Below are 72,089 nucleotides of genomic sequence, written 5' to 3'. Positions count from 1 at the left end.
CTTTAACAATAGCCCAAGTAGCTTAACAAAGGTGGTTACAGTGCAGTCTGCGTCATGTATCACAGGACTACAAGAGTTGTTTATCTGTGTTCTCTTCCCCCTTAGGGTACCTCAAGGAAGAACCAGAGTTTCCTGGAAAACCCGTGTTCCTGTTCATGGCTTTGCTTCTTCCATGGGATGTTAACAATGCTCAGATCAGAGACCCATTCAAACAACAGAGTAATGGATATTACATAGATACAGAAGGTTGTTTTGATGATGATTTTACAAATGAGATGCCATTTTAGGTAGCTTTAAGGTTAAATATTTTAAGATATATGATTCATTTAGAGTAACCTTATTCAAAGGTTTGCCCTGCATGTACCATTTATATCTCAAGGCTTTGGAAAGATAACCATAACTTGGTAAGCATGATTGTGTTTTACGATCTGTGACTACGATAGCATTTTAACCATAAAAATCGCGGTGCATTGTTTAATGCAGATGACTCCTAAGAGGGTTTCTTTTCGTACTCCTGATTTATGCTCCTAAAGCCAAGATAAATGTCCTGCTTTAACATTTTATTACACTCATACTCATGTATGATCTTGTCTGAGGAAGCAACACAAATTATGAAAAAAGCATACGGGACAAATAATTTCATGCTCTACTGACATAGAAGGTCAGTATCTACTTTAGTGAGTCTGACAATATTTTAACTTTAGACTCAAATGCCACAATGTAACTTTCCTAGTGATAAACACCTATAACTTAAATAATTTGTTTCTTATCCTTATTTGTAAGCTACTTACCATTAACATTACATGATTATAAATTAAATTTTAAAATTACATACATGAAAATTTACAGGAAATATTTTTTCTTCGATATTAAATTTCTGCTAATCCTTATTTTTGTGCGGTTATGTTTTTCCTCTTTTCTTCTTCCCACTTCTCTGCTCCTTTCTCTTTTCCCTCCAACTCCAGCAACTAGGCTTTTGTCATATGAAGTAATATAAGCCAACTCACACCAATCATGGTTAAATGTAACCTAACACTGTATTGATTTTTCTGATGTCTGTTTCCTGTGTTGTCACTTTGATTGTGTGGCAATGTCTATCTGTTTTACCAAAGCAATTTAAACTGAGTTACTACTTTTCAAATACTTTCTCAGTATTTAATATCTCTTAAGTCATACTCATTCCATATTTATGAATTAAGGGATTTCTATTTTTTTTTTTTACAACAGTGGATGTTCTAATGGCTTTTTATAATGGGTAGCTTTTCAAAATAAGTTATTGTGTTATAGTATACAGTATACATGATTTGTAAATCCAGAATGACATTGGTTTAAATTCCAGATATCATCATACATTTACATAAAGGATTATAAGTATTTAATATATTTATATACACATAGATACATATTCAAATGAATATGTAAATAAATATGATAAAAACATAGAGCAAATATCTATATATATACTACACAACATAAGAAATAGAATATTACCAGCAACATTAGTGTGTCTTGTTTATGTCTCCTCATATTGACCTATTTATCACACTCACAGAAAACCATCCTTATGGTTGGCAAATGGCAAATTTGTGTTTGCCATTCCTTTACCTAATACCCTTAAGCAATATACAGACATGATATGGAATCTACTTTTCCTGTTTTTGAAATTTTATTATATGAAGTTTTGCTATGTGATATTTGATAACTACTTGCTCTTCCTCTCAACATTAACTTCCCAAAAATCAGTCACATTGATGTGATTCTGGTTCACTTACTTTTTACTGCTATTTAATATTTGATTGTATGAAAATTTCTTTATTTTTCTATTTTTGTTTATAGGTATTTGAGTTATTACAGTATTTTGTATTGTAAAATTTTGTTATGAGCATATTTAACCATGTCTTCATACATACATATGTATGTATATACACATATATATTTATTATCTTTAGAGAAACTTGCACATATATACGAACAAAAATTTCTCTAAAGGAAATGCATAAAAGTGCCACTTCAGTTTTGCTAGTTGACTTCAAATCATTTTCTAAATTGATCACTTTACTGCCACCATAAAACACTAAGACATTCTTTGGTCCATAGCTTTACTAATGCTTAGTAATTCAAACACTTTAATTTTCTTCTGTTGAGTAATTTAAAATGGTATTTATGGTTTTAATTTTCATATTCTTCTTAACAATGAGGTTGGGCAGAACATAATTTTATTTTAAATTACTTTTATTTGAGCCAAATTAACTTTACTTTTATTTTAAAGTAACTTTTAATATCTACTATATTAGTGAAATATTCCATTTGAGTAACACAATACTTTGTGATGTAAAATAAGGAATTTCATTTCTGGTTCATTTCTATTAAAGAAAAAGTAAATTTTTCCATATTTTTTGAAAAAAACTAGTTGGACACCTTAATAATAATTTAAACATAAACTGAATATTGCATTTACATTTTATTATATCTTAAAATGCACATAGCAAAACCCACTGATTTTAATTTAATTAACATAGAAACCAAGTTATATTTTGTCAATTTTACAGGTAAAGCTGAATCCAGAGAAAGCACAATTTTTATGAATTTACTTTACATGTCTGTTAGTAATTAAGAAACAGCACCATAGAAAAGTCAAGTTACTACAATTTTCTATTAGATATACTTTACAGTCCTTTAACTTACTTATAATTTTTATTTTCCTTCATCCATTTAACTTTAAACAAATATCCCATAGGTTCATTCATCTAAAACAAAGTCATTAATAGAAATTTCATTAAGTACTGCTTACTGTTTAATAGGTAAATTTTTTATAATGCCAACTGTAATAAGGTTGCCAATCAGCAAAATATATGGCATATTAAAATGTTTGAAGGAAATGGGAATATCTGGGAAAATGCCATGATCTTAGGAACTTTGATTCAAAAGACTTAGTTTTTATAAATAAAAATGAAAAAAAAAGCAATTGTAAATGTTAATAGATCCAAAAGTGCTACATCGTGTTTGTTAAGTCAAGAAAGTCCTATAATCGTGTATAATAATATATCATTAAATAACCTGATAAATTATAAAATTCAGTGTGTAGAAACTTGAATTTTAATGAAAAGATTATTTCATGACATAAGAACAATAATAATTTTAACTATTACTTCTATTGGGTTTCTATTTTGGAAATCAAATTACCTCAACTTTTCGTGAGTTAAACAACAATATTAATATTTATGTTTTCACAGTTTGTATTAGTCAAAAATGTAGGAGTGAACAGGGTTGTTTTGTCTTAAGGTCACTCGTGAGTTGCAGGTAGATGTCAGCCTTTGTTGCAGTTTACTTAAAAATTGACTGGGCCTACAGAATATGCTTCCAACTGGGCTCATTCAGGTAGCTTAGATAGCAAGCTGGTGCTGGCTGTTCTTAGGGGTTGTAAGTTACTTATAGCATGGAATTCACTGCATTGTTTGCATGTCATCACAGCTAAATATTTGATTCATTCAGAGCTAGTGATACATGGAAAGCACACTAGAAGCTGCAACATATTCTGTAATTGTGCTTCAGAAGTCACATAACTTCATTTATGTCACATTATATTGATCACACAGATTGATGCCGATACAGTGTTGGAGGGCCCTTCATAAATGTTTGAGGAACAGAATTTGAGGCTATTAGGAGCTATCTTGGAGGCTGGCTACTATACGTCTTTTCAAAGTTGCATGTATTAGTCAAGGTTTTCAGAGAAACAGACCAATAGGAGGTATGTATCTGTATCTCTCTCTCTATCTATCTATCTATCTATCTATCTATCTATCTATCTATCTATGTACCTATCTATCTGAGAAGATTCATGATGGGAATTGGCTCATCGGTTTATGGAGGCTAAGAAGTCCCATGATCTGCTGCCTACAAGCTGGAGAACCAGGAACATGATCTGCTGCCTACAAGGTGGAGAACTAGGAACATGATCTGCTGCCTACAAGCTGGAGAACCAGGAAACCCTGTAGTATAATTCACTCTGAGTTCAAAGGCCTGAGAACCATGAACTCTGATGTCTGAAGGCAGAAGATGGATATTCCATTTCAAGAAGATATATGGAGAGGCACAATTTGCCCTTTCTCCACCCTTTTGTTCTATTTTATCCCTTAACAGATTGGGGGTAATACCACCATGTTGGTGAAGGTGGATCTTTTTTTCTCAGTCTACTGATTCAAATGCTAAACTCTTCTGGAAGCACACAGATACACCAGATACACCCAGAAATAATGTTTACCACCTCTCTTGGCATCATTTAGCCCAGTATATCTGAAACAGCAAATTAACTGTCACCTTCAATATTCTTGTATTTTTTCTCACTTTATAGAGTAAACATTAAAAACAATAGCAACAACAAAAAGCACCTCTTACTATGGTCTTTATTACTTTATGATTTTCTACTGTAAAACGATTAATGTAAAACTATGCACCACATAACATTTCAGTCAATGACAGATCACATATACATCCTTATATTGTAGTATTGTATTTCTAGTGTACCTTTTCTATCTTTAGATGTATTTTGATACACAAATGCCACTATATTACAATTGCCTACACTATTCAGTACAGTAACATGATGTACAGGTGTATCGTCTAGGAACAACAGACTGTACCATATAGCCTAGGTGTGTAGTAGGCTAAATTATCCAGGTTTGTGTAAGTACAGTATGATGTTCCCACCACAACAAAATTGCCTAATGATAAATTTCTGCTAACATATCTCTGTCTTTAAGCAGTGCATGATAATAGTTTCAATGATTCAGAAAATTTTATGTTAAAAATATGTTACTGTAGAATAGTAAACTGTACTATCAATTATTTTTACACTAGCATGAATTAAGGATATTGCCTAAATGTTTGGTAATAAAAGAAAATTATCAAAAAATGTTGAAGTCTTCAAATATATGATATGGAAATAAAGAATAACAGAGTTTGAATTCCATCCATTGCACAAACTTGCTGTGGCCCACTTTTATAGGTTACATTATTCCATTTATATAAAGGGATACATAATAAGGAGAGATACTGAATGTCTCAAGTATAATGTTAGCATTACAAAAGTGTGGTTAATGCACAAGTATCTTTTATATTTGAGTACATAGAATCCCACAACTACGCCAAACATTTATAAGTGCATTTATTATAGACATATCAGAAATTAAAAATATTCCAAGTAGAAATCAAAATAGAATTTAAAAATGATGTCTAATATCATGTACTATCTGCCTCTTCTGGAAATCACTAAACTATATTTCTTTGCTTGATTAAATTGACTTCAACTTATTTTACCAATCGAGCATTGGAATAAGCATGGGAACAATATTTCACATTTGTCTTGTGATTTATAATGTAAAGCTTATTTAGAAGCTATTTCAATAGTATGTTCTAGATCTTACTCCCATGAAATGAGAAAATACTTAGAAATATAAAGAAAGGAGCTAATTATTGGCTATTAGGATAACAATATCATCATTTTAGATGGAATAGTAGTCCTTTCTACAGAATTATTCGACAACTAAAAATAAAAGAATGTCACAGTGTTATTTGCCTATAAAATGAGGTCATGATGATTCATATTAGCATAAATCACAAAATGGGATACAAGTGGATAATCTATTATGCTCAAGTGATTTTTTTACACTACTATTATTATTATATGAATTACAGTCTAGGTGCCTGGAGCATGAACATACACATGTTACAGCTGAAAGCTAATTTCTGTTTCCTGAAAGAATGTATTCATTTTACTGTGACACCATTCAGAATAAGACATATTTTTATCATCTGCTTGGTTTCATATTCATATCTATGAAAATGTAAAATTGATTAATGTTTCATAGTAAATAGAAGAGCTGTGAATTTCCTTGATGTTTTTGAAGTACTGAGGAAGTGTTATGCAATTCACACCCACTTTATTCTCAATTATTTAGAGTAACAGAGAAAAAGTATGGAATGGCATTTCTCATATCACAGCTAGCTGACAGCATATACAATTAGGCTTGATTCATAGCATTTATTAAAATTTCCATTTAATTGCTAATTAGTCTGTATAGATTTGTAAATGTAGGAAATGGCACTTGCATAATTTTTTTTTCTAATACTCAGCACAGCAGAGAGCATTGAAATTTCTGTAGAGTAGAATCACAGTGATTCTTCATTATGCCTTGTGGTAGTCATGAAAATAATTATGAATTCACTAGTCCATTTATTTTCTTAACATTCTTTGTGCTGATCTCTTACTTCCCCTCCCCCTTCGCTCCAACATGATATGTAGAGAAGATCATCGAATATTAGAATTAGAAACATCATGTAAGTCAACCTTCTTATTTTACACAGTAGAAAATCAACATCCAGAGAAACTGACTTTAGTTATATATTCTACACTTTTTGTATGTAAGTTATCAACAGAATTTCAACTGAAATAAATCCTGATTATATTTTAAGGTTGCTATAGTAAATAAATTAAGTCTGATTTATTTCCTCTTTGATCCTAGTCGATGTACCGAAGACAAACATTGAGAATATTTATAGGTAGTTCAGCAGGCATTGAGACATTTAATATTTTTTCCACCCTTTCTTCCATTCCTCCCTCCCTTCCTTCCTTCTTCCCTTCCTTCCTTTTTTCCTTTCCTCCTTTCATCCTTCCCTTCTTTCCTTCTTCCTTTCTTATTTCCTTTTCAAAATTTCAAATTTACTTAGGGATTGAATACTACTGTCTGGTCCTTCCCATGTAAGACATTTGATTCATTGTAGAATAAGAACAAATCCTCCAAGATATCTAAATGTTATAACCAAACGTTGAATGTCTAGGAATAAACAAATGTAGGGTTTACTATTGTATGGAAAATGTGTCAGATGACTTAGTTATTCTTGTCAGCAGCTAAGGAATAGGATTAAAACTGGACTTTGGTGACTGAAAGAAGAGGCTTGTGGTCTTGGCTCTATCCTCACTATTTACAGTCTTAAGTAAGTTATTTTATCTCTATATACTCAATTTACTCATCTGTGAAATAAAAGAAAGCAGTCATATTTTTCACAGAGATATGTTATGGTAGTTAAGAAGGATAGTTTATAGAAAATCTTACCACAGTATATGGAGCTCAGTAACAACTTTATAAATGTTAGCTATTAACATATATGACATCTTTATTGTAATTATTTTATTTTCAACAGCGAATTGACTCCTCTAATCTATCTATGTCTATCATTATCAGCATCAGCCATCAATTTGTGAGTCCCTCTGTGTCTACATTCATTACTCTATATGCACATACATAGAGTGAATATCTTTCTTAAAAATATCTGAAAACCATTCTGTGCTTTATTCAAGACAAAATATATTTATTCACTCAAAGATTCATGGTTCTCTATGAGAGAGAATTTTAAAACTAGGACACCAACTTTAATGATATGTAGAAATCTTATGTTAAATACTAATGACAAATTAATGTGTTAGCCTGTTCTCACGCTGCTAATAATGACATACCCAAGGCTGGGTGATTTATAAACGAAAGAGGTTTAGTCCACTCACAGTTCCACACGGCTAGGAAGGCCTCGCAATCATGGCGGAAGAGCAAGGGATGTATTACATGGTGGCAGGCAAGGGAAAATGAGAGAGCCAAATGAAAGGGGTTTCCCCTTATGAAACTATCAGATCTCATGAAACTTGTTCACTCCCACGAGAACAGTTTGGGGGAAACAGCCCCCATGATTCAGTTATCTCGCACCGGGTCCCTCCTACAATGCATGGGAATTATAGGAGCTATAATTCAACAGGAGATTTGGGTGGGGACACAGCCAAACCATATCAAATGGCTATCAAACTCCAACTTAAAGAGGATTTATATATGATTTACTCTACTATGCTTCTTTCAGTAACTGCCCAGATCCTGAAACAAATGCCAGCTTACATGACATCTCATTAATTCCTGAATAGTTGAACTTTCTTTGACTTAGTGTTGACTACTGTTGCCTTAGAAGACATTGCTTGGTCTCTTATGTAAGAATTTATGCCAGCACCAATATTTTTCCCTCTTAGTTTATCTAAGCATTCCAGACCATAGACAATTTATCTAAATACAGTTCTATGGAGAAATACTGTAGTATTGTTTCTCAGGATCGATGCGGCTAGAAAATAGGATCAACATTTACATCTTTATGAATTGAACTGGTATTTCTCAGTAATAATTATAATGATACTAACAACAATGTCGCTTACAGTTAATTTTGCTGACTGTGTTGAACAAGTTATTTGCATACTTTTAAAAAATTTGATTCCCACAACAAGCATATGAGGCAGATATTAACATTTCCGTTTTCAGTGGCAAAAGTTGAGCCAGAGAAAGAGTGTTGCCCAAGATAGAAAGATGTAGAGGGCATTTTGCATTCAAGCTCCATAGCATTTATGGTGTGGCTTGCAGTCAATTGTCAAAACAATTTGTCTAAACTACAATGCAAGCATTTCCAAAACTGTACATTTAAAGTTATATTTAAGGTTAACATTTTTTACCTGTAATACATATGAAAGTATCTCATCATTATCCTCTATCTATATTCTAGACTATTACATAACAAAAATTTCATATATTCATAGTATCCTGTAAATTTTCTGTTTTTCCCATATTCCTCTCAAAATTTTTTCACATTGGTGTGTAGGAGTATACCAAGGCTAGTCAATATGGGCACTCAGACTCTGATACATTGTTATTGCATATTTGAATTAAAAGATGCACTTTAAAACAACTTTATCTAGTAAAGTCAAAGACACACCTAGTTGTGAACAAGCATTTACATTCCTAGGACAATTCCTTTCAGACAAGAGACTTGTATATGTGAAGAAGGAAACATGTAAAAAGGTTACATATATTAATACTCATGTATAAAATGGCAAACACGTTAAATATTTACCTAAAGGACATTGCCATTTTCCAAAATGAGTTATTTTCCAAGTACAAATTTTTGCCTACTGCATATCCCTCTTTTTCTTGCCCTCCCCACTGGGTAAAAGCAAAACACGTTTTAGCTTTCTTTGAGTGCAGTAGTGGCATATAAGTTTATAGTCAAAAAACCCATTTGTGTTATATTCTTACATGTATTGTAAAAGGAATGTGGCACTATCAAAGAGTTAAAACAGATGTACTGAAGTTATACTCATCAACATAGATGAAAAAAAGTCAAAAATGATTATAAACAGTTTAATATCATATGTAAAAAGTTCAAAAACATGGAAATTAAAACAATACATTGGTTAGGGATGTATACATACACTATTGTAATTCAATGACAGTTCCACAAGTTATAAGAAGAGAAAGTGGCAGGCCTGAATATTATTTATTTTTCTGCTGTTACTGCAAGCAAGACTCAGGACTAGCTACTTAGAGACAACTTTCTTTTAGTGCACTTAGTTGTAAAGTGAGAGCAATTTACTAGTTAATCTCTAAGATTTTAATATCTACATCAATATTCAATATCTACATCTTCCTGAGGGATCATAAGCTCAATGTCAAAGGAATGGTTAAACTTTCACCCTCTTAAGAAACAAAATCATTTGTACTGAATAATAATTTTAGCATAACTGTTTATGTTGTGTATATATAGGGTTGTAGTGAGAAAGGGAGAGAAAGAGAAACAAGTGGTTTCAAAACTATTAACCCATTAGCCTATACTGGTGTGACAAGTGAAGTGGAGATAGAGACACAGAGTAAATGCATAGGAATGAAATACTTCAATTATATATTGAGTAAATTATTAACTTTTAAGAAACTTTCATCCTGCTGTCCAAAGTTGTGCCACTTTAAATCTCCATCAGCAGAGCATGAGAGATTTGATTTCTCCATATCCTCACCCACATGCAGTGCATTCAGTCTTTTCAATATTTGTCATTCCAACAGGTATATAGGAATTATTCATTATGGATCAATTGAGCAACTTTCCATATGCTTCTTTGCCATCCACACATCTCCCTGGGTAAAATATGTCTTCAAATCATTTGCCTATCTTTTAAAATATATGTTTTATTTTTAGAAGAGTTGTATATTTAAATAAAATTGAAAATGGTACACATAATATTCAAATACCTTAAATGCAGTTTTCCATATAATTAAAATCTTCTATTGGTAAGATAAATTCATCTTACTAATGCAAGAATTCACAAATTCTGACAAGAATTCACAAATTCTTGCATTAGTAAGCATGTATCAGTACATCCTTTGTTTTTATGGTCAAATAATATTCCAATTTGTGGATATAACATATTTTGTTTACCCATTCACTAGCTGATGGACACTTTAGTTGTTTCTACTTTTGGCTATGATAAATAATGGTGCCGTGAACATTTGAATACAGTTTTTGGGTGGACACATGTTTTCATTTCTTTTGGGATTACACCTAGAAGTGGAATTGCTGGCTTATTTAATACCTCTATGTTTAACATTTTGAGAAACTGCCAAACTATTTTCCGGTATTTATCAAAGGATGTACCATTTACATTCCCACCAGCAATGGATGAGGGTTCCAATTTTCCCACGTCCATGCAAACACTTGTTATTTTCCATTTTAAAAGAGATTATAACCATCTTAGTGCATCTAAGATGGTGTTTCATTGTGGTTTTGATGTGCGTTTCTCTAATGAATAATGATGCTGAGGATCTGTTCATGCACTTATTAGCTATTTGAATATACTTTTTTTGGAGATCTACCTATTCAAATATTTTGTCCAAATTTTATTTGGGTTGTTTGTCTTTTTGTTATTGAGTTGTAAGCAGTCTTTATATATTCTGGATTAGGCTCATATCAGATATACAAATTGCAAATATTTTGTCCCTTTCTGTGGGTACATTTCACTTTTTTAATGGTTTTTTTTTTTGTATAAAAGTTTTTAATTTGGTGAAGTCAAATATATATTTTTTCTTTTGTTGCTTTTTGCTTTCAATGACATTTAAGAGATCATTGTCTAATTCAAGGTCATAAAGAAATATATTTATTTATTTTAAAATTTTTATTTTAAGTTCAGGGATACATGTGCAGGGTGTGAAGGTTTGTTACATAGGTAAATGTGTGTTAAGGGGGTAAATGTCACATGGGTAAATGTGTGTTAAGGGGGGTTTGTTGTACATCAGCCACGTATTAAGCCCAGTATCCATTAGTTATTTTTCCGGATCCTATCCCTCCTTCCAGTTCCACCTCCACCATCTGGTAGGTCCCAGTGTGTGTTGTTCTCCTCTATGTGTCCAAGTGTTCTCATCGTTTAGCTCCCACACATAAGTGAGAACATGCAGTATTTGGTTTGTGTTCCTGCATCAGTTTGCTAAGGATTATTGCCTTCAGCTCCATCCAGGTCCTTGCAAAGCACAAGATCTCATTCCTTTCTATGACTGCATAGTGTTCCATGGTGTATATGTACCATATTTTCTTTATCCAGTCTATCATTGATGGGCATTTAGTTTGATTCTATGTCTTTGCTGTTGTGAATAGTGCTGCAATGAACATACATGTGCATATGACTTTATAACAGAATGATTTATATTTCATTGGGTATATCCCCAGTAATGGGATTGCTGAGTCTAACAGTATTTCAGTCTCCAGGTCTTCGAAGAATTGCCATACTGTCTTCCAAAATGGGAGAACTCTCAATCCCTTCCAAAACGCAATATACATTATTCTCATTACCACATGACATTTACTCTAAAATTTATCAATAATTGGAAGGAAAGCACTCATCAGCAAATGCAAAAGAACTAAAATCATAACAAAATGTCTCTCGGACCACAGCACAATCAAATTAAAATTCAAGACTAAGAAATTGACTCAAAACTATACAATTACATGAAAATTGAACAACCTGCTTCTGAATGACTTTCGGGTAAATAATGAAATTAAGACAGAAATCAAGAAGTTCCTTGAAACTAATGAGAACAAAGATACCATATACCAGAATCTCTGGAACACAGCTAAGGCAGGGTTAAGAGGGAAACTTACAGCACTAAATGCCCACATCACAAAGCTCGAAAGAACTCAAGTTACCAACCTAACATCCCAAATGTGCAACTAAAAGAACTAAAAAACCAAGAGCAACTGAAAGAACTAGAGAACCAAGAGCAAACAAACCAGAAAACAAGCAGAAGACAATAAATAACCAAGATCAGAGCTGAACAGATAGAGCCACAAAAAAACCTTCAAAAGATCAACAAATCTAGGATCTGTTTTGTTGGGAAAAAAAATAATAAAGTAGGTAGGCCACTAACTAAACTAGTAAAACAGAAAAGAGAGAAGATTCAAATAAACATAATAAGAAATAAGGGGGATATTACCACTGACCCTCCAGAAATACAAATAACCATCAGAGAATATTATAAACACCTCTATGCACATCAACTAGAACATCTAGAAGAAATGGATAAATTCCTGGAGACATACACCCTCCTAAGACTAAACCAGAAAGAAATTGAATTCCTGAACAGACCAATAACGAGTTCTGAAATTAAGACAGTCATAAATAGTCTACTAGCCAAGAAAAGCCCAGGACCAAATGGATTCACAGCTGAATTCTAGCAGGTGTACAAAGAGCTGGTAACATTTCTACTGAAACTATTTCAAAAATTGAAAAGGAAGGAGTCCTTCCTAACTCATTTTATGAGGTCAGCATCACCCTGATACCAAAACCTGGTAGAAAGGCAACTAAAAATGAAAACTTCAAGACAATATCCTTGATGAACATCAATGCAAAAATTCCCATGAGATTTCTTACTCTCATTCAAGTCCACACTCAACATTCAGCCTTTGATCAAATTTTATTAATGTGTTTCCAGCTGTTTATGGCCCTAGTGGTTCCTGCTCCAGACAAGCAAATCTCAGCTGTGATTCTTGGAATGTGCCTCTCTCTCCAGATTCTGATTTGTCCACTGTGACCTCAGTCCTCTAACGTGTGTATAGTTCTCTAATGGACCCACAACTATAGTGCAATTCTTTTAAAAGACATTTACTGCCAATATTTAATTACATGTAATATACATTTGATAATTTTTGTAAGTTATTTTTGGCTTTTTTGAGCAACATAAAAATCATTATCTAATGAATAAATGATTTTTATATACTTTTATTTAGAATCTGTGATAAAGGTATGAAAATGTGATCTAGTAGTTACCATCAAGATATTTGGAAGATACCAGAAGATCTGAAATTCGATCCTGAATCAAAACTGTGGGAAGGTCTTTCATTGTAAGACAGAAATATTATAACTATCTCATAGGATTTTGTAAAGAGTGAAAGAGAAAATGTATATATTTACTACAGTAGCTAGCTTGTTACAATACCCAATAAATCATAATTATTAATAATTTTTATTTACAGATAAAAACTGAAGATTAATGTAGTTAAGGGCTTGTTCAAATCTCTAAAGAAAAAAAAATAGATATATATTCTCCTTTCAAGGGAATAACATCAAGCACGCGGAGAAGAACCAATAAAGAAAACAACAAAACACAAAGGTTTTAAATTGTCTAAATGAATATATAGAAAACTCCCTTAGGGCAGTAAGAATAAAAATTTGCCACATTGTGTTGGGGTCAAAGAAGGAAAATCTCCATGTATTTAGATAAGCTTTGAGGGAATTGTAGAATACTCATGGATAACCACAGGATGGTAAATAAAGGAAGCTGTGGTTAGTGGAATTTATGCAGGAAAAGAGCTAACAGTGCAGAATATCTGAAGGATAGCATTCATGTTGATCAATGCGGAGAATGTAAATGAAATCTAGGCTTTCTGGATAGACAAAGTAGACTTAATTTAGTTATCCATTTTTTAAATGAGAAAATGACTTAATGAAATATGCAAACAAATTTTAAAATATTCTGTTTTTCTTGCACAGATTTAAATGTAATATTCAACTGTTTATTTATATAGATGAGAAACCAAAATAATCTGAGAAAAGGGTTACTGAAGTCAGTGGAACAAAAATATAACAGTTAAGTAAGGAAAGACAAACAGATGAACAAATTGGTGAAGAATTATTAAAAAGCAGGTGTAAACATCAGTAAAGCAGATATGTTTTAACCCAGAAAAGTAAGGGTCTCCCGCTGCTGGATGCTATATTTCAATTTCTCTTGTAGAATATTTCAGGATTAGATAGAGAGCCAAAAATGAATTGAAATTTCAAGCCAAATAATTGTGCATGCTTGAATGTTACAATAATACACAACTAAATTTTCACAAAATAATAATAATTAGTGGTATCTTTTTTTTTAAAGAACATAAGGAATAATAATTGCTTTCCAGAAACAAAACTAAAAAATTATTTTATAATTAATATATCTAATTTTTAATATTCTAGTGTTTGCAAGCAAATCCTAAGGACAGCATGAGGACTTACTAATAACACTATCCATGGTGGCCATTAGGCATTTTAATTTAGTTCAAGAAAAGGGTATAGAGTTTGAAAGGTACATTTGACCATTTGTCATCTAACACGTCACATGGATATTATTAAAAATTAGTTTAAACAGGCTCTAATAATGCCTCTCTCAAGCCTGTCTCATATTTATTATAATAAATTTACACAAAATAACAAACTGGGAATAAATACAATTCAAAAATGGCTTAATTTTATTAGAATGTAATTATATACCATATGTAGAGAGAAAGTCAAAGGAATAAGTAAATCTTCATTACTTCAAGTTCCTGTATGTACCGTATGTGAATAGAATGATCTTCCCATTAATGGTGAGGAATGTGTGCCTTGTCTCTGGATCATTTAAAACAATGTTCTAAACTGTGGTGATATTTTTTGATGGGCTATATATTTGAGAAGAAGGACAAAGTCTCAGGAGCAAACAAATAGACATGAGTTACTTCTTAAATGCATGATTACTTATGTTTTTCAAATCATGTCCAGGGAAAAATATTTTCCTGACTAAAGTTTGATTTCAATATAATAATCTGAGTGTTTTTTTAATGTGCTCCTGACATAATTCTATTTTTTAAAAAAGACAAGAATATATGTCATTTTTAGTAGTAAAGGCAGGGGTTAAAGGAGAATTACCAAATGGATTCATGAAGAGGCTACTTTCACCACAGCTCAGTAAACATGATTGCTGCTGTCTGGGCCAAAGATTCATTTTGTTTTCACTCCGGCTTTCGTTGCCAGTGGGGAAAACTAAGTGATGCTGCTGTCTTTTCAGTCATCCTCATCATAAACGATCACTCTGTGTGGCATGTGTTAATTATTCTAGCTGTCTCTTTTTCTCTCTATTAGATTAATAGTTGCCAATTATGTATCCTCTCTCCTGCACTGCTATTGTGTACACGTTTTCTAATTCTCTTCATTACACCAGTGAGTATCAATAATTATGGTTATAAGTTATCCATCTATCTTTTCAAGGACAGTGAGCAATGTGATGCTATGAGGGCTTGGCCTGGAGAGAGAGAGAGAGAGAGAAAGAGAGAGAGAGAGCATTTGAATAAATACAAAATGAGAGAATTAGAAAGTCAGAAATTAAATTTTTTACTTTTATTTAAAACAATAGACTAAAACAAATGTACAAAGATAAATCTATAAAATCCCAGTCTTACTGCAAGCATCCAGTCTGATCACTGAGAAGTCCATTACCCTGCTGTTCAAATATCTTCCCCAACCTGCTGGCGGATGCAAGTTCCTCATTCTACTTGAATGTTTGAAGAATTTATAGTCCATTATCAGTGAAAAAGCTGAAACCACAATGATATATGATAGCATACCAATGAAAGTTCACAATAGGTTGCAGGATTTTATAATATTCAATGGGAGTTTGGTGGGAGAAATAGAATAAGAACTTGGACAACTTAAGGCAACAGAGCCAGGTATCATCAAGAGGAACAGGGGCAGAAAACAGAAGTGGTGTGTTCTGAAGAGACCAACTTACTGCCTCCCAAAATGATTTTGGAATACAATCATGAGAAAAGTAATACAATAACGAGAAGGTAGAGTGAAGTTAAAGAAGCAGGGAAAGACATTCTTTAATACTTGCATTTCTTCCCTAAAAGATTAAAAAGGACTTTCGAGACAAACTGGATAAAGTTCATACGGTATTATCAGGTCTAAAACCTGTGTATTTGGAGGCATGAGGCTGTTGTTCATAGTTCTTCAACTTTCTTTTTCTCTCATATATAAGAAAAGTGCCGGTGAACCACCTTATTGGGTTGTGCAGTAGATTGTCAGACCCTTTGCTAATGGAAGTTCTAACCTTTGTAGTTCAGAGAAGGAAAGAGACAAATGATCCTTGCTCCTAGACTTTGCAACCTGTGTACTCCTTTTCATGTAAATCTTCATTTCTACCAAGTTTTACTTGGTCCCATTAGCCAGACAATTGCCTCATCCATTTTTGCATTCTTAACCTTTTCTATGTCTATTAGCCCTTAGCATGTTGTAAATGCCTGTTTATGTACATCTAATTCCAACCCTGGACAATGAACTGCTAGAGATTAGAATCGTATTGAAATGACTTATAGCCTCAGTTTAGAGTGTAAGTCCTGGATCACAGTTGTTATTTGATAGGTGTCCTCTAAATGCAGTGATGTGCCTCAGAACATTTCTGTCAACAGTAGCTCACATATACAATGGTGGTCTCATAAGATTATTACGGATCTGAAATATGTCTGTCACCTAGTGATGTAGCCATTGTCACATCATACTACAAGGCATTACTCACGTGTTTATGGTGATGTTTTTATTTACAAATCCACTGCATTGCCTGTCCTATAAAAGTCTAGCATAAAGTTGAACATATACAATTACGCATAGTACATACTAGATAATGATAATGAACAACATTATTGGTTTATTTATGTACTATGCTACAATTTGATCATTAGAGTGTATGCCTTCTACTAATTAAAAAAATGTTAACTGTAAACTATCCTTAGGCAAGTCCTTCAGAAGGTTTTCCAGAATTCATTGTTATCATAGGACATGACAGCTCCATACATATTATTGCCCATAAAGACCTTCTACTGGGGCAAATGTTAAAGTGGAAGATGGTGATATCGATTATCTTAACCATGTGTAGGCCTAGGCTAATGTGTGTTTCTATTTTGATTTTAAACAAAACTGTTCAAAAAATTAAACAATTTAAAAGCAAAAATGCTTATATAATACATATATAAAGAAAAATCTGATTGTACCACTGTTCAGTGTGTTTCTGTTGTAAGCTAAATGTTATTACAAAAGACTCAAAAGTTTAAAAAACTAAAATGTATAAAAAAAGTTACAGTAAGCTAAATTTATTATTGAAGAAAGAAAAATATTTTATATGTTTAGTGTAACATAAATGTACAGTGTTTATGCATTCAATAGTAGTACATAGTAATATCTTAGGCCTTCACATTTGTTCACCACTTACTCACTGACTCACTAGAGCAACCTCCAATCCTGCAAGCTCCACTCATGGTAAACGTCCTATACAGGTGTACCATTTTTAAAAATCATTTTTACTGTATTTTTCTGTTTATATAAGTTTAGTTACACAAATACTTATTGTGTTGTCATTGCCTACAGATTCAACATAGTAACATGCCGTACAGATTTGAGCCTAGGAGAAATAGTTTATACCATGTATCCTAGGTTTGTAGTAGACTATACCATCTATGTTCATGTTAATACAATCTATGATGTCCACAGGATGAGAAAATAACCTAATAATGCATTTATCAGAAGTTACATGCATTGTTATGTGACACATGAGATAAATCATATAAATGCATATTTTAATGAAATAAATCATTTAGAAACCATTTTAAAGTGTCTACCACCTACCACATACTGTGCTAGGAGCTGCTGTTATAAGCATCAGTTAGAATCATTTCTTGAAGTGGTTATAAGTCTGGCAGCAAAGAAGAATTTTTAAGAAGACATCTAATACATATATATACATAATAAGTGGATTAATGCTATGAGAGCATTATAAGTGCATGTGTATGTGTGCACTGATGTGAACACGGGTGTGTATAAATTTACTTCTTAATGTTTGAAATCTTGTTTTGTAATTAAATCATTCTTTGAGGATTCAGGCTATGTTTGTTAATGTGCAACATCCTTTCTGAACAGGTGTGTAATAAAACATTAGCAGGTTTTAAAAAATCAAATTATTAGAAAATAACGTATATTTAATAGTATATATTTAAAATATTAAATATTTTAAATTAAACAATTTTGAAAAATTAATTTCCTATTTGTGCATTATGCCTGAGACTAGTTAAGGCAAACTTTACTATATGTAGATAACAATTGCTGACATTTTTTGCATATATAATGTGTGTTTTTTGTTGAACAAAGTTATGTCCTCCCATCATTCTCTATTGGTTTCCTACCTCTGCACTTCCCATGACTGCAGAGTCTGGGGTTTAAAACAACAAACACTTACTATCTCACATTTATGGTGGTTCAGGTACTTGTGCACCGCTTAGCTGAATACTCTTCTTGAGATCTCACAAGACTTTAATTGAGGTATTAGAAAGGCTAGATTCTCATCAGAAGGCTAAAGTAAAGAAGAGTCTTAAGTAGAGAAAAATACTGCACACTCAGTTTGTTGGCAGAATTTATCTCCATGCAGTTTTAGACTGGGGATCCTAGCTTCATGTTAGCTATTGGTTGGAGGCTGAATTTCGGTTCTAGAGGTCACTTGTGAGCTTCCTACTATGCCTGTTTGCCTCTTAACACCCTGTTAGGAAGTCTCTTGAGAGAGTCTACTTATCAAGATTGTGCCTTTACATAGTATCATGTTACCACTAGACTGAAATCCCATCACCTTTGCCATATTCTATTCATTAGAACCCATTCCCAGTTCCTGCTCACACTCAGAGGGGATTAACACCAGGAGGTGAAGATCATAAAGGATCATTAGACAGCCTTTTGCTCACACATTCCATAAAGCAGATCCTCATTTTCTGATCAGGATACTAAGGACACCAAATGTGGCACAACCTGCCTGATGTTCCACCATTGGTAAGTGGCAAAGTCAGGTTTCTCACCCAAATTCTCTGGTTCTACAGCACATTCTTTTAAACTCTCTGTATGCTATATCTCTTCATTATCAAATTTTGGAAGGAATTGCTTTACATAATTCGGTGTCCATTTTTACTCTTAGAAGTGGATAGATGGCCGGGCACAGTGGCTCACACCTGTAATCCCAGCACTTTGGGAGTCTGAGGCGGGTGGATCATCTGAGGTCAGGAGTTCAAGACCAGCCTGATCAACATGGTGTAACCCCATCTCTACTAAAAATACAAAATATTAGCCAGGCGTGGTGGCGGGCACCTGTAGTCCCAGCTATTCGGGAGGCTGAGGCAGGAGAATCGCTTGGACCCAGGAGGTGGAGGTTGCATTAAGCTGAGATTGTGCCACTGCACTCCAGCCTGGGTGACAGAGTGAGACTCTGTCAACAAAACAAAACAAAACAAAACAAGTGAATAGGCACAAAACAAGTTACAGGCTAGAGTGGAACCCATAGTTTTATGTTTAAGAAAATCTGAGGTGAATGTTTGCTTTGCAATATTTACTTTCAGGGTTGGCCGTGGGATGCATTCTGTTAATATTTATTGAGTGAGTCTACCACACAGTATAACGCAAAACCATTAATATTACTGGCTAGAATCACAGAGTCTTGCAGTATGCTATATTTGGATCTTGGAAGATTTAGTTGCTCTGCATGAAGTCAAACTTAAAATTTACTATTCTCAAGAGACTTAGGAGCTGACATGCTAAACTTACATGAAGTATTCCCTCTGCAGTGAAAGTCAATCAGATTTGGAAGAGGAAGCTAATCCAGTTATATCCTCCTAATGAAACTCACCACTGTAAACAAAAATTATCACTTTAATTGAAGATTACTTGATAGCTATTTAAGAGTAAGTCAGTTGTTCTCCTTTCCATAAATCTAGGAGAAGACACTCTATATGGGTTAGCAATATATCTTCCAAGAGAAGAAGAACACAGGTAGCAAAAAGACAAATATGTGAATATTTGGAATAAAGTTGACATGAGTTGATCATGAATAGATTAATAATAATAACAAAATAACAAAGATGGTTATTAAACATGTATATCTTTCCTGATTGCCCGGTGTAATGTTTAAAAACAAAAAATCAGGCACAGGACATGGGAAATCTGAATTCTAATTCTAACTATGGCATTTACTCTTAATTGATTTAAGGAAAACTGCTTAAGTTCTCTCTGCCTCATATTTTCTTATCCATAAGAAATTGTTATCCATAACAATGATATGATAATACATTTTAATACCCACCTCACCAGGGTTTTTGTGGGAGTACAAATATGTAATAAATATAAAACATTTTGTGTGCAGCATTTTCAAATGATTATTGATAGCAGATGATGCAAATTTTTATACAACTTCTTTCATCATTCACATATCAAATGCCAATAATTTAGAGGACAAACTTACATTTTAAAAATTGACCCTAATTTATATATTTAATATAATCTAGTTTTTCAGCTATATACAGAATATTGAAGATGAAGAAATTATTTTATATTGCAGGCTATTTTGAAAAAAAAAATTGGGGTCAAATTGCTGAAGGCATCACAAGTCATTTCTAAAATAGACCTTTTCCTCATTTAAGTTAATGGGAAAGATTATGACTTTTACTTTCCAGGTGTGATTTGATGCCTTCAGATATCTTCTCTCTGTTCACATTCCAATTAAATTAAATTAAATTGTTCCTATAGATGCAATTAACTCATTTACATTAGAGCAAGAAACTCATTATTACGCAGGCAGGCCAAAAATCCAGGTGCTTTTCTCTTTTGCCTGATTTCTTTCTACTTTCCAAATGTTCATCCCAGAGAGCACGAAAAGAAAAGTTTGTTCTGCAAAGCTATCAATTGCCCCTTGCAGAGTGTGAAGCAGAGCATGAAAATGAAATGGCTAAAAATGTTAGAATCTACCTTTCCTTTCAAATGAAAGGAAAGATAAAAAGAATACAAAATGAGTAAGGAAAAGGAAAATAGATGGACTGGTTGAGGCAAGCCCTTATTAAGATAGGACTTGGAGAAACACTTAAATGGAGGATTTAATTCTCCAGGTCATATAACAAATTGATAATAAACAGAAGGAGGCTTCAGGAGCTCTAAACTCTAAACTTGGAAGGAGGCAGTATTTCCTTCTCAGTATTATATGTGCTCATCACTCATGCTATCATGCAGAGCAAACCTAGAATTTTTATTTTATTTTATTTTACTTTATTTTATTTTGTATTTTATTTTATTTTATTTTAATATTTTACATTTTATTTTATTTTATTTTATTTTTTGAGATGGAATCTCACTGTGATGCCCAGGCTGGAGTGCAGTCATGAGATCTCGGCTCACTGCAACTTCTGCCTCCCAGGTTCAAGCAATTCTCTGCCTCAGCCTCCCAAGTAGCTGGGACTACAGGCACCTGCCACCATGTCCAGCTCATTTTTGTATTTTTAGTAGAGACGGGGTTTCACCATTTTGGCCAGGCTGGTCTTGAACTCTTGACCTCGTGATCCACCCGCCTGGGCTTCCCAAAGTATTGGGATTACAGGCGTGAGCCACCGTGCCCGGCCTGGAATTCTTTTAGTAAAGAGTGAGGGAGAACTATCACTTCTGCTCACCTCCAAGAAGTGCACATGAATCTTTCTATCACTTTTTTGTTCATGGCAACTCAATGGATTCCATCATATAGGCATAGAGAAGCTTTAGTGGACAGTTACTATTGACAATGCTGAACTTTGTTTGGCTAAAGGCTGAATTTCTGCAGCTCTCATCAGTGGAGTTTAGAAGACAGAATTGTACTTACTCTATTGTTTAGCCTATTTGTTTTTCCAGCTATATTCGGAAGCAACTATCGTGGGTTAAAATAAGTAAAAGGTAAGAGATAAAAATATCTGGCTTTGAATCTCAGGTAAATGAGTAACATGACTTATTTATTTTGGATAAGTTAACATATTTCTCTCTTTTTCAGTACCCTCTGTACCTAAATTGCAGGCATTTTTATAGCCCTTTATTTGTGGTAAAAACACATTTAACAGTGAGTAGCTACTAATGTTATACTAAAAGGGCTATGATTTCTGATCAAGATGGCTTGCTTTAGATTTTCATGTTTTGAACTATTCTGCTATTCCAAAAATTATATAATCTAATGTGTATATTTAAAGAAAAGCCTGCTTTCATTTTATAAGGCAAAACATACATCTTTGGAGACCACATATTTTTAAAAACAAAACAAAAAGCGAAAGTGGGTAAGTGGGGCTGAAACTCTTCACTTAACAAGCACTGAAAGCAGAAGCGGCTGGAGCCACACATCTCACAGAATACGGAGCAAAAGAATTGCTCCAAGAGAGTCAGCGAGTTGGAGGCTGAATTACTGCTGGAAACCAGGGACTGGAGTAGGACTTTCCCAAACTCTATGAGGAAAAGAAAAATCAATCTCCTGCCACTACTTCTATGACTCCAGTTACTATGGATCCAAAAACTTGTGAGATGAGAAGACATGAATACAACCTTCCTTGAGACCAGAAACCGAACCAACTATCTTACTTTCTTTCCCCAATGACGGCCTCTCTTTTATTTTCAATTTTACCTCTATCCACATTCTTCCAGAAGGATATTGTTTAGTCTCTTAATTTTTAGTATCTCCTAAATTTTGAAAATTTCAAAATCATATCTCCAAATTCCAATTGTTTTCTGAAATCCATACTAGTTTTCTAAGTAGCTAGTGAGTTATTTATGTCTGGAGACACTATAGCCACTCCAAATTCAATGTCTGCAAAATTGAACTGGAGAATAGATAATGATATAATTCTGGCTCTTGGGTTCAAAGACATCCTACATGGTGAATTAACAAGCATGATGCAAATTGTCAACAAGCACCCACTGAAGACTCATCAAGATGCTTTGGAGTGTGATTTCATACAAACTGACACATTTAGAGCTGTAATGTAAACCTGGTTTTATTTTTTTAATTTTTAATTAATTTTTTTTTGCTAGAGTAGTATACTTTGTAACTAGCAATGAAGGTGAGTGAGTGTCTGTATGCACAGATGCAAATAATATTTACATTGCTATTACGTCAAATATGAGGAGAGAGTTTTAGGACAAACAACCTGTTTGGATGGGCTTATTAGAGTTGGTGCTACGAAACTGGAAAACATAATATCCATAAAAACCAGTTAATTATTTAGAAGAGTTTTTTCTGCTTCTCCTTCCATGGAATGTTCCACAGCGAGTTATGCTGGACTATGATTGACATCTGTCAAGTAACATACTTCTAGATTTGAGGATTTTGCTGCCATTGAGAAGGCCCTTGATTGAGGAAACTCAACCTTGACCTCAATTAGTTCTAATTCTGTGGCCATAAATTCACAGAAGTCATTTTCTCATGGTTGTTTTCTTTTCTTCTGTATTTATTTACAGCTATTTTTCTTCCTTTTTCCCAACCTTGTATTTTTTTTTTTAGCTCTCCACAACCCCTTTATTTCCTGCTACTTCATAGCAGAGTTGTGAGGCCAATATACTTCTTTCTTTATGAATTACCCAGCCTCAGATATTTTGTTATAGCAGCACAAAATGTACCAAGACAAATGATTTATCAGTTTCTTTAAAAAATTAAAAATACAGGCCAGGCACAGTAGCTCACTCCTGCAAACTCAGCATTTTGGGAGGCCAAGGCAAGTGGGTCACTTGAGCCTGAGGAGTTTGAGACGAGCCTGGATAACACGGCAAAATTCTGTCTCTACAAAAAAAAAAGAAAAATCAGCTGAGTGTGGTGGCTCACGCCTGTGGTCCCAGCTACTTGGGAGACTGAGTCCAAGTGGGTAGAAGCTGCAGTGAGCTGTGATTGTGCCACTGCACTCCAACCTGGGCAACAGAGTAAGTCCCTGTCTCTAAATAAAGAAAAATAAATATATTAAATAAATAAATATATGTATCCTCAGCATATGACTCAGCAATCTCATGTCTAGGTATCTACTCAAGACCGTTGCAAACATATATTGAAGCAAAGACTTGTATGCACATGACCAAAGCAGCATCATGAAACACAAACACTGGAGGAATCCAAATGTCCACGGTCATGATTATACTGTAGTGTTTTTCTACAATGGTAAGTGGACTTCTTATATCCTGACATCATAGTTCCGGGTCTTTTTAAATTTTTATTTATTTATTTATTTATTTTGAGATGGAGTCTCTCTGTCACCTAGGCTGGAGCGCAGTGGTGTCATCTTGGCTTACTGCAACCTCCACCTCCTGGGTTCAAGCGAGTCTCCCGCATCAACCTCCCGAGTATCTGGGATTACAGGCACCCACCACCATGCCCAGCTAATTTTTGTATTTTTAGTAGAGACGGGGTTTCATCATGTTGGCCAGGTTGATCTTGAACCCCAAGTGATCCGCTCACCTCGGCCTCCCAAAGAGTTTGGATTACAGGCATGAGTCACTGAGCCCCACCTCAAAGTCATTTTTGAAACATAATATTACCTTTCTTATAGAAAAGAACCTACACTGAATATTATTGGCAGCTCTTTTCAAGAAGAGTAACTGTAGCTCAGCACAGTAGCTCACACCTGTCATCCAAACACTTTGAGAGGCTGAGCCTGGTGGATTGCTTGATGTCACAAGTTTGAGATCAGCCTGTGCAACATGGAGAAAACACGTCTCTACAAAAAATACAAAAATTAGCTGTGGTGTGTGCCTGTAGTCCTAGATACTTAAAAGGATGAGGTGGGATGATCACTTGAGCCTCGGAGGCAGAGGTTGTAGTGAGCCCAGACATTGTCACTGCACTCCAGCTTGGGCAAAAGAGCCGGACCTTGGCTAAAACAAACAAAAAATTCAAAAGAGTAATTGTATAAACAACACCATTAGAAGCAACAGTAAAAATCAATTTCAGCTAACAGAAAGCATGCCTTTCTCCACATGCAGAGACTCTTAATCTGAGGGGATTACATTTTTTAATGATTTAGTTGTATTTTTTAAGTTCTGGGGTACATGTGCAGGATGTGTAGGTTTGTCACATAGGTAAACCTGTGCTATGGTACTTTGCTGCACCTATCAACCCATCACCTAGGTATTAAGCCCACCATGCATTAACTCTTTTCCCTAATGCTCTCTGTCCCACCCACCCTCCTCCAACAGGTCCCAGTGTCTGTTGTTTTCCTCCCTGTGTCCATGTGTTCTCACTATTCAGCTCCCACTTATAAGTCAGAACAGACTGTGTTTGGCTTCCTGTTCCTGAATTAGTTTCTGAGGATAGTGACTTCCAGCTTCATCCATGTCCCTGCAAAGGACATGAACTCATTTTTTATGGCTGCATAATATTCCATGGTGTATATGTACCACATTTTCTTTATCTAATCTGTCATTGATGGGCATTTGGGTTGGTTCCAAGTCTTTGCTATTGTGAATAATGCCACAATAAACATGTGTCTATGTGTCTTTATAGCAGCATGATTTATAAGCCTTTGGGTATATACCCAGTAATGGGATGGCTGGGTCAAATTGTATTTCTAATTCTAGATGCCTGAGGAATGGCCACACTGTCTTCCACAATGGTTGAACTAGTTTACAGTCCACCAACAGTGTAAAAGTGTTTCTATTTCTCTATGTCCTCTCCAGCACCTGTTGTTTCCTGACTTTTTAATGATCACCATTCTAACTGGTGTGAGATGGTATCTCATTGTGGTTTTGATTTGCATTTATCTGATGGCCAGTGATGATAAGCTTTTCTACATATGTTTGTTGGTGACATGTATGTATTTTCTTGAGAAGTGTCTGTTCATGTCCTTTGCTCACTTTGTAATTTTTTTTTCTTGTAAATTTCATTAAGTTTCTCGTATATTCTGAATATTAGACCTTTGTCAGATGGTTAGATTGCAAGACATTTCTCCCATTCTTTAGATTGTTCGCTTTGATGAAAGTCTCTTTTGTTGTGCAGAAGCTCTTTAGTTTAATTAGGTCCCATTTGCCAATTTTGGCTTCTGTTGCAATTGCTTTTGGCAATTTCATCAGAAAATCTTTACCCATGCCTATGTCCTAAATGGTGTTGCCTAGATTTTCTTCTAGGGTTTTTATAGTTTTGGGTTTACATTTAAGTCTTTAATCCAATTCAAGTTAATTTTTGTATAAGGTATAAGGAAGAGATTCAGTTTCAATTTTCTACATATGGCTAGCCAGTTCTCCCAGCATCATTTATTAAACAGGGAATCTTTCTCCATTGCTTGTTTTTTTTTAGGTTTGTTGAAGCTCAGATGGTTGTAGATGTGCAGTCTTATTTCTGAAGTCTCTATTGTGTCCCATTGGTCTATGTGCCTGTTTTTGTACCAGTACTATGCTGTTTTGGTTAATGTAGCTTTGTAGTATAGTTTGAAATCAGCTAGTGTGATGTCTCCAGCTTTGTTCTTTTTGCTTAGGATTGCTCTGGCTATACAAGTTCTTTTATGGTTCCATATGAATTTTAAAATATTTTTTTCTAATTCTGTGAAGCATTGCAATTGTAGTTTAATGGAAATAGCATTGAATCTATAAATTGCTTTGCACAGTATAGCCCTTTGCATGATATTGATTATTTCTCTCCATGAGTGTGGAATGTGTTTCCACCTGTTTGTGTCCTCTCTGATTTCCTTGAGCAATGTTTTGTAGCCCTCCTTGAAGAAGGCTTTTAATTCCCTTGTTAACTGTATTCCTAGGTATTTTATTCTCTTATTGGCAATTGCAAATGGGAGTTCATTCATGATTTGTCTCTCTGCTTATCTGTTGTTGGCGTAAAGAATGTTTGTGATTTCTGCACATTTATTTTGTATCCTGAGACTTTCCTGAAGTTAATTATCAGCTTAAGAAACTTTTTGGGTTGAGTCGATGGGGTTTTCTATATATAGGATTACGTTATCTGCAAACAAAGACAATTTGACTTCCTCTCTTCGTATCTGAATATCCTTTATTTCTTTTTCTTGCCTGATTACTCTGGCCAGAATTTTCAATACTAGGTTGAAAAGGAGTGGTAAGAGAGGGCATCCTTATTTTGTGCCAGTTTTCAAGGGGAATGCTTCCAGCTTTTGCCCATTCAGTATAATATTGGCTCTGCATTTGTCATAAAGGGCTCTTATTATTTTGAGGTAGGTTCCATCAATACCCCGAGTGTTTTAAACATGAAGGGATGTTGAATTTCATCAAAGGCCTTTTCTGTGTCTATTGAGAAAATCATACGGCTTTTGTCTTTAGTTCTGTTTATGTGATATGTTATGTTTGTTGATTTGCATATGTTGAAGCAGCCTTGCAAACCAGGATGAAGCTGACTTGATCGTGGTGGATAAGTTTTTTCTGTTTATGTGATATGTTATGTTTGTTGATTTGCATATGTTGAAGCAGCCTTGCAAACCAGGATGAAGCTGACTTGATCGTGGTGGATAAGTTTTTCGATGTGCTGCTGGATTCAGTTTGCCAGTATATTATTGAGGATTTTTGCATTGATGTTCATCATGGCCTGAAGTTTTCTTTTTTTGGTTGTATCTCTGCTAGCTTTTGGTATCAGGATGATGCTGGTCTCATAAAATGAGTTAGGGAGGAGACTGTCCTTTTCAATTATTTGGAATAGTTACAGAAGAAATGTTACCAGCTCCTCTTTGTACCTCTGGTAAAATTCAGCATAAGTCCATCTGGTCCTGGGCTGGTTTTGCTTGGTAGGCTATTTGTTACTGCCCCAATTTCAGAACTTGTTAATGGTCTGTTAAGGGATCCAACTTTTCCTGGTTCTGTCTTGGGAGGGTGTATTCATCCAGGAATGTATATATTTCTTCTAGATTTTTCAGTTTATTTGCATAGAGATGTTGATAGTATTCTTTCATAGTTGTTTGTATTTCTGTGGGGTCAGTGGTGGTATCCCCCTTATCTTTTCTGATTGTGTTTATTTGAATCTTCTCTCTTTTCTTCTTAATTAGTCTAGCTAGCAGTCTATTTTATTGATTTTTTTCCCCCCAAAAAACAGCTCTTGGATTTGTTGATTTTTTAAGGGTTTTTTTTCGTGTGTCTCTATGTCCTTCAATTCCACTCTGAGCTTGGTTATTTCTTGTCTTCTGCCAGCTCTGGGGTTTGTTTGCTCTTGTTTCTCTAGTTCTTTTACTTGCAATGTTACGGTGATGATCTGAGATCTTTTTAGATTTTCGATGTTGGCATTTAGTGCTATAAATTTGCCTGTTAACACTGCTTTAGCTGAGTCCCAGAGATTCTGGAATGTTGTCTCTTTGTTCTCATTGGTTTCAAAGAACTTCTTGATTTCTGTCTTAATTTCATTATTTACCCAAATGTTATTCTGGGGCAAGTTGTTCAGTTTTCATGTGGTTTTAGTGTGTTTCTTAATCTTGAGTTCTAATTTGATTGTGCTGTAGGTCTGAGAAACTCTTTGTTATGATTTCAGTTCTTTTGCATTTGCTGAGGAGTGTTTTACTTTCAATTATGTGATCAATTTAGAGTAAGTTCCATGTGGCACAGAGAAAATTAGTATATTCTTCTGTTTTTCACTGGAGAATTCTGTAGATATCATTCAGGTCCACTTGGTCCAGAGCTGAGTTCAAGTACTGAATATCTTTGTTAATTTTCTGTCTCAATGATCTGTCAAACATCCTGAATATCTTCGTAAATTTTCTGTCTCAATGATCTGTCTAACATTAACAGTGGGGTATTAAAGTCTTCCACTATTATTGTGCGGGGGTCTAAGTCTCTTTGTAGATCTTTAAGAACTTGTTTTATGAATCTGAGTGCTCCTATATTGGTTGTATATATATTTATGATTGTTAGCTATTCTTGTTGAATTGAACCCTTTACCATTATGTAATAACCTTCTTTGTCTTTTTTGACCTTTGTTGATTTAAAGTCTATTTTGTCAGAAACTACAATTGCAACACCAGCTTTTTTCTACTTTCCATTTGCTTGGTAAATTCCCCTCCATTCATTTATTTTGAGCCCATGTGTGTCTTTGAATGTGAGATGTATCTCTTGAAGAAAGCACACTGATGAGTCTCGTCTTTTTAATCAGCTTGCCATTCTGTGTCTTTTAATTGGAGTATTTTGCCATTTACATTTAAGGTCAATATTGTTATGTGTGAATTTGATCCTGTCATCATAGTGCTGGCTGGTTAATTTTGCAGACTTGTTAATGTAGTTACTTCATAGTGTTATTGGTCTGTGTACTTTAGTGTGTTTTTGTAGAGGCTGGTAATGATTTTTCTTTTTCGTGTTTACTGCTTCCTTCAGGAGTTCTTGCAAGGCAGGCCTGGTGACAACGAAATCCCTCAGCATTTGCTTGTCTGAAAAGAATTGTATTTCTCCTTCACTTATGAAGCTTAGTTTGGCCGGATATGACATGCTGGCAGTCTTATTTATTAGCACGTCACATCATCTCATTGTCATTAACAATCGTTTAATGGTCAATACAGAAGCAGATTCACCAGGGGCAACAGCATAACATTAAACACACTGGGAAGAAATGAGAATCAATATAACTGGACATGACAGTAGATATTATATAATCTGGTGCTAAAAACATTTCAATAATTAAAATACTATAAATGCTTTTTTGGTTGTAACTCTTAGTTATAATATACTTGTGTTGCCATAAGAGTTGTTCACAAATTGAACATCTAAACACATTGAGGGTGCTGCATTCTGATATGCTTGATGCCCATACCATAAAATTGTTAGGCATACTTACTGCCATACCTATCTAGAAACAAATATAGAAGATGGAATGTAAATAATAAAGTTATTTTACTATTAAAATATTAAAAATAACTAGAAGACTGTGGAATGTGGGAAGATGGAAAAACGATGGAGATAAATGTAGCTATTTTTCTCCTTTCAAAAAAAGGGCAAAAGTTAGAAGTACTGCCTGTATTTGATGGAACAAATGAGATCTCAATATATTATTTAAAGTTATAGAAGGTATCATACATTAACTAAAATAATAATGTAACTATCAAACATCTGAAAAAATTTAGAGGCAGAAAAGTTTGCATAAATAAGCAACATTCTCATTTTTCATGAATACAAAGACTGTAGGATATGAATTAAAAATAGAAGTACATATTTTCCATGAATATGTTTATATTCAGTAAAAAAGAATAATAAAACTAGGGAAAATCTTAAGGTAAATAGGATTGTCGTTTCATACTACTGCTTTCTCCGTAAGCCCTTCATATTATTTGATTAATTACCAAAAATATATATACTACTTTGATAAAAACATAAGTATAAATAATGCTATAATCATCTTATAAAGTAATAATAATCAAACCCAATATGGTACTGGTATACAACCAAAGACATAGACCAATAGATTAAAACGAAAAGCCAAGAAATAAACCCGTGCATATAAAATCAACTAATTTTTAGCAAGGGTACACCATGAAGACAGCAATGGAGAAAGTATAGTCTATTTATTTTTATTCATTTATTTTTATTGTATGTATTTATTCTGAGATAGAGTCTTGCTCTATCACCCATGCTGGAGTGTAGTGGCATGAACTCGGCTCACTGCAACCTCCGCCTCCCGGGTTCAAGTGATTCTCGTGCCTCAGCTTCCAGAGTAGCTGGGATTACAGGTGCCCAACACCTCGCGTGGCTAATGTTTGTATTTTTAGTAGAGACGAGGTCTCACCATGTTGGCCAGGCTGCTCTCAAACTCCTGACCTCAAGTGATCCACCCGCCTTGGCCTCACAAAGTGCTAGGATTACAAGCATGAGCCACCACACCCAGCCAGGATAGTCTCTTTAATATATAGTGTTGGGAAAACTGAATCTTTATCTTACATTATGCACATTACATTAATCAAACACCTAAATGGAAGAACTGAAACTATAAATCTCCTTTAAAAATAGGCAAAAGGTTTTTTTAACAGATGTTGGTAATAATTTTTTGGATATCATACTAAATCTCAGGAAACTAAAGTCAAAGTAAAGAAGTGAACTGCATTAAACTAATGATCTTCTGCACAACAAGGAAACAATTTAAAAAACACAGACTATGAATTGGAAGAAAATATTTGAGAACCATATATCTGATAAAATATTCAATATAAGTCCACACAACTCAAAAGAAAAAAAATAAAAAGCCCAACTTAAAAATTGGGGAAAGGAACTAAATAGACATTTTTCCAAAGAAGACAAAATTGCTGACAGGTAAATGAAAGGTGCTCAACATCACTAATTGGCAGGGAAATGCAAATTGAAACCACAATGAGATACCACTTTAAACCCGTTAGTATAGCTGGTATCAAAGACAAAAGATGGCAAGTATTGACTAGAGAATAGAGAAGAAGGAACACCAGAGAATAGAGAAGAATCTTGCTGTTTCTCCTACTGGCACTGTACAGATGGGCACAAACTTTTGAGCTGACTGCTTTTTTCCTCCACAAGATTTAGCGCAGACCTTAATAAAAAACAATTTTAAAAGACTGCCAGCCAAGTAGTAGTGATCATTTTATTTACTGTTTTTGTATCTCCGTTCAATAATGACTAAAATATATATGAAAGAAGTTTAATATAAAGGTAACATTAGGGTCTAAAACACATGAAGATGATTTTTAATTTTTATATCTCATCTATTTTTAAGTGCATCTCTGAATAAAAATTTTGATCCTTTTGATATGAGGCTTTCCCTTAAGCATTACTGCTCTAATTCTTTTATGGAACTCACTGAGGTACTCAGTGCTCTCTGTTTCTGCAGCGCACTTCACAAGAGGTTCATGACTATTTTGTTTATTCTAATTAAAGAAGGATGTGTAGGAAAATCGTGACCCACACCATGGGGGTCACAGAGTTGGCGTCCTCTCCACAACTGGGGTAATCTTGACCACACACTGCTTGTTTATATTCTTTAGTTCTCCAGTTCATTTGGTTCCCAATGTCTATAATTATTTTTGTAAATATTTTTTAAAAGGCACGCTTCAGTATCACAAATTATGTTCATTTAATTCTATAGCAAATCAGGGATGAATCAAGAAAACATCAAAGTTTGTTTTTAACAAAGTATTTAAAATAACTATGCTTTGATTCACTGCTTTCATCTAAGAAAAGTGCCATGTACAAATACTGGTGACAGTTCATGCTTATTGATAAATGTTCCACCCAATTATGGCTTCAAAAAAAGAAATCATATGGCCTCTTTTAATTTGTTCTGCACTAGAATAGACTTATTTGTGTGTAAAACAAATTTTAAAATAGTGCACTGGTAAGTGCCAGGTAAATTATCTTTTAATAACTTGATTATAGACTTTTTCCCATGAAGACATTTTAGTACCATCGATATTATAAAAGTGTCTATTATTTTAATATTAGTGAAGAAATTAAAAACAGTTATCTGCAATGAATGCAGGCTAGGCTTCATTTTTCAAGGTTGATATTTACCTATCGACACAAGGATTTGTATTTATGTCCAGTAATGCATCTGACTCCTCATTTGTGTACAAGGACACAAAATGGCACTATAAAAACTTACCATATTTGCAGGAATCTTGATTTTGAAATGCATGCTGTAAATCATAAAGAATATGATCAGGACCTAAAGTGCTGTGACAATGGAGAGAAAGGAAAGTAGCCATTATTCATAAAATTACTTTAGCACATAAATGCCTTTTAAGGCATGAGATGAATCTGATTCTATGTATTTCATGTACACCTAAAAATGCACCCCACGCCCATAGCAGTTGTGAATAAATATTTGTCAACGGCATGATTAAATTTATGCATAAGAAACAATGCATTTTCATATGAAACTCTAATAATTTATCTAATACCAAAATAATTATTTCAAATCTTCTACCTTCATTTTCTGAAGCAATAGTAGGAAACGCAGAACAAGCAGTCTCCTATTTGGACTTAGGTTTCACAGCTTGGGATTCTGAGAAATTAAGAGGTCTCTATGTCTGTCCCAGTTTCTTTTTCAGAAAAGTACTGGGTTAGAAGTCAATTAATTCAGGCTCTGTCACATGTACACCCTTAAACCAATCACTGTAGCTACAAAGGCTGACTGCATAAGATAACATCTCCCACTTATATTTCCCAATAGAGTGAGGGTTCTGGAGGAAGGAAGAGCTTCCCAAGGATAATGGTATTAGTCCAGACATGACCCCTGGGAAAACTAGTGTGAACTAGGCATCTGCATCAATTTCTTCCTATTGGACAGATTAAAAGTTTTTATGTTTTAAGCATGAAGAGAAAGAACTGATATTTTCCCCATCTTTTACCCATCATTTGTGTAGAGAAAGCCAGCACAATGTTGATGTCTGAAGGGATCACACAGACAAGAATGTATCCTTCATCTCTAGGACTAAGGTGAATTTTAGCTGGCTTTCCTATTTCTATTCTCATTCCCATTTTGCATAACTATACCTAAAATACAGTCAATTTTCCATATTTTTTTTCTTCAGACGAAATCGAGTGATTCTCAGTGAGTTAGAAGGAGTGCCTCTTGTCCTGACTCCAGACCTATATCAGGGTCAGGCTAAAAATATTTGCAATGTCAAAACCTGCTCCAGTCCATTTTGGTATTTTTCCTTCTCATATACTATTGAAGGTTGTGCTTCTCTCCAAGGTTAGCTCTTACATTCTCCTTTTTCAAAAAGTCTTCTGGACCGTGGGTACATGTCCCTCTTATGGGATCCGTATCATTCATCATGTTCTACATAGCAGCATGCTTTGTTTACTAGAGTGAACCCAAAAGTATCTGAGACAGGTCTGAATCAATTTAGAAAGTTTATTTTGCCAAGGTTAATGACACACCAGTGACACAGCCTCAGGAAGTCCTGATAACCTTTGCTTAAGGTGGTAGGGGCATAGCTTGCATTTATGCATTTTGGGGAGGACATGAGACATAAGAATACGTGTAAGATGTACATTGGTTTGGTCGAGAAAACTGGGACAACTTGAAGTGGGGGCTTCCAAGTCATAGGTAGATAAGACACAGAAAGGTTGCATTCTTTTGAAGTCTTTGATTAGCCTTTCACTGAATACACAATTTACATGTGAGAGGGCACTCTAGGAATAGTCACTTATGCCTCAGTCTGGTTTTGGGAATCTGCATTTTTACAGAAACAATCTGGCAGAGGAAGCAATGAGGTACGCATTTGTCTCAGGTGAGCAGAAGGATGACTGAGTCCTGTCTGCCCTTTGTCCTGCACCTGTGAAAATAAGCTATCAATTTACGTTGCCAGGGTGAAATTCAACAGAACTGTTTTAGGGTAAGAATCTTGAAGCCCATAAAGTATTTACCTGTGGGCAAATGGTGAAGGAAGTATGTACCTTTTTTTTTTTTTTTTTTAAATATTTCTAGCTATCTTATTTAAGAATAAAACGGGAGGCAGGTTTGCTGATGCACTTCCCAGCTTGAATTTTCCCTCTGGCTTAGTGGTTTTGGGGTCCCAAAATTTATTTTCCTTTCACTCTAGATTGGAAACTCTTGAGAAGCAAGGTCTGTATCTCATCAGGCCTGATGCAGAGCAATCACTCAATAAACTATTCAAAGTCCAGCAATCTGTTTCTATCATGAAACTTTCTTGATTACTCCTGCCTCCTATTGTAATGCATGTTACAACCACAGAGTGAATGTTCTCCAGTCTTTTGACATTAGTATTTTGGCAGGATTAGACTTCGGTTCCTTCAGAATGACATCTAGTTTTATCGTTTTTGTTTGTTTGTTTGTTTGAGACGGAGTCTCGCTCTGTCGCCCAGGCTGGAGTGAGCGGCGCCATCTTGGCTCACTACAAGCTCCGCCCCCCGGGTTCCCGCCATTCTCCTGCCTCAGCCTCCCGAGGAGCTGGGAGCACAGGCGCTACCACCACGCCCGGCTCATTTTTTGTATTTTTAGTAGAGATGGAGTTTCACCGTGCTATATTGGTTTTAATCAGTTTCAGATTAATTGATTCTAGTAACTAGGGCACGGGTAAAAGGCATATATGTGTGTAAGAGTTAAATTTGTTAGTTCCCGGCTGGGTGCAGTGGCTCACGCCTGTAATCCCTGCATTTTTGGAGGCCGAGGCAGGTAGATCACAAGGTCAGGAGTTCGAGCCAGCCTGGCCAATATGGTGAAATCCCATCTCTACGAAAAATACGAAAATTAGCTGGGTGTGGTGGTGCACGCCTGTAGTCCCAGCTATTCGGGAGGCTGAGGCAGGAGAATCTCTTGAACCCGCAAGGAGGAGGTTGCAGTGAGCCGAGATTGTGCCACTTTACTCCAGCCTGGGTGACAGAATGAGACTCCATCAAAAAAAAAAAAAAAGTTAGTTAGAAAAATGGAAATATAATTTATATATCACTGGAAAGGCATAGCATAGGATTACGTGAAATAAAACTCACTCTCAAAAATATTTGCGTCCATGATAAGATGCAAACATTTATATATAATATTTAGGTCCCTTTGCCATATGAACACCAGACTTTTTCAAATACACCTGCTGTGTGTAATGTATACTGAAGTTCTATCGGCCTAAACAAGCTAGCAATATTCCATTTCTGTACCTTTGCTTCCTCTTTCCTTGGTCCCAGTGACTCTCTAAAAGCTATTTATTCTCTTTTTAAATTATTTTTTAAAATTATACTTTAAGTTCTGTGGTACGTGTACAAAAGGTGCAGGTTTGTTACATAGGTATAAATGCATGTGGGGCTATTTATTCTTAAAGCCCTTCAACAGTGTCAAACCTTACTTAACCAATATAGACCATAGGTATCTCTTTTTCTAGTGACATCACAACAACATTATTGTGAGGACTACCCATTCGACATTTAGCCAGTTACTCTCTTAGGAATTTTTTTAAAAACTGTCTGATAATGTTATTTTACTTTTTGTACCAATATTGTTTCCTCCTCAATCGTACATGACCATAGAGATGTGCTTAAGCCATGACTGCACCACTGTACTCTTGCTTGCTTAGGGGAAAAAAAAAAAAAAAAAAAAAAAAAGTCTGCATCTCCAAATGACTAAGATACTTATGTACAACACAGGCACTCAACAAATGATTGTTGAGTCATCAGAAAATGCATGTGATTGTACCTTGAACAATAGAAACCTACAGAAATATCTCACATTGTGAACACTCTACCATGATGTTCAAAAGGCTTTTCATTTTTCTGCATGAATTGGAGTGCATATTCTTTTTATTTATGTAATGAATACCTTTATCTTCATTATGTTGTGTAGAAGTGACCTCTTCATGGTCAGGCCATCTGCATCTGTGTATCTGAAGGAGCTAATTTATGAAAGGAACACCTTTCAGGTTTTTAAAAATCTTCATACTGACATATTCTTACTTATTTTCAATCTTTGTCTTCTGTTCATTGGAATGTAGCCTCCCAACCTGGATTTTACCTGATTAGAACTAAGCATATCAATTAAAAAAAGAATTGATCACTTTGAAATATATGAGAGACTGTCATAAATGTGATAAAGCCAGGGAGAGAGAGAAAATCTATACATAAAGTGCTGCGTTTAATTTCATATAAAAATGAAAATGTAGTGTCAGTTTCTATAAATGAAGCCATTACCTGTAAAAAAAAAAAAAAAAAAAAAAGAAGAAAAAAAACCCCTGAACCAACAGTCACTATATATTAAAGCTTTTATTAAGTTGAAACCCTCTGGCTGCATTAAAAATTTTGGAAAAATCTTCTTGAGTCTAAGAATAATTTGTTTTAGATGATCATATTGGTACAATTTTTTATTGGCACACAAGGAATCCAATTTCCAGGTTCATTACCCAAAACAACACAGAAATTTGAAACAAGAAAACATCTTAGTGCTTGAACTATAGATCAAACTATAATTCATATACCTCATTCCCTTGTGGATTATTACGATAAGAAGAAAGAAGAAGAAAAAAGGCAATTTTTCTGCCCATTTGATCGATGTTCCATTTGACCTCTGTAATGCCCTCTTGCCATAACCTTTTAAATACCATCTGCTCTTTTTGTGAAGAGTGTGATGGGAAGGAGTCACTTCCAGACAGTAATTGATTATAAGAACATTAATCAAGGGCATGGATTATCTGTAGCATGACACTGTGTGCTGTAGTTAAGCAATCTGGCCTTCAATATGATTGGAAAGACTAATCCTTATGTGAAAGCCTAAAACGGACTTAGCATCACATATTTAAGCAGAGCAGAGCAAATAATGCGTGAACATTTATTGGAATCTGTGATAAATTTCAGCAATTTTAGGGCTAATTTGTTTACCCAGTCTAATGGGATTAGATTGATTATAATATGTGCTCCTAAAATGTTACACATATCTCCTGCTTGTTCCAATCACAGAGCATGGAAAAGGCTAGGCATTCTTTGCTTAGAACTTGAAAAAATATGACATTTTCTAGTTAGCTTGCCTAAAACATATATGTGAATTTGGCATTTATTTTCCCCATAATCTACAATAGGAATTTAGATTCCCCATAATCTACAATAGGCTTTAGCTCATAAGAAAAAAATTCTAAAAATATTCTGTGTATAAGGGGAAGAAACTTCTTTTAACTTATAACTTTTTACTTTAGTTATAGATAATACTTAAAAATAAGGATTTTTAACTTCCATATACCTTTCTAGATGTGTAAAATTTATTTTATAATAGTCTATATTACCATTTGGTGTTATATAGAAAGTCTGCATTAAATAGCAATGAGAAAGAATTACAAATAAATGATAAATATGTGAACATGTGTATGAGTGTGTGTAGCAGGGTGAAGGGAGGAAGGGAAGGAAGAAAGAGATGGAGACAGAATGAGAGAGAGCTTGTGTGTTTATGTCCGAACACTAAGCATTTCTTTACTGCCTTATCATGTCTGTCCAGAGCAGAGAAGTTTGTTATTTACACTAAGAACTTCCAGGGGGAAAAAATCAGATTATCACTGAAAGAGGGGAGGAAAGTTATCTCAGCAAAATAACAGGAAAAAAAAAAAAAAAAAAGAACAGTGTGCTTTTTTGAGAGATTGAGCATTTAAACAATGAGCAAAAAGAACATAACAACAGCAAAATCTAAAGAAAATGCTATGAAATTATAACAAAATTATTCTATTTATTTAAATAATTTCAAAAAGGCATACTATTTGTCAATGATTGTAGTATTTGAAGCCTCATACCAGCCTCAAATGCACAGATTCTTAACAAAACCATCACTGCCTAATCTAAACCTTACTCACGAAGCTAACAGTCGACCAGATGTTTTTATTTTACAAAATCCAAGTTTCTTAGAATTTGAAAACAAACAAAAACTTTCTCCATGGTAATGCTCCTTATTTTCATCTAAATTACTACACACATATAGTTAAAAGTCAAACAGTGGTAAAAGGGTAATAAATTATATCATGCATTGGTAAGAGTTGCAAGGTAAAAAACCCAAACTGGCTAACATAGGCAAAACAAAAATTTATGAGAAAGGTTCTAGGAAATTCACTGCATTGTTACAAAAGCTGGAAATTCACTGCATTGTTACAAAAGCTGGTGAGCCAGATGAAAAGAAAAGAAATTCAGGAATCTGAGTACGACAGAAAAAGGAACAACAGACAAGGTCATGAAGCCAAAAAAGTCAGTTTAAAGACATCATCTCCTTCTAACAGCAAGGACATTGCCCTTGGTAGGCAGAACTGCAACTACCAATGGAAGCTACGTTCATGAGCAAATCCTAACCCATGTCGAGCTTAATTCCCATGCGTGCACTCTCAAAGCCAAAAGATAGGAAAAGAAGAAAGTGTCCGGCCCCTCAACCTCAGTCCCGTGGCGTCCTCTGCCTCTTCTTTTCTTTTGAAAAAGGAATAGTTTTTGGAACTATTATTGGGCTATTTTATACTGTCTTTTATATCATCCTTATTTCGATCTGCTTTATTCTGGGGAAGTCTTATTTGGCTTTGAATTATAGTGAATTTTAAAAACTCTTATAGATACTTTATAATTTTTTAAAAAATATTTAATTATTTTGTGGTTCTCTTTCACCGGCCTTTTTACGGATCACTTTGTTCTTATTATCTTCTCTCCATCCTCTAACATGAGCAATGGATGATAGAGTCGTGCTTATCATCTTGTCAACTTTCTGTAGGTGATTGGCTAATGAGAAGGCCAATTTATTAAAGAATCCCCAAAATGTCAGTATACGCAGATCTTTTATGTAGATATATTCTTTTACTTCCAAGATGGATTCTACAGTCTTCCACACTTGGGATTATGGCTGTGCCCGCTGGAATTCTAGGAGCAGGGCAAGGCTAGTTGGCTGGGGAACATTGTATTGTGTGAAAGGACAGGTTTTCAGCCTTCTTCCATGACCACCTACCTTTTTACATGCCTAGAAATTCATACTTTTGTTATTCAATGTCTCCCGAAATAAACTATTGTTCTGCCTGAAAGAATAGTTAACATACTGTGCAGAAATGTACTCAAAACTCCTGTTTCTAGATATTTCCTCTCATCTTCATCCTTTGCAGTCTCTGGTGCCTGTATGCCCTGATTTTCTCAGGAATTCTTCAAGAGTATTTGGCTTGTTTCACATGGTTGTTTCATGCTGTAGATCCTTTAGGTTTCTGTTTACTGCTGGCACAGCTAAGAAACTCCATAAAAGATTTGTATAATCTCTTTTTCACTGATATTCCTTTCCAATATATTTTTATCTTTGATGGTCAGTGAGTAGCCTTGCAATAATTAAAATAGGTTGTTTAAAAAGATTACGTTCATACATGTGTGGGCAAGTTTAAAGGAAACATCAAGTGCTTCAGGGCTAGCAACAGCTGGAAAAGTTTATCACTCAAAAATAGTGCTGACTAGAATGATGGAGCTCAGAAGAGCCCACATCATAATCCCTGGAACACTTTGTCTTACAAGCCAAAATGGATATTGCAAGTGTGATTTATTTAAAGACTTTAGAATGAAGGAGAGTAACCTGGGTTACCCAGGTTGGTCCAATCTAATCATATAGCGCCTTAATAGCCGATAAGTTTTCCTGGTCACAGTCAGAGGGAGAGGCAACTATGGACGAATGTTCACAGAGGTGAAACACTGCAGGTTTTGGAGATGGAAAAGGGAGCCATGAGACTCTAGAAGCTAAAACAGGCAAGGAAATGCATTTTTGCGTAGATCCTCCAGTAGAGAATGTAACGCTGTTGACGCCTTGATCCTGATGCAGTGAGGTAAGTGTCAGACATCTGATCTACAGGATTACATGCCAACACATGTGTGTCATTTAAAGTCACTATGTTTGTGGTTGTTTGTTACAGCAGCAAAAGAAAACTAATACAAGAACAGAATGAGCAAAGAGAAAGAAAAATTGCCAGAATCCAGAAGAACTACCTGTGTCTCTAACAGAGAACTTTCCAACAGAATCTGTGGCATTCACTGAACTTGGTAACTCACGGAGACATAATATGAATGAGGTTTGGGGAAAAATACCCAGCTTCAGTTGTCCCCAGTTCAATTTATTTAAGTCCCTCCAATTGCTAGAAAAAAAAAAGAATCAAAAGGCAAAAGAGATAATTCACAAATCATAAAGAAAAGTGGAGTGTAGATATGGAAACATAAATGGAAAATATCTGGCACACTTTTTGTGCTTTGTTTCTTTACTATTATTTTTAATGCACTCTCACAAAGCAGAAAAGATGAAGGTGTTGTCAGTAGTGCATTCAGTATTACAAACAGTACTTGTATCTTGAAACATAAAGAAATGTATTAATCTATAATATGTTGTTATAATATAATATCTAATAATTATAGATATAATGCCTAATAATTATTAGGTATTATTATATCAAATTGATAATAATTAGATGTAATAATAATCAATGTAGATATAATATTAATCTAATTAATTGTTAGATTAATAATATCTAATAATATAATATCTACTGAACACTTTTGCTTGCCAGATATTCTTGCAAGTGCTTTCTATCTATCCATCTACTCAATGTTCAACATAGACTTATTATTCCTGTTTTGTTGCTTTGTTTTTTTTTAGAAGAAGAAATTCAGACAAAGAAAGTAAAATAACTTGTGAGTAAGTGGCAGAGTCAAGATTTAAACCCAGGTAATCTGGTTCCAGAGTTCTCGCATGTTGCACTGTTTTATGCTGAAATGCTACATCAATATTCTATATTAAATAAATTTTATGTGATGATTCACAGAAAGTATTCCATGTTTCATAATAGGAAAGAAAAAGGAAATTAAAGGCCTTTTCTAAAGACAATAAATGTTAGAGAAAAGTTTCTCTTAGCCTTCTTTGCCTTGACTATCATTTTCCCCCGTCTTTTAGCATTTGCTTTGTGTGGGTGTATTTCTAATTACCAAGAGGTAATTATTTTACCTAAAGCTCTTAAGCAGAGAGAGTCAGCCAGGAATGTTTATTGACTTCCCCTGGGTATAAAGCACTGTACCAGAAACTATGAGATTAGTGAAAGAGAAAAGTCCTCACAGGTAAGTAAACAAACAATTACAAAGCAAAGTGATAAGTATAATGAGTACAGAGAGTTAGAAAAAGGACACTTTACTCATTTGGAAGCCTGGAATAGTCAAGGTAGACTTGCAGGAGATGGTGACCACAGGGGTGAGGGGCTTGATGACTTTCTCCGAGAAAGTGGCTAAAGCAAAGGGTTAGCGAAAGGTTTTTCAGGAAGGGAAAACACTATGTTAAAAGAGTAGGGGATTAAGGACACCACTATGTACCTAGAGACTAATAATAGTTCCATTTGATTAAAGCATGGAGACATTGAAATGGCATTCAGTGATTTCTGTAACCTCTCAAAGTCTGAACAAGGAGCCTGATATTTCCAATTATAACCAATAGAAAGTCAGACCAAATCTAGATAAGCATTATGTTGAGCAAGATGTATATTCTGTCTCTATCTCTATTTCATGTGCTCTATTCAGTCTTTGTAACTCGGCATTTCCTCTCTTCTCACTACCTAGCATTTGACCATCTATCAAAGAGAAACAGGTAACAGACAGCAGCGATAGCTGCCCTTTATTTTTAAGAACTTTTTTTATTGAGCTAAATTAGATTTTACATAAAGCATTCACGTCCCTCTATTCCATCCTCTTCTAGTGAGCTTTCTGTGCCTATTAACCTTTCTCTCTGTGCTGTTGTAGCATTAATGTCAATAATATCAAGTGACAATATCAAGCAATTTAACAATTGACATATAATGCAAAATTATATTTAGTTGCTCATTTTTGTTCTTTCAATGATTTTTTTCAGTCATTTACTTGCACTTGGACTTGTCTTACGAGCAGGGTTGTCAGCAGCTTGCTCTCTCTTTTGGTTTTTGCTTGAATTACTTTAACATCCTGGAGGCTTCTTCAGTGCTAAGATGGCTCTGCTCATGGTTGGCTTCGGGGAAACTCAGTAAGAACAGCCCATTTTTATTGCTTCTGGTGCCAAATGGCATCACACTTTTAAGTCTGACCATGCAGAGCCACTTTTCCTGAGCTGCGGGGATATTCTTGTTAGTTTGCATTATGCCAGGCAGCATATGATCCAGTCAGATTTAAAACATCCCTTGGCTAATGTGGAGATGTATATTCATCTATTTCCAAAGCACAACCACTATATTAGGGTGGGTGGGTCCAGCAGCTTTCCTCCCCACAAGTTTCCTAAATTCTAGCCCTGTTTATGGGTTATTGGTCCAGAGGGCCTTCACAAAGAAGGTGCAATCTACATTCAAACTGGTCCAATTATTTTACTGCAGGTAGGGGTAGATGGCCACTGTGGGCCCTATGTAGGTTAGCCACTGTGATAACTCTCTAAGCTAGGCTTTGTCGGCCACAGCACTGTCACTATTTTGGACTGGATAATTCTTTTTCGAGTGAGGCTGTTGTGTGCACTGTAGATCTTTCCTGGCCTCTACGCACTAGATGCCGGTAATATCATGCTAAAGAGAAATTATTCTTAAACACTGTTTTTTAAAAAATGCACTGGGTGCTTGTTAAAAACAGCAATAAAGATGTGACTTGAGGATACTGCATTAGAGGCTAAGACTGTTACAGTATAGAAGAGAGACTGAACAAAATTTTGATTACTCTGAAGATAGCTGGAGATTTATAGCTAAGGACCAGAGTGAGGAGATTAGTAGGTAGAAACATACTAATAATCAATCAATTGATTAGATACCAAAGATAGTGGAATTGTTGTCAAATAAACTTAACAGGAGTCTCGTGAAGGGCAGGCCAAGACTTGGATATGAATGGTAGGGGATGAGGCATTTGATCAGACATCAAGGTGGGGGCAGGGAGGTGATTCACTAAGCTGACTCAGTAGGATCCTTTAACAACACCGAGTTAACAGGCCAAGCATATAGAATACCAAGGTCAAGTTCTAGTTGAAAAGAAAGCTTGGGGGAGCCTGACTTTGGCTCAAGAAGGGAGTCTTTGTCAGTCCACCCAACTGGAAGCGGTGACAATAACAAAATTTCCAGACATTGCCAAGTGTGTCTTGTGGGGGACAAAGTTCCATGCCATTGAAAGCAACTGTTCTTTCTTTCTTTCTTTAGGCTAAACATGAACATAGACTTTCAAAATTATACAGAAAAAATAAAGGCAGCAGATGCCAGCTGTCTGACATGCCCCACTCTCATTTTATGGGAGAGGTTTTGGAGTCATAACCTTGTGTTGTTGTTGTTTTTGGTAATTTTACATTAAAAAGCAATATGACTGGATATTTGTCATTGATTATTTTGGTGAGTTTTACTTGCTTGCTCTTCCAATAGTGGCCAAAACTTAAGGGAATTTTAAAGGAGAAAAGAAAATGATAATTTAATTTATGAATTATGTGGTTAAAAACTACTTTCTTTCCAAGGAGACGTTATACTGAAGCGCTTGGTATCTCTCTGGCGGACCTGTTGAATAAATTCTCAGAAAGTACAATCAGAGGAAAACATCTGATGTGACTGTTGAAATTTTCACATTTTAATTGCTTATGTGTGTTATTTATTTTAATGATTGATATATATGTGGCTGTGGTCTACCACATATGTTCAATTACATGCCATTGAAAACAACTGTTTTCTGTATATATTTTTCCTTTGTTCAGAGAATATTAAGACTTATCAATTCTAATAGGATAGGCACCACTTGCTATAACTTCTACAATTACTATTTCTAGAAAAGAAACATATCTTATAAAATATACTTTGATTAACATTGTAATTAGATATTGACTATACTAGAAAACATATATCATATAAACAGATTTATAAACAGGATAATTAGAGAAATAATTTAAAAGCAGAAGCATTGAGAAGTTATAACAAACTACAAATGTATTGATCTATTCTTTCAGTCTTCATTTAATATCTCATATTCAATAAAATGCTCTGTAGTTTTCTTTGGCCTAAATGGCTGCTTTGGTTTTATGTTTTCACCAGGGTAAACTTAAGATACATTAATTTGGAAAGCATGATTTACCTTGGTTTATAATATGTATTGCAATTTGGAGTTTTATCTGACAGTAACTTGCACTGCACATAATCTTATTCCAGTTAATTATCATATATTTGGATGGAGAATGCAGAATCACTATAGATGTTAATTAAAAGATGAGTTAAGATAAAAACCAGAAGAAACAAAACTCATGATTTGACTTTACAAATGTCTTTCAAAATAACATTTTCAAGTATTAGGTAATTAATTGCACTGCAGACAGATGGCAAAAGTGACTCAAAAAAACTATTTTTAAAATAAAATGCAAAATGGATTTTGAAATAGCCTATATATGAGCAAATGCTGTAACTGATTAAAATGAATTAAAATTGTATTACACAGGCAAGATTGTTCTCATTTTAAGGTATCTAGTCATCATGTTTGCATTTTAGTAAGGTTAATTTGATTTTCCATTAGATTTTTCCTACACTTTAATTTCCTATTTGGAAGTAATAATAAAAGTCCAGAATGAGGGTGGCATTATATTACTCAAGAGTTAAACAATGTACTTCCACCTACAATGGCTGGATGGTAACAGAATCACTAGAAATTTCACTTTTAAAGCTGCCCAGGGGTAATAATTTATTTATATATCCTGGGCAATAATATGAAATAAGACATAATTGTATCTGCTTATAAAATTTGAAGTGGCAATTTGGTATTTCTGTCCTCCCATCTAGTACTACAGGAGTACATACAGGTAGCACAATGTTACCAGGTTGCTCGTTAAAATATGTGTTATTTTGAGAGGGAGAGCCACTGCATACGCAATGGAGAATCACAGTTCAATACTGATTTTTTTCTTTTACGTTCTCATGAATGTATTCTAAAATCATGTTTATGTGTGGCTAACTTACGGCACTCCTTCTCTCAATAAGGAGCTTTGTGCAATTTGTATACATCTCCAATTACCCTGTCCTAAAATATGTTCAGTAGTTTTTAAATGACATAGATCATCTAGGAAACCCCAATATTCCAAAGATGACAAAGAGGTAACAACTCAGACACATACACAACAATGACTTTAACTAATGGTCGTGTATATTTTGTTATTGTTTTTTAAATAATTCACTAGGATTGTCACATGTTTTGATTTTAGTCGAAACAGAGCTAGTGACATTACTTTGCCATATGTGACAGCCACATAGCTGGGCAGGATCACAGATTGATTTGGATTCTTTATTTCTTGTGATATAACCAATGTTAGGGAAAATCATGTTGCAAATATGACATTTTTCTAAGCTGACTTCTCAAAATCTTCTTAGAAAAAACCTAGTTTGAGTTTAGGAGTATTTGTTCAGTTAGTTCACCTACTATATCAATGCTTTCTTTTTAAAATTACATTTTTTTCATTTCCTTTTTGAATATATTTCTTTCCAGTGATTCAGAAACCAAAAAATACCAAACAAGGGACAATGTAAAAATCTTTCTCCTAGTGTCTTGTCCATCTTCCATTTGCCATACCTTGCCCTCAACATAATTACTGTTAGTGGTGTTTATGTGCTTTCCGTAACATTTTAGTATATGTAAATGCAAAAACTAATTCCTTACTTTTCTAGTATTTTATTTTTACTTCTACCACTGTATCCTTGGGCTCTGCATTCATGGATTCAAACAACTGTGGATTAAAAATATTTGGAAAATAAAACTGGATAATTACATCTCTACTGGACATAGGCACACTTTTTTTTAACCTTGTCATTATCCCCTAAACAATACAGTATAAGAACAATTTATATATCATTTGTATTTTATTAGGTGTTACAAGTATTCTAGAGATAATGTAAAACATATAGGAGGATTTGCCTAGTTATATGCAAATATCAAGTCATTTTTTATAAGGGACTTGAGCCTCTGGGAATTTTGGTGTCATGAGGATCCTGGAACCAAACTCTCAAAAATATCAAGGAACAACTGTATAACATTATCTATACCTTTTGTCCTTTATAATTTAATAATGCATTTTGGAGATCTTTAACAGCACATAAAAAATTCCTCCTATAATTTTATCATTATTTGGATATACAGAATTTATATATTTAGGTTGTTTCCAATCTTAGTGTATTACAAACAATGAACTAAATAAACTTGACATATCTCATTTGGTATATGAATGCCATAGGGATAAATTCCTATATGCTTTTTAAAATTTTTTCTTTGAAAATATTAGATGAAGGTTTGGATAAATATAAAATTCATGATGATACTATTTTATTTCACTGAGAATATCTCTTCCATATTGTTTCACCTTCTTCTAACCCTAAATGTTGTGGAAAAAAATATATAAGCCCCAATTGAATTAATTTACCTCCCTCAAAGAAACGTGATGTCTTTTTTTGCCATATGGTCTTCCCCTTTAGTATGTAGATTTATTTCTAATTGTACTTATTTATTACTATCGAACATTTGTAAATTCTGTTCTCCTCCACTGTTTTGGCTCAGGTCTTCATAGTCTCCAATTATGCCTATGCGATATATGTTTTCTACCTTCTAAATCTATCGTTTATTCTCTTTTTTAATTCTTGCTTTTTAAAAGTTCCATTTCCTTGAGCTTCTTTTTCAGTTTTCTACTCACTGTGTGTACTACTGTGTTTTCTGCAGAATCTTTATCCTTGTGCTCCTTCCAAGTTTGTCTTCATTGCTTTGATGCTGCGGTTACTTTTTCCTGTTTGTTCTCAATTCCCTCTCTATTCCCATTTTGTCACCTCCATCTTTCGTATCCTCCTGTCCCTGATTCTTTAAATGTTTGTGTTGTTGCCTTTTCGATCAAAGTGGTTTGTTTACTATTTGTGTTAACTCATGAGAAAATAATGAACAAAATTTGTATTTTATCTCTAGCAGTATTTTTTTCTGGACACCTTATCTGTTGGTTTGTTTGTATGTTCTTTATCTTCTTTTAGTTTCACGTATGTTTCTTTTAATTTTATTTAATTTCCTTTATTATATTATTTTAACATGATATATGTTAAATATCCCTGGTCAAGCTATTTTTATTCATTTCCTTTATATAGGAAGTGTTCTAGTAATCTACTAGGCAGGGAAACTTTTCTTTCTTTTTTTTTTTTTTTTTTGAGACGGAGTCTCCCCTCTGTGGCCCAGGCTGGAGTGAGCGGCGCCATCTTGGCTCCCTGCAAGCTCCGCCCCCGGGTTCCCGCCATTCTCCTGCCTCAGCCTCCCGAGGAGCTGGGACCACAGGCGCCGCCACCACGCCCGGCTAATTTTTTGTATTTTTAGTAGAGACGGGGTTTCACCGTGTTAGCCAGGATGGTCTCGATCTCCTGACCTCGTGATCCGCCCGCCTCGGCCTCCCACAGTGCTGGGATTACAGGCGTGAGCCACTGCGCCTGGCTGGAAACTTTTCTGTATCAAAGACTCGCTCTGCCTCTGGTGCCATAGAGACCGACAGATTTTTGTGTCTCATTGCACAGATCCGTGTTCTGAGCAAAATCACTCTCAGAAGAGCTTCCTCTGTCATTTCCACTCACCCCAGTTCTCGTATTTGTTTTTGAAGAAAGAAATGTACATTTAGAAAATATATTTTTTCTGTTATTTTCTGTAATAATGCCCCCCCTCCAGTCCCTGCTGCTATTATTTACACCTCTCTGTGTTCTCTTATATAGCTTTTGCCAAATAACATATATTTTTGTGGGATTTTTCACATAACTTGGAATCTCGAGATTAATCTGTTTCCTATTTCATGAAGGGGAACTGACTTTGTAAGTTCTTTCTCTTATTATGATTATTGTTGTTTTTGTTTTAAAGAAACTTCATAAAAAGAGGGAAAATACTGACATACATAGCCACGTTTGTGCTTGAAATCCAACCTAAATTTATATTCTAAATTTTCTCTTATTCTCAGACCTGTAATTTCCTCTTTCCAGCATTACATGTCCTCACTTTAAATGGATATTTTCACAGGCTACTTCATAAAAGAAACTCAAACCACCATCAGACTAGATACACACAGATTCTAGTTATTATAACTAGACATCAATATTCCTAGATCTAAGTTTTCACAATCAGCATTTAAGAACAATAACTGCTATCCACGCAACCTTCTTGCATCAAAAATATTATCAATTTTTTTTCTGTATTATGCGTATTCAACCTTTTCCTTTCTATTGCAGCCTTTCAATTAGCATTTAATTCTGTTTTCTATCCAGCTATCATGCAGCTTTTCTTGCCCTTCAGAACCAAATTCCAAAGGAATATTCTGCATCTTCTCGCTTTCTCTCACTCCAGTCTGGCTTCCACTCAAAGTACCTAGGTCTCATCACTGATCCATCTCTCTCTCTCTTTCTCCGTGTGTGTGTGTGTGTGTGTGTGTGTGTGTGTATACACACATACAGTCATGTGTTACTTAACAGAAGTAGATTCTGAACAATGAGTCCTCAGGTCATGTTGTCATTGTGTAAAATTCACAGTGTATTTACACAACTCTAAATAGTATAACATGCTATACATCTAGGTTATATGGTATAGCCTATTGCTCATAGGCTGCAAATTTGTACAGCATGTAATTGCACTGAATGCTGTAGGCAATTGTAACACAGTGGCAAGGATTTGTGTATCTAAACATGTGTATCTAAACCTAAGCATAGAAAAGGTACAGTGAAAATAAGTTGCAATAGACTAAAAAAATGATACACCCATATTCAGCACTTACCATGAATGGAGCCTTCAGGACTGAAAGTTGCTCTGGGTAAGTCAGTAAGTGAGTGGTGAGTGAATGTGAAGGCCTAGGTCATTACCGTATAGCATTGCAGACCATATAAACACTGCACACTTAGGCTACCCTAGGTGTATGTTTTAAATTTATTTTTTACATGATAAATTCATCTTAGCTGCCACTTTTTAATTTTAGAAATGTTTATATTTTTAACTTTTTGAAATGTAATATCACGATTTCAAACACAATATACAGCTATGCAAAAATATTATCTTTCACTATATCTTTATTCCACAAGCTTTTTCTACTTTTAAAACCATTGCAGTTTTTTACAGATATTTTGTTGTTAAAAACCAAAACGTAAACCCACACAGTAGCCTAGGCCTACACGAAATCAGGATCGTCAGTATCACTGTCCTTCACCTCCACATCTTGTCCCATGGGAAGGTTTTCAGGAGCAGTAAGACCCATGGAGCTGTCACCTCTTATAACAAAACCTTCTTCAGGAATACCTCCCAAAGACCTGCCCAAAGCTCATTTACAGGTAACTTTGCTTCTGTATGTAGGAGTACATGCTAAACTAACTATAAAAAGTATAATATAATAAATACATACACCAGTTAGATAATAGTTTATTACAATTATCAAGGATTGTGTACTGTACCTAATTATATGTGCTAGACTTTTAAATGACTGACAGCACATTAGGTTGTTTACACCAGCCTCATCACAAACATGAGTAATGTGTTGCACTACAAATTTATGACAGCTATGATATCAGAAGGTGACAGGAACTCTTCCACCCATTAAAATCCCTTGATACCACTAGCATATACGTCATTCATTACTCAAGGAAATGTCCCTTATATAGCACATGACTGTATATATACAATCTCTGTGTGGGTATATATATGTATATATACAGAGAGAGAGAGAGAGAGAGTGAGCGAGAGAGAAAAAGTTAGGGCTAGTAAGCCCAAAGTTTTGAGGATAGGCCAGTAGCCATGGAACTTTTGAGAAAAGGTTAATGCTGCAGTATTCAGGCAGAATTTCTTCTTCCTCAGGAAAACCTCAGTGTTTGCCTTCAAGTGGGTCTTTTAACTGATTTGTTGAGGTTCATCCACATGATTGAGAACAATTTCATTTATTAAGAGTCAGCTAATGGGGTATTAATGACATCTACAAAATACCTTCACAGCAACAACTACATTAGTGTTTCATTAAATAAGAAAGTACTAGTCGGGCCACATTTGCACATAAAACTATCACACTACCAAAAGAACTTTTGATTGTATCTTAATCCATTTTGACTGCTATCATGATATACCATAAGTTGGGGAGCTCACAAACTACAGACATTTATTTCTCAAAGTTCTAAAGGCTGGGCGGTCTTCAGATCAAGTGCTGACAGATTTTGTGTCTGGGAAAGGTTCCCATTCTGATTCACTGAATGATGCTTTCTCACTGTGTCCTCCCATGATGGAAGGAATAGGTGAGCTACTTTAGGCCTATTTTATAGAGGTACTAATCCAATTCATGAAGGCTCTACCCTCATGTCCTAATTACGTCTCAATAGGCTCTACTTCTTAATACCATCAAATTGGGGTTTAGAATTTCAAATTACGAATTTTAGGCAGACACAAAGATTAAGACTATATAAGATTGCTTTGTTAATAACTCAATATCTCTATATTCTTAATTCAGTTAGGATTTTTCCACGTTTTTCTTGCATAATCTCAAAGCATTATTCAATTCTGTTTATCACTCTTTCTTTCCAGCAATGTTCTTTCATTTTATTTTTATGAAACTATAGTACCCTCTTTGTTGTTATTTTGGTTTTGTCTATGGTTGTTTGTTGTTTGTGAAGCTATTTTGCTTTAGTGTCTTATCTCTCTATTGTATTTGCTCAATTTATTATTTTCCACCATTTTTTTTTTCCTTTGGAGATGCAGTTTTGCTCTTGTTGCCCAGGCTGGAGTGCAATGGCGTGATCTCGGCTCACTGCAACCTCTGCCTCCCGGGTTCAAGCAATTCTCCTGCCTCAGCTTCCGGAGTAGCTGGGATTACAGGCATGCACCACCACAGCGGCTAATTTTGTATTTTTAGTAGAGATGGGGTTTCAGCTTGTTGGTCAGGCTGGTCTCAAACTCCTGACCTCAGGTGATCCTCCCACCTCAGCCTCCCAAAGTGCTGGGATTACAGGTGTGAGCCACCCCACCCAGCCCATCAATTATTTTTAAGGTAAAGTTTCTCAAGATCAGGTACTAGACATTCATCTACTTTCTTTTCCCTTTTGATTAGATCTTACCCTCATCCATATTGTATAGTATCATCTTTATACAAATTACTCACTTATTTATATACACGGGCCAAACATTTTCTTTCAATTCCATGTGTATATCTATGTTAACATTTTAAAAGTGCCTAAGGCTTAATGTGTATAAACAAAATTTGTGTTTTCCTGACTGTCCTTTGCTTGCCTAACACCTTTTCCCCTCAAAAGTTATCAAATATACAAGACAAATCTTTGAACATTCCATTTCTTTCAACTGCCAAAGAAATTCTAGCACCAAATTTTATTCATTTTATTTCCTGCAACATGTCTCAAGTTTATCACCTCCTCAGCATTTCTCCAAATAGCATTCAAGTCCAAACTATGATCACCTCTCCTATGCACTACTGCTGTCTCCTTTTCACTAATTCCCAGGTCAACCATCACCATCTCTAATCTTCTCTGCAATCAGAAGTGGTGCTTACATATGCAATCAGATGACACCACTTAACTGCGAAAACACGATCCTTGTAGGACAAAGACTAGCATAGTTTAAAATTTCCTAAATTGGGTCCTACTTAACTGAGTCTGAGTCCAGAAGAATCACGGGACCCAATAATGGTGTAGGCAACTCAGTCCTAGGCAGAAGGACTGAGAACCAGGAGAAGTGATGAGATAAGTTCTGAATCCAAAGGCCCAAGAAACAGGAGCTTCAGTGTCCAAAGAAAGGAGAAAAGGGATGTGTCCTAGCCAAGAAGAGAGAAAAAAAATCTACCCTTCCCTCTGCTTTTTTGATCTATTCAGTTTTCCACACATTTTGAATAATGTCTGCCCACGTTGGTAGTGGTGGTGGAAGAAAAAACATTTTTACTCAGTCTGCTGATTAAAATACTAATCCCTTCTGGAAATATCCTCACAGACATAACAGAAATAATGTCTTATTGTTGATGTATAAATTGAAGGGGTGCAAATGTGGTTTTGTTACATGAATATATTGGATAGTCATAAGTCTGGGCTTTTAGTGTAACCATCACCTGAATAATGTACATTGTACCCATTAAGTCATTTCTCATTGCTCCCACCCTTTCAAGTCATCAAGACTATTATTCCACACTACGTTCATGTTTACACATTATTTAGCCCCAACTTATATGTGGTATTTGACTTGCTGTTTCTGAGCTGTTCCATTTAAGATAATGGCCTCCAGTTCTATCCACGTTGCTGCAAAAGACATGATTTAATTTCTTAAAAATGACTGTATAGTATTCAATTGTGTATGTACATGTTACATGCATCTATATTACATGTATAACAAATTTATATATAACTATATATGTAAAATATGATATATATCAAATCATATAGTTTGATTCCATGTATTTGCTATCGTGAATAGATATCTGCGCTCATATATTTATCACAGTAATAAGGTCTCATCAGTTTTCTGGGTACCCCTGAACCCATTCAAGTTAACATATAAGTTTAACCACCACATTCATTTTATTAACTCATAGAAAAATGTGTTTCATGATGTTCAACTTGCTAATATGAGTATTTCTAAGATCAAAATTGAGGAATTAAAGACATTGTTTGTGCTAAAATAAGAGGATCAAATTCGTTCACATTTGTTTCCACTACATAATGCTGTCAGAGCTGTCCTTACCTCCTTATGTCAAGCAAAATGAGAATACATCCTTAGCATCCAAGAGTGTTAAAATGACTTGCCAAATCATCTCAGAAGCTTCAGAACTTATGTTTCAGGATAAAACACTCTAATATAATTTATGTAGGAAAACAAAAAAAAAGTGAAGTATTACCTAAATATTTTGTATTAGGAAATATAATTTTATAGGCAAAAATAGAAGTTGGCACCTAAATTGTAAACTTCCTAATTTACTATTTGTATTGCTCCATTTTACCTAAATGCAAGGTGTTATTCTTTGCACTAAGCATTTTGTGTATGTTCATTACATTAAACTTTTTATATTTCTTTTATTTTTTAATTGTTGTGGTTACACAGTAAGTGTATATATTTACAGGGTACTTGAGATATTTTGACACAGATATGAAATATGAAATAAGTGCCTCGTGGAAAATGGGGTATGCATCCCCTCAAGTATTTATTCTTTGAGTCACAAACAACCCAGTTACACTCTAAGTTATTTTGAAACGTACAATTATTGACTTTGGTCACTTTATTATGCTATCAAATAGTAGGTATGATTCATTCTTTCTAACTTACATGAACAAAACAATTGTGACAATATTAATTTGATGGAGAATTAAAATAATTGGTTATTTTTGTGTTTATGCAATTTCATGTATGAAGAAGATCATAAATGTTTAAGAGTATAGCTAAAAAATATAGTGGGTCTGACTGGTGTTTGTATTATGAACTAACTTTCAACTAAGACAGATACTTCTGGGCTCCACACTTTAAGGATCAAAGATTTCTCAGTGTAATAATGACAGCTAGACATAATGGCAATTCAACCTTACATAGATTGTTCCTCAGTTAAAGTTAGGCGTTTTGGGAAGCTGAATTAGCTCATTCAGGTCATTAGAGACCATTAGAAAATCACTTCTTTTTTGCAATAATGGAAAAGTGTAAATGAAATAAGTCCATTATATTCAGGTAGCACCTGATGTAACTGGAAAGTGTGGCAGAAGCGTGCTAAAAGGAATATTGGTTCCCCTGAGAAATCAAGAGCTAGAAACACTAATGAATCAGATTAGATTGTGGATCGTCGGTATTGGTTGGATTAAAGATTTTCTTTAAATCAAAAAACAAGTCACTATGCTCAGCTAGCACCCATTTAAGCAAGCAAACAAAAAATAATCCCTAATTGTAGAAGAAAGAGAAACAGAAAAAGCACTAAGTCAAAGCATATATTTGTTCTTAACAAGCTGTAGAACTATTAGTACATAAAAGTGCCTATGCTTTAATGTTTGCATACACAGTAAAAGATAATAGGCCACAGAAGTGAAAGAAAAAGCACTTTAAACGTTCAGCTTTGAATACTTTTCTGTAGGAATAATTAAAATTTTACATCATTAGAATACACAAGATTGGGTTTATGTCTATTTAGGAAGATATCAAAGCCTTAAAATATTTGAAAGTAGTCAAACGTAGTTTTGAATTATTTGTCAATCATCAGATTAGAGTTTTTCAGAATCACCCAGCTATAGATAAGCATTTTTTTCAACATACTGGAAAAATCTAGTGTATATATATTACATATATGTATATACACACACACATATATTTAATTTTATAAAAATCAGACTGTCTTCAGAATTCAGGTCGATAAATTAACTGATTATCATCGTTGGCACATTATCTCTATAACAAAATGCTATTTTCTCATATTTTTCTGCACAATTGTTCTACATTCTGTAGATTTTGCATAATGTCACTTATTCAAAGAAATGGGTTCCGAGTTCCAAAAGTGGATTAGGTATTTCTATGATAGTCTCTAATTTCAATCCTCACTTTGTCTTTTGAGCTTATTGTAATTTATAATCATACATACATGGTATATGCTCAATAATTACCTAAATGAGTGAAAGACCACAAAGAATGGAAAGGTCGAAATAGTATTCAATAGCTGACTGAAAGTGGTGCATTTGAAATGGACATTCCCTTGTCAGAATTTATACGTAACTATTCAGCAATGCTCTCTTGAAAGCAAGACAGTAGCATTATGTAGATTTTAAGACTTCACTATTTTCATATGTCTTCTAATTGGTATTTAAAAAATTATTAAATCACAGGACAATGAATACTTTTACATTATCATAATTGATGATCATTTTGATGTATACTTTCTCCGTATATGTTTCTTTACATTGGAATGTATTTGACAAATTAATCGCTCCATAATGGAGTGATTAATGGAGTACATCAATGTACATTAATGTTATTTTCAAATTTCTTTATAATTTAACTACACTTTTTAGTTGTAATTGAATGTGCTCCTTCACAATGCCTTTTCTTTTATGAGGAGACATCAAATTTTATTCAAACAATTATGTGCTATTAAGAAAACAATGAATTAGCAGGGAAATTGTGGCATCAGTAAAATTTAAATTCTTCATGTAATAAACAATGATAACTTTTCTTCCATGACATTGAAATTTAACATTTATTAGAGAATTATCATTTATAGTTAAAATAGATTTCAGTTATGCTCTTTTGTTACTGCTATAATAATGATTAAATTTTAGCTATAGTTCTACTGCAAAATAATAATATTTATGAAAATATGATGATGGAAGTCTCAGCATAAGTTTTTAAAAATAGTTTCTCATAAAAAAATGTGAAAGTAATTTTTGCATAAAATGTAAAATAGGCAAAAAGTTGCCTATATGTTTTAAAATATGTTACGTTTTGTGTTGCACACAATTTTATTGTTATTACTCAGTTAAAGGCACCCTTGACTAATCCAGCTGTTTATTCTGTGGCCTTTAATATCTGTTTTAACTAAACTAAACACTACATTTATCTCGGTGGTCTTCTTTACATATGAAGCTCAGAGGTAGGGCTGTAGGTGTATGTTTATTATAAATAATAATAAGAGGAGTTAAAATAAGCATTAATATTAAACAAAAACAAATTATATCATGCCAAGCTCAAGGTACACCACCAGCCCCTTTCGATCAGCTGAAGATATTGAGACTATCTGAACCCTATTTGTAGAAGCAAGACTTCAGAAGTCCTGCTCTCTCACAGCCTAGTCCATTTTAGTCACCATCAGATTGCCCATCATCAAAAGATGATTGTATCTGTGCTTTGCTCATATTTATTATTCTGACCTCATTTTCCATTCCCCTTCTACATTTTTAAATATTTTTCTATGCCACTAAAAACTTACACCCAATCATCAATAGCCACTCTATATATTTAAATATTTAAAAAACTTATTTTTACCTTTGTGCTTCCAACTGACACTTGCCATCTCTTGCCATCTATTGTGAACACTTTCTTCTACAGCCCTTTCAGGTAATGGCCATTAACAGAAATGCACACACACACACACACACACACACCCACCCCTCACACAGCTCAGACACTCAAGGGGACAGAATAGCACTTACTACTTATTATTACTTCAGTGCTGAATTTTTCACTTGTACTCTCAAAAATTCAAATCCATACCCTTTGATATAAATCTTGCCTATCTTTTCCATTAATGACTCAGCATTTAGCTCTCTCTTTCTCTCTCTCTCTCTCACTCTTTGACTTTCCTAGCAAATCTCAGCCCTTACTATAACTAAATGTTTATGGACTTCTTGGCTGCAACTGAAAAGCTGAATATTGCTAAAAACAAAACAAAACAAACAAACAAAAAAACAGTGATATAAATATACTGAATGGATTTTCTTAAATATTAAGACAAACTTCAAAAAATACTCAAAACTTCTAAGCAATCTCTTTATATTCCTGTAATAATATCAGGTTTTTTCTAATACAATTTCAAATCTCCTCTTCTTTCTCCAACATTTCCTAAAGACTCTTCATTCTTTGATGATGACTTTACTAAATATTTCATGTATAAAAATAACCGCTACTAAAGAAAAAAATCTGTCCTTTATCAATTTTACCATCTCACGTACATGTGTACTTAAATACCCTGTACTTCCCATTGAAATAATAAAGGAATTTTAATTGGCCACTCTGCCACTGAAGCCCTGGTGCCAAAAAGTTTTGCCTTCTCAAAGATGTAGCTATTACACTTTTGTTTGTCTCTCCTGCTTCTTCAGTTCCTGCCATTGACTGAGTCATTCCATCAGAATAAAACCAGGTTTAATGTATCAAATCATTTTTTTAAAAAACCTCCCATCGCCTTGTTTTACCAGCTACTGCATCATTCTCCTACATTAATTACTACCCAGCAATACTTCTTCAAATATGGTTTGTACATCCATGTCTGCCATTATCACCTCTAAAGACTCCAAGACATTTATGCTTCTACTGCAGTAAAATAGTTTGCATCGACACCTATTTTGTCTTCATCTTACCAAATTCTCAACAGCATTTAGCCCTCTTTCCTACTTGAAACACTTTCTACTTTAGATTTCTATGGCATCATAGTTTTTCTTCTACATCACCACTGCTTCTTCTCAATCTCCTTTCTTGGATTCTCTTTCTATATCAGACCTTTAAATGTGACAATGTTCTGAATCATTTTCCCTCACTAGGCGCTACTAGTCGATCACATGATTTTGATAACATTTATATATGAGTAAATCTTAAATTTGTATTTTTCAACAAGGCACTTTTCTCTGAACACCAAAGCTGCCTTCTTGATAAATCTGCTTTGATTTGTAACGATACTTTCAACTCAACACGGCCAAAATTGAACAGTTAAGATGGTTTTCCAACCATCTCAATCCCTCCTTAACCGTTATATAGCATACATTTCCTGACAACTTTTCTTCACACCCAACATTAACCCTATCCGCCATTCCTGTTTTTTCAACATACAAATTTCTATCACAAATCCACCCACTTCTTACCATGTCTATTAGTCTAAGCCACCTTATCTTTCACTCAAAAACCTGCAGCAAGCTTGAAATTGATCATTTTGCTTCTAATCCTTCCCCCATCAGTCTGTTCTCCCCAAAGCACCCAGCGTATGCTTTCAAAAGATCAAGTAGAATATTCTAACTCTCTTGATTAAAGCCTTTCCAACCACTTTCCATTGTGCTTCATAAAATCAACAAGCTTTATCATAGCCTTCCACATGGCCTTACTTGATCTGCCTGTACTTCTGCTCTCCTCCTCAGTAACTGTGTTCTAGTCACACTTGTCTTTATTTCATCTCAGGGCATTCATGTTTGTTGGTGCTTCTACTTGGAATGCCCTTCTCTCAGATGTTCTCCTGGCTGTTCTCCTCACAACTCAACTGTACCATCTTCACAGAGGCCATCCCTACTGAGTTAACTAAGATGCTGCCTCCCATGTTCCCCTGCCTGTCCAGTCATTCACTTCATCAAAACCACCTTCACACTCACTCACTGCCATGAAATCTTCATGACAAATTTCAGTATTCTAAATTGTCTTAATTATGCATTGACTTGGTATTTATTGACTGTCTTCTCCTTACAGAACATAATTTATGTTGGACATGGACTTTTCACAGTTACTGCATTTTTCCCAGTGTGCCCAGATCAGTGCCTGTCATATGGTAGACAATGAATGTTTGTGTAATGGTTAACTGACTCTTTTAACGTGACCACATATAATCTGCTTTTCCTGATTGTGTCATCATCATCATCACCATCATTACTCTCATTACTATTTTTTTATTTTAAAAAAGACACATTTATTTGGCATCATGATCAGACTACCACATTTGGCAATCAGCAGCATAGATGCAAAAACAAAAAACGAACAAACAAAAAAAACATTAAAACCCTTTGTTGGAATACTTTAGACTTTCCACAGAATGAGAACTCAAATAATCTTTTATATAATTAGTCACAAATATAATCCTCGAGTATTTTTCCCCCATAAACATGAGTATTTGTCTAAAACATGTCTTCTTTGTAGCAGCCAGGCCCTGCCTCCACTATGCTTGGCTGAGTTCATGAACCTGTTGTAACCTATAGCTTCTCTATCACTTCTCTGGTTCTCCTCTCTTGCTAAGCTTTGTTTCATCTTTGTTTCCTGGCAGTAATTAAAATTTTCTGCTACTTCCATAGCTACTGCTGCTACTGGAACCATCATAGCCACCTTGGTTTCATGATTTGGCAAAGTATTGGCCTTCACCAACATAGGGGTCAGAGATTCTGTCTCCAAAATTTCCTTCTTTCATGAGTCCAAAATTTGAAGACTGATTGTTGTAATTGCCAAATTCATTGTAGCTTCCACCACCTCTGAAATTGCTTCCACTAACACCACCAAAACTTCCTCTGCCTCCATTGTTATAGCTGTCACAGCTGACACTCCTGCCATAACCACTGCCCTGGTTTCCATAACCCTGTCCACCACTTCCAAAGCCTCTGCTTCCTCCAGACTCACCAGGGCTGCCTCCTCCATAACCACAATCATTACCAAATCCATTCTAGCCATCCCCACTGCCACCATATTCACTGCCACCATGGCTGCCACCAAAGCCACTATGACCACTAAAGTTTCCTCCATGACCAAAGTTGTCATTCCCACCAAAACCACCTCCATGACCACCACCAAAGTTTCCAGAACCACTCGACCTCTTTGGCTGGATGAAGCACTATCCATCTCTTTCTTTGACAGGGCTTTCCTAACTTCACAGTTGTGGCCAGTCACAGTATGGTATTTCTGGATGACAGTCTTATCCACTGAATCACGGTCACCAACGGTTACAAAGTCAAAGCTCCTTTTCTTGCCACTGCCTCTGTCCATCATGATTTCAGTCACTTCAATTCTTCCATACTGTTCAAAATAATCTCTTAGGTAATGTCCTTCAGTGTCTTCTTTAATGCCACCAGCAAATATCTTTTTCGCAGGTAAGTGGCCACCTGGTTTTTGAGAATCTTCTCTTGAGACAGCTCTCTTTGGTTCCACAACTCTTCCATCCACCTTGTGTGGCTTTGCATTCATGGTGCGTCCACCTCCTCCACAGTGGCATATGTGACAAACCCACAGTCCCTGGAGCACTTGGTGTTTGCAGTTCTCATTACCACACAGTCCCTGAGCCTTCCCCATTGCTCAAAACGGCTTCTCCCACTCCAATCAGCTGTTTTAAAGCTGAACCTTCTAGTGAAGAGCTTCTGCAGCTGTTTTGACTCTGACTGACTTAGCCATGATTTCAGGGAAGAGAGACTTTTACGATGCTTCCTTGGCAGCATCCACGGGCAGCATTACTATTATTTCAACTCTAATTTTCTGTAGAAAAAAAATGTGCATTCAGGTATTGATTAGCCAAGCCATTGTATTAGAACTCAACACAACATAGGTAAATAATATGGTTTCTGTCCTCATAGAATTTATAGCCTAGAGGACGACATAGGAATTAAGGAGAAAATTATAGGATAATCTTTTTATTTTATGAATAAATACACCAGATATTCATTGGAGGCCTAATATATGTGCCAGGCATTAGTCTAGGCACTAAGAATACAGTGGTCAATAAAATAGTTTTTGTGTGTAACTCAAATCTTATGGTGGTAATATGTGATATATAATAATAGTAATAATAACATAATATAAACTTGAAAAGTTTATATATTCATTCATTTATCAATCTCTCTTAAATTGGGATACTACAGGTTAGTTAACTTATCCATCTCTGGATGAACTAGTAATCTCAATTTTGGCCCCACAAAACTGAGAATAATGTCCTGCTATGTGATAGCACATAAAGCTGCTGGTACCAGACTGGCTTCTAGCTAGTTCCTTTCATCTTCTAACTGCTACAGCCATTTTTCTGAAGTCATACAATTTTATGACCAAGAAAAACATTTTTTATCATAAGTCATTTTTTACTATGAACACTTTGTGAATTATTTGGACTCACTAGACATCTAGCAGACCACCAAGGAAATATATAGTGGCACAAGAATGTTTTGAGATGGACAGTATGAGCACATTAGCTGTTTTCTTAGGGCACAGTGTATAATGATGAATAGCCTAAGTAGGTCTGCACAATATGATGCCAATGGGAATTACCCAGTCAGGACCCAATGTAATGCGCGTGAAATGGGCAAAGTGGGGAGAAGATTGCATGAGAACTAGAGAAGACAGAAAAGTAATTCTAGAAGGTAAAAATGTCCTTTTTCACTTTTTCTTTACTGCATCCCTTGTCTCACATTTTTTAAGAAAGGAGTATACCTTCAATAAAGGAAGGAGGGAAAGAAGGAAGAAAGAAAGGAAGGGAGGAAAGAGAAGGGAAAATGGATAAGTAAAGTGAGAGGTGACGAAAATCTTTAGGAAAATCATAATGCTGAGTTGTAATACTGATACAGTTTTTTGGGGGGTTGTTATTTTGTAGTATTATCTAGAGACAATAGACATAGATAATTATAATTTTAAGTGGCAATTTTATTGTTGTAGGTAATTTTGTTAAAAATATCTATCTATGATGTATCAGAGCATGTATTCACATTGAGATAATTAAAAAAGAAAACTACAGGCCATTGTATGTAGTTCGTAGAACACATGAGTAAAATTGCTATATAACTTTTCTAATGTTTTTCACTTCACGTTCCCTAGACTCTACTCCATAAGGGCACTTATTAATATATTACACACGATAAATTATAATAATGTAAGGTAAATATTTAGCAGTAACACCAACCAGGAAGCAATGTTGGCACTCAAGTTGTTTGTTTACAAATGAGGTTTAGAGGTTTCTTACACTAAAAGCCCTTTCAGAATTTCTATTCAATTTTCTGATTGTGAAATGCTAGGCTAAAAAGTGAAACATTTTTAATCAACTTAAAATTAGAGCTACAAGGAAAAATGGTTTTGCATTTCAATTTAGTTCATCAAATAACAAAGTAATGGATGCGAGAGGTAGGATAGGAGATTTTCCATCCACTTCTCACCATTTAAGGCACAAACCAATTAATGATCATGGTGTTTCAAAGTCAGTACCTTAAAAAAAAATAAGTTTCCCTTCGATTCAATAGGACATAGAGTAAGAAAAAAGGTAAACAAAAGACACTTTGACTAAGTCCAGAGAAATAACAAGAGAAGGATGTTACAAATATTATATGGGGTAGAAGTATTGGATATTAAAGTAGTTTGAATTAGAACTTCCGATGTAGCAATGATTTTTAATCCTAGATGCACATTGTAATCACTAGGGAAGCTTTAAAAAATACCAAAATGTGGACCCTGCCTCAGATCAATCAGATCAATTTAATTATGGACATATGGATAGTAAGTTTCAATATTTTTGAGACCCATTCTCTCCTGCCATGGTGATAAAATTTGCTCAGTGCTGAGAATCACCGAAATATATAGTTAAAAAGTGGTTTGTACTACACATTAGGCAAATAAAAATGTCCATTCCAGTTGCTTTTAGCTTTACTCATTTTTATTTTAATTGAATATAAATATATAATTGAATTAACTATAATTCAGATTTGTTCTAATTCAGCCCAAACTTACTTTTAATATTTGTTCTAGTTCAGCCCAAACTGATTTTTAATAGTCTCCCAACTTATGTTGAAAGAGTGTTTTGCTGGGTGTAGAGGATGCATAGCAGTTAATCTAGAAAGTACAGTTTAGGAAGATGTTTTGGAGCCCTACCTCTTTAAACTGAAGAGGTAAAAATGGAGAAATCAAGACAAAAGTATTATTTTATAATTACCATTTGTTTAGTAACATTGATTAAGGGCCAAAGAAGACAATAAAGACAGAAAATCATCCCATCTATTTAGTATATGTGCATCTTCAAAAGTGAAAAACAGCTGAATTGGGCAGCTGTATTAATGCATCTAGTGTTGCTAACGGCAGAAGAATAGATGTGATCCAAAACAGTTCTGGATGAGATTTAGAATTTTCAAATATTAATAGCTTGGTTCCACTTCTATTCTATCACCTTGCAAACGTTGCCAAACAAAAGGACGCTAAACAATGCCAGCCTTTATGTTTAGGATTAGAATAGTTCTCTATTGGGAGTAGAAAATATAATGCAGTCACACTTCAGGGCCCAGATGCTTTGCAGATCCAGGCATCCCAGACCACCTGTTTTCACATATTCACACGCACTTTAGTTTGTCATTCACGAATGCCCTGTGCACATATTTGGCAGTTTGCTTGCCCAATGCTTTGGCAGTTTTCCAAAGACATGTGAGTACATGAGCTTTACAATTTCTATGTGCAATGGTTTCCAAATTCATTTGAGGTATTCACTGTCTTTTTAAACATTATAGGGGCAATGTAATCATGGCAAATTGCCTACGTCAAAATAATTCTAGCAAAAATTTGTAAATCCGAGGATATTAGATGGATTCACATATAATTTTTTATAAATACCTTACGTCAACTTCTTATCTACAAGACCAAAAGAAATTAAATGACTTGATATAATGTTCATGTTTTCCTTAATTCTTAGAATCATGAAGTATGGAGAACTTGGAGAGAATTAATTTTGTGTAGGTTTTAATTACTGGTTAGATTCTTTACTTCCTCAGGTACCATTAGGAACACACTAAAAAAAAAGTGGACCATAGCAACCTTTAAATAATTAACCTGTTTTTTCATTATTAGAGCTGTGATTAAATATGTCCAGATATTCTTCATGAAATCTTTTTATTTCAAGAATATATATCTTAGAGCGTATGCTACTTTTATGTGAAAAAATCACATCCATATGTAATATGTAAAGTCCACTTAAAATAGAATACCTATTGGGACCAATTTATTTTTGCCAAAAATCTTTTATTTTGTAATATAATGGCATCTTAAGTATTAACAAAATGTTAGAAATAAAACAAGGCATTGCAGTTAAAGTAAGTAGTTTGGTGAAAGAGACACAGTTAAATAAGTCATGAATCCTCAAATCATTTAGTAAAATCACAAGGCACTCAACTCTGTCTTTCCCCAGGTGGTTTAGGGAGCAAACTATCAAGAGAATGTTTTACACGCTGATCATTCTAAAATTACAGCATGCAAAGCACTGGCCAAATAAATAGCATATACAAAGACCAACAAGAGTAAGATACTGTCCCAAAAGTTAAGTGCTCCCATTCTATTGTGGAAATACGTGTGTACTCATGTGTTCTCATGCACATGCACACACACACACACACATACATTTTACTTTCATGATGACAACATGAAAGCAAGTATATTTTCAAAAACCTATTCTCCTCATTGCAAGTATTAACAAAATGTTAGAAATAAAACAAGGGATTGCAGTTAAAGTAAGTAGTCTGATGAAAGAGACACAGTTCAATAAGTCATGAATCCTAAAATCATTTGGTAAAACCACAAGGCACTCAACTCTGAGCAGGTCGATATACAACTTGCATTAAAGGTAACTGGCTCTTTTATTTTGGAAAACACCTTAGTGGGTCTTTTTACTTTAGTAAAGTGTGCTCTCCTTTGCCCATCTCCCTACTGGGAATAGGATGGGAATGTTTTTCACATACCCCCACAATGCAATGCTTAAATAATGAATGAACTTGATGTTTCATTTTTTCCGTGACTGGTATAAAACACAAGGCTTTAAGGGTGAATGAGAGAGAGAATTGTGTCTGGAGGGAGGATCTGTGGAGAGTGAATCAGACTCTCCACTACTTGACAGTATATTGGGCTCAAGGAGGTACAGAGCAAGTGCGAAATGTATGATGACAGAGACGACTAAGGAACTCTTAAGAATGGCCATGTCTCCTATTTACTTTTGAGTCATTGGCTGTGCTTTTCTGAGATATTTCTCTATCTTAAACTTTAAGGGACGCATGCGAAATACAGTAATCATGCCTCTCTCGTGTTTTGCAAAATTGTAGAAGTAGCACCTGGCGTGTGCTGAAGTAGTGAAGAGAGCAAACAGCAGCTGCAGGACCTCAGAAGGATGGAAAAGGCCTAGGTGACAGTGGAGAAGAAAGTTGTGGTACATCCAGAACAGCAGCAGATATGAGCTATTTCCTAAAATGCCAAGATGAATTTACACTCGAATTGGGGCTGCTGAGGGCTGGTAACACATGAAATGAGCTGCATGTGAGCTAACACATGGAGGGGAGGTAGCAGAACCACATTCCGAAATTCCAGAGAAGGCACCGTGCTTCTTAAAATATGCGCAATGAAGGCTTAATTTTTTTTTAACGGGAGGGGTTGTTGACATGTGGGATATTAAAATATATGTTCCCTGATAAGGTATGTAATAAAAGTACAAAGTGCACTAAGGCAGCAGGAAGAACACAGATGTTTCAGAAGCAGCTAGATCAGCAGTTATATCCTACTTTCATTTATAAGCCATTTGGTATTGGGGAAGTGAATGACCCTCTCTGGGACATGCTTCTCACCCATTAAATAAGATTAATAAGGCTAACTTCATTGGATAGATGTGTACAACAAATGCGTTTAAAGCACCTGGCATAGCATAGACACTAAATAAATCTCAGTCCTCTTCCTAATTGTCCTATCCATCCTACTCTCCAATAAGAAAGTTAGGAGACAGAAGTATTGCTTCCAATTAGAAGTAAAAAAAGTTTTTTTGTAAAAAAAGGTAGGCTTTGCATTGGGCCTTGAAAAATATGTGTGTAAATGTACTTTCTTATATGGATTTATTGAGAAAATATAGTATAACTACAAAAGAATTGAATGTTATATATGTGGATGTCCTTCAATGCAGTAAGTGTTCATAGAAGAGACAGCTGGAATAGAGATATAAAATGTGTGGGAGGCAGGGTTTTGGTCTTCATAATCTTTGCCCACTGACATCACGCCTTGAATATATTAGCTTCTATAGCAAGAAAGAGAAAGGCAGGGCTCACGCCTGTAATCCCAGCACTTTGGGAGGCCGAGATGGGCGGATCACAAGGTCAAGAGATCAAGACCGTCCTGGCCAACATGGTGAAACCCCATCTCTGCAAAAAATACAAAAATTAGCTGGGCGTGTTGGTGCGCTCCTGAAGTCCCAGCTACTTGGGAGGCTGAGGCAGGAGAATGGCGTGAACCCGGGAGGCAAAGGTTACAGTGAGCCGAGACTGCTCCACTGCACTCCAGCCTGGCAACGGAGGGAGACACCGTCAAAAAAAAAGAAAAAAGAAAAAGAAAAGAAAGAGAAAGACAGAAGTTACTCAGAGCTGCAATGTGAGAGGGACTTTATCTATTATTACTGGCTATGAAGAAGAGGGCTATGAAGTTGGAAGAGGGCTATGAGCCAAAAAACATGTGACATCTAGAAGCTGGAAAAGTCACTCAGCTTCCAGCCAGCCAGAAATTCAGTACCTCAGTCCTGCAACTACAAGGAACTAATTTTTTCCATAGTCTTTAGAAATAAATGAAGCTTGTTGCAATCTTGAGTTTAGTCTGCTTAGACCAGTACAGAACTTCTGCCATATACAAATGTAATGGACTGCTTTTGTAAGCAGAGAAGTTTGTGACAGTTCATTAAGACAACAATAGAAAACTAACACCAGAACTGAATGGCTGTTTCCCAGAGCTGGTAGAGGTGAGAGAATCATGATGTTGCACTACAGTGCCCTTTGGTCTCCACTCCCCTTACAAATATTTATTTAGAAACACTCAGGCAATATTTTATGAGGGCATCTAGGGAAGAATAAAGCAAATTCAAATGACAATTGCTCGTTCAATAGTAGGGGTAACAATATGGTATTCATTAAATGGCATAGGGTAAGACCACAAAATATCTCAGGTATAACATGACATACTAAACACAAAAGTCAAGAAGCTGATGTTGTACAGAAAAAACTAAGAACCTAGCAGGATTCATTAAGGAAATCTCCCTACAAAATTATAAGTTTTAATTTATTTGTTTTCCTCGTAGAAACTGATAATAAAGGGGGAAATTGTTTGGTTTGTATTAAAAATTCCACAGAACTTTTACTATCATGTTGCCCTGGTGTTCTGAGTGACACACATACTATTAGCAGAGTAAACTGACATATTTAATTTTTAAAATCAAATACTTATAATTATTATATAAGATCAGTGAGATCTTGGGAAATATTACATCTTGATAAGTGTTCATTGGTTTTCTAAAAATAAAACTTTCCTAGCCAATTCTCTGCTATTATTTGTATTAATGTGTTTCTAACTATTCTAAAATAATTTGAGGATGAGTTATGAGATTTAATCTTGTAAGTCAAAAATGTGAGCTAATAAGTAAAAACCCTAACAATTTATAGTCACTAGAGGGGCTTTAATTCATTTCTTCCCTTTAGTATAAGTCAATTTGTGACACAAAACCATTGGATAGGGTTCATTTGAATTGTTAAAATCAAAGATGGGCAAAAGGTCAAATACATGTATCTTCTCCAATGCACATTTTTCAGGTTAATTAGAAATACTTCTCTTTCTTTTTAATTTTTCTTTTTAACACTAGGTAACAAATGGCCACTAAATTTTCCTGTATCTTCCAGAATAATAACCAGACTCTAACATTATGAGAGTGATCATAGAGACAGGACATGGTGCCAGCTGTAGCAAGAACACAGTGGGTGATCGTGGAAATAGCATAGTAAAATTTCATTCTTTAACTACTTTGTCTAGTTGCCAGAGATTGCTTTCCTCTCTGAGTTCTCTAACACATTTCTAGGTTATTCTCATCCCTCTTTATGTTTACATATGATTGTAAACATTGCCTAAAGAAGGACGTTTTATAAATGTGTTCCTGTACTCCCTTTTCTTTCCTTCCGGTCCAGTTCACGTGCAACCCTTTCACTCCTGCTACCATTTCATTGGCTTGTGATTTTGCTTCTGCACTGTAAAATAAAACAAAATAAAATAAAATAAATAATACCTCTTTCAGGTTTCAATCACATGGTCTCAGATTCTATTATTTATCAAAGTTATCTTTCTAAAATTCAAATCTATGATGCTATTACTGAAAACAAAACAACCTCATTTCATTTCAAATTAAACTCTAACAGCACAGTATACAAAGATAATTGTAATCGTTATATTTTCTGTCTCTTTGGTCTAATTTCCAATTAGCTCCTAAATCCATGTCCTTTTAGATGCAGTCACATCAAACAAGACCTTTTCTCTAAGATCTGGAACAAGACAAGGATGCCCTCTTTCACCACTTTTATTCAGCATAATACTAGAAGTCCTGGCCAGTGCAATTAAGTAAGATCAATAAATAAAGGGCATCCAAATTGGAAAATAAAAGTCAAAATAACCTTGTTTTCAGATTACATGACCTTAGACTTAGAAAAACCTGACAACTCCATCAAAAAAAATCTGTTAGAACTGCAGGATGGAAAAATAACATACAAGAATTAGTAATATTTATAAATACCAATAGTGAACAATCTGAAAATGAAATCAAGAAGGCAACCCCATTTACAAGAGATGCAAGGAACATAAAATACCTAGGAATCAATTTAACCCCAAAATGAAATATCTATGCAACAATGACTATAAAACATCAATTGATTTGCATTCAGTTGATGAAAGAAATGGAAGAGAATACCAAAAAAAAAAAAAAAAAATGCAAAGCTCTTCCATGCTCATAAATTGAAATAATTAATGTTGTTAAAATGACAGTACTATCCAGCGCAATGTGCAGATTCAATGCAATCCCTTTAAAAATACCAATGGCATTCTTCACAGAGATATGAAAAAAATTCTAAACTTGATATAGAACCAAAAAAGACCCAGAATAGCCAAAGCTGTCCTGAGCAAAAAGAACGAGGCTGGTGGTATCACACTGCCTGACTTTAACATTTATTACAAAGCAAAAATAACAAAATCAGCGTGATACTGACATAAAAACAGACACATAGGTCAATTAAACTGAATAGAGAACCCAGAAATAAGCCCTCACATTTACAGCCTACTCATTTTCAACAAAGGCAACAAGAATACAAATTGGAAAAAGTACAGTCTCTTCGATAAATGGTGCTGGAAAAACAGAATAACTATATGCAAAATAATAAAACTAGACCTCTGTCTCTCACCATACACAAAAACCTAATCAAAATAGATTAAAGACTTTTATCTAAGGCCTGAATCTGTGAAACTACTATAAGAAAACATTGGGGAAATGCTCCTGGATATTGGTCTGTGCAAAGATTTGTTAATGTAAGTCCTCAGAAACACAGGCAATCAAAGCAAAAATAGACCAATTACATCAAGTTAAGAAACTTCTGCACAGGAAAGGAAACAATCAAGAGAGTGAAGAGACAACCCATGAATGGGAAACATTATTTTCAACCTTCCCATCTGAAAGGGGATTGAGAATTAAAATATATAAGGAGCTCAAAACACTCAAGAGCCAAAAATAAATAAAAACAATGGGCAAAATTTCTGAATAGATATTTCTCAAAAGAAGGCATAGAAATGTCCAAAAGATATGTGAAAGAAAAGCACAACATCACTAATCCTCAGAAAAGCACAAATCAAAACCACAATTAGGTGTTATCTTCATCCCAGTTAAAATAGATTTTATATTTTAAAAAAGACATGTAATAACAGATGCTGGTGAGGCTGTGAAGGAGGAACCCTCCTATACTGCTGGTGGGAATATAAAGTAGTTATGGCCACCATGAATAAAAACATTGAGGTTCTTAACAAATGAAAAATAGAACTACCATATGATCCAGCAATCTCACTGATGGGTATATATCCAAAAGAAAGCAAATGAGTATATCATGTCACAGAGGTAGATACACTCCCATGTTCATTGCAGCACTATTCAAAACAGGCATAATACAGAATCAACCTAGGTGTCTATCACCAGATGAATGGATGAAGAAAATGTGGAATATACACACAATGAAATATTATTCAGCCATGAAAAGAATAAAATCCTGTCATTTGAGACAACAAGAATGGAACTGGATGTTATTAAGTATAATAAGCTGTGAACAGAAAGACAGATATTATATGTTTGCAGTCATAGGTGGGAGCTAAAAGTGTGGATCTCATGAAGATAGAGTGTAGACTGGTGGTTTCCACAGTCTAGAAAGGCTAGCAGACAGAGGGAAGAAAATAAGTTGATTACCCGGTAAAATTATACAGTTTAATTAGTAGGGAGACAATACCTTACAATAATCGACTGTACATTTCTCAGTAGCTAGAAAAGAATAATTTGAATGTTTCTACCATAAAGAAAATGCAAATATTTAAGGTGATGAATATCTCAAGGACACTGTTTTCATCTTTACAGATTATTCCAATGTATCAACTTATCATATCTACCCTGAAACTATGTGCATTTGTTATGTCTCAATAAAAATTATAAAGAGAAAATAAACAAACAGGTTAATCTGGTAATTTCCTTTAGTCAATCTAATGGAGTTCATTCAAACTGCATATCTTAATAATTTCGGTATCGAGTGACTTAGCATGAGAATCTGCAAAAGCATGTCTTTAGTATTCAATCAATTCTTGTTATACTTGATGCTGGATTAGCAGTTCTACGAAACCATTTCTTCATTAGCTTTCTGGGAATTCTTCATTACTGTTTTGGGAATTCTTCATTAGCGTTTCTTCATTAGCCTTCTGGGGATTTTTAGTTATAGTTTATCCATGAGTGAACCCAGTCTAATAGGATGGCCAAATTTCTAGGAATTTCATACAATCCTCTGGAATATATATTGAGATTCAGTCTCTCTCTATCGCCCAGGATGGAGTGCAGTGGCACCATCTCAGCTCACTGCAACCTCCGCCTCCTGGGTTCAAGCGATTCTCCTGCCTCAGCCTCCTGAGTTGTTGGGATTTCAGGCACACGCCACCATGCCTGGCTAATTTTTTATTTTTAGTAGAGACAGCCAAGCTGGTCTTGAACTCCAGACCTCAGGTGATCCGCCCGCCTCGGCCTCCCAAAGTGCTGGGATTACAGGCATGAGCCACCACACCCGGCCTGGAACATATATTAATAAGACATCCATACAAATGAACTCAAAACTGATTTAACATTACTTATTATTTGACAATGCTTCCCATATAATTTAATATGTCAAATAAACCCAATTAGTTTAATCTCTCTTTTTAATATATATGAAGAGACACCCTTTTGAAATGTTTTAAAGGCCTATCTGTAAAATGTCAAAGTTCATTCCAGGACAAGAAAAAGACTAAATGTAGCATTTGATTTAGGGACATTTGTTAAAAAAAAAAAGAAAAAGAAAACAAACAAAAAACAATCAAGTGTTTAAAACACATGATCAAAATAGGATTGCAGGTCATTGTGAAATAATGATCGTTTGTTTAACTAGAGTGATAATTAAAAAGGCTTCAAGGGCAAATGCAGAAAGTTACATAGTTTTAGAATAATATCACTCTTTTAATAGAAAAGACTCAGTTTTCTTAGGTGATCAAAAGCTTAAAAAAGACAACATTAAACACAAGAAATTATCTTAGTAAAACACAGAATCTTTGTTTGCTTTGCCAATTATCTAAATGATTTTTTAAAATTACAATCTTCTGTCAAGTGTTGTAGACTAATTCTCACAATATTCTTGTTGTTTCAACCCAGTGAATCAAATTCTAGTTTTGCATCAGTGTACTTCTGATATTAATGTTTATTAAAAAAGAAAAAAAACATTAAAAATGCACAATCTCCTTGATTTATGATGGGGTTACATCTCAATAAGCCCATCATTGTTTGAAATATATTATAAGTCAAAAAGGCATTTAATGCTGGCAACACAGCAGACAGTCTCTGACTTATGATGCTTCAACTTATGATTTTTCCGTTCTATGATGGTGTGAAAATGATATGCATTCAGCAAGAGCTGTTACCTTATTATAAGTCAAAAGCAGCTCCTCGACTTATAATGGGATTGTGTCTCAGTAAACCTATCATAAACTCAGAAAATTATTCAAACCATTGTAAATTGAGAACCATCTGTAATTTCCTTGTAATTCCTTGTTTTATGTGCGATCAATCTTAGCCAGCTTGATTACACATAAAATTCCTTTGCAAGCATCATCTTCCACGAACTTATAGCTTTTTTATGATTGTAGTATTTAGTCCTATACTATTTCTCTTCTCATTTTGGAACAAGTGATTACTCTATTTTAGCACAAAACTATTTATTTTTTACCCTTGATAAATAAA

The 72,089-nt window shown here is 34.7% G+C and overlaps 1 long non-coding RNA gene and 1 pseudogene across 2 annotated transcripts; one reads left to right on the top strand and one right to left on the bottom strand.

Moving 5' to 3' along the window:
* The first annotated feature begins 12,422 nt into the window (after positions 1–12,422).
* Positions 12,423–43,692, top strand: LOC108584294. 2 transcript variants are annotated; one of them, XR_002520209.2, is made up of 4 exons: positions 12,423–13,242; positions 24,001–24,140; positions 40,267–40,393; positions 41,001–43,692. It is a non-coding gene; the product is annotated as an uncharacterized LOC108584294 (long non-coding RNA). The 2 variants fall into 2 exon arrangements; XR_002520208.2 differs by lacking the exon at positions 12,423–13,242 and adding an exon at positions 18,233–18,997.
* Positions 43,693–51,302: 7,610 nt separating this feature from the next.
* LOC110742494 lies at positions 51,303–65,896 on the bottom strand (annotated as a pseudogene).
* Positions 65,897–72,089: the final 6,193 nt, after the last annotated feature.

Source organism: Papio anubis, chromosome 2 (assembly GCF_008728515.1).
Source record: "Papio anubis isolate 15944 chromosome 2, Panubis1.0, whole genome shotgun sequence".
Taxonomy (NCBI): domain Eukaryota; kingdom Metazoa; phylum Chordata; class Mammalia; order Primates; family Cercopithecidae; genus Papio; species Papio anubis.
This window is presented reverse-complemented; position numbering and strand designations above follow the sequence as displayed.